The sequence below is a fragment of the Hypomesus transpacificus genome, chromosome 14 (genome assembly GCF_021917145.1).
Source record: "Hypomesus transpacificus isolate Combined female chromosome 14, fHypTra1, whole genome shotgun sequence".
Lineage (NCBI taxonomy): Eukaryota > Metazoa > Chordata > Actinopteri > Osmeriformes > Osmeridae > Hypomesus > Hypomesus transpacificus.
In genome coordinates, this window is record NC_061073.1 from 8,668,971 (window position 1) to 8,739,447 (window position 70,477).

Consider the following 70,477-nt stretch of genomic DNA (forward strand, 5'->3'; position numbering starts at 1 on the left):
AACACTGACTGTTTTTAAATGTTTATTGGGCAGGTGATAGCTCATAATTCTGAATAACTGACACCATAATTGAGAAATGTTTGCGAATTGATAAGACTGGATCATATGTGAACCTCAATTTGCGGTATCACAGCGGTGCAAGGGGCCCGGTCAGATTGCCTGAAGTTGCCCGGTCAGGTTGTCTCACTTTTACGGTGAGATCGAGGACGGGCCCCCTTTCGCCACGGGCCCTAGTGCAGCTGCACTCCTTGCACTCCCTATAGTTACGCCACTGGCAGTCTCTCACTCAGACAAAGTGAGATCGCATCTGCTTATCCCGTTTTAGTGGAAGTGTATGCTAAATTAATACATTATTATATGATAATGTAAGCTAGCGGTTAAGGTTTTGGAACATGCTTTTGCAACCGGGAAAGGGATGGCCACATTTGAAGGCTGGTAAAACTAGAGAAATATGTAAGCTATGTGCTTGTGTACAATCTCATATCTGTATCTCTGTCTATCTAGCTCTGGCAATCTATCTGTATCTCTGGCTCTGTCAATGAATGTAATCTATAGCGTCCGTAAATAGGCCTATGTCTCCTCTCTATAACCTACGAATAGGCCTATTAGTGATTTCTGATGTCTTTTAAGCGTTTGAATAGAACGCCGTTTGTCTCAGCTGCTCGTGTGATGTCCGATGCTTCGGACGTCACTTCGACTCTGATCTCGTGGTTTTTTGCCCATTTGAAGCCACGCTCGACACGTTTGTATCGGTACCAATTGTTTCGAAAGGTCGATACCGCTTTGGGAGCACGGTATGGAGCGTAACATCACTGGTTGACGCTATTTTAGCTGACTCTCCTGCATTTGGGGCCTACCCCACCTCTCGTCATGACCGCTCGCCCTGACAGAATGACAAGACCCATAATGGACCCAGTGGAGAGCACCTCCAACCCTTTCATAGACACCCGTCTGGCTTTCGGTTGACCCCGCAGTGTGTAGCGGAAGGGCAACCCCAAGACCTGGCTCCTACCCCGGCTCCAGCCCCAGCCCGAACCCCGACTCCAGTCTCGGTCCTACCAGTGCCCCTGCCCTGTGCCCCTGCCTCATCCAGAGGTTGTGCCGCCCAGCGCCAGGACGACCAAGGGTGTGTCGCCCAGCACCCAGACCACCGAGACTGTTCCTGATGGGGAGACTTGGCCGCCTGCCGCCGGTACCCAGCCCTGGTCCTGCCCTGTGGCCCAGCCCCGTTCCTGCCCTGTGCTCCTGCCTCGGTCCTGCCCTGTGCCCCTGCTTCGGTCCTGCCCTGTGCCCCTTCCTCGTCCCTGTCCTGTGCCCCTGCCTCGCCCTTGGGTTGTGCCACCCAGTGCCAGGTCAACCGAGGTCCGGCCACCGCGTCCTCTGCCCGAGAACTTCTGTCCGCCGCCTCCCCCCGCCCACCGTGTCTGCGCTCCCAGGCGCCACCGTGTCCGCGCTCCCAGGCGCCTCCGTCCAACTTCCAAGTGGCCTATAAGCCTACGTTAGGCATGAATAAATTGTTACATTTTTGTATAAATGACTCATTCTTGACTAAAGGCAAAAGAGCTGTGTGCGTGCGCACATTTGAATAATGTCGGTCTGGGTTCAGGCTTTTAAAAATCTGTTTATCAAAATGTACTTGTCGGGCTGAATTCTGTCGGGCTCGAACCTTGTCGGCCCAACTTTTAAGGCCTGATTACAGCTCTAATCTGCATATACCTAGCTACAGCTGACAAAAAATACAGCCCAGGATGGTGTTATGCAGGAAATGCAAAACTAGTAGGCTGTGGTTGCTCTAGTCTACCTATTTTCCCACCTTTAAACCTACGTTAATGTTTGCACTACTATTGTCCCACCTTTAAAACTATGTTAATGTTTGCACTACAATGGAGGTGTTTCCAGGCTGTGATATCAACACCTTGTATTTTTGTACGCCTTTCGACTGGTTAGCTCTGATTCCCACACAGCAGTAGTCTATAGTTGACTAGTTCATAGTACAATTCACCGTGGTCAGCTTCTTCACGCAGGGCTCTGAGACCATTCAGAATAATACAGTCCGCCCCCTGCCTCTGCAGAAAATAAGAGTCTGGGCCTGACGAAAAACGAGAAACTTGCTATGTCAACATTTTTTTAAACGCAAAATTAAATTAGACTTAACATTGTAAGAGTAGTGACCTTTATTTTGAAAACATTTGGTACACTCTACCGGAAAGCAGTTTCCTTGTAGCCTGCTGCACGTAGAGGGTCCAGCTGGAAAAATACTTGCCAAGATCCATCGGGTTGGTTGAGTTGTGGCTGATCCACAAAGTAGCCGACACAGATAATGGGACACAACATGCTGCCGCGGCGCATGTTCCTCTGGTGTATGGCTGTCATATATATGTTTGCTTTTGTCTCCCTTTACCTCCAGATACCAGGTGAGATTACTAACGTGGTCGCTTTTACTTGGGTGAGAATCCTCTTTCTGGCGATGTAACTAGCTTCCTTGCTAAAGTTAGCTTCATGCAAATGCCTGGAACTTTCTGTTACTGCTGATGCAAAGATGAAACTTTATTTTAATGTTTGCACTAAGTGCATTATATAACTAAAAGCTGAACTGAACAAATATGTAAACGCAACATGTAAAGTGCTGTTTCTTGACCTGAAATCACAAAATACCGCATGAAGATTATAGTTTACAATATATGATGTTCTAGTGAATAAATTCAAATTGATTAACATGCGTTTTCATTTTCATTCAGGTTAGTGCCTGGTTTGAGAGATTGGCTTACTTTCCCGTAATTTGGGGTTGAGTTAGAACCCTAAAGGTTGAATAATGGTATAATAGCCCTACAGTACCACTGAGTACTGTTTCTCTGTAGATAAACTTTCCGGTAACTACTGGGTATCTTATCAGCTAGTGTGTTTTATATGTTTAATGAATTCATAGGTTTGTAGTGCTTGGCTAGAATTGTGTTCGTTGCCATTTCTTTAGGGAAATAATTTAGTCTCTTCACCCATGTGCATCAGTATCACAATAAAAGAAAAAGAAAAAAAGAAAACATTTTGTAAATGCACACGTCCAGATTGTACTAGTTGAATCCAGCATTGTGATGTGAATGCGTGTGTGTGTGTTGGAAGGTCTCTATGGAAATGAGGGACTGTTGCCTGCACGGTGGCAGCTGAGATACAGCGGCAAGCCTCTGTTGGACCAGATGCTGTCCACTCCTACTTTGTTATGGCTGGGGCCTAAACTGGGCCTGGACACGCACACTGCCGTGGAGCTGCTTTGCCTGGTAGGGGCAGCCCTTAGCCTGGCTGCTACACTGCTGGACAGTCTGAGAGACAGCCTAGTCTATTTTTGTTTGTGGGTGCTGTACCTGTCTCTGTACCAGGTGAGTTACAGCAGTCCATCTATCTATCAGCTTTGTATGTCAGGCAGAATTTGTAATCTCCAACACTCTGTCTTAGGTTGGCCAGGTCTTTCTCTACTTCCAGTGGTGAGTGTTCTCGGACCGAGTGTGATGGAGGGTGTGAGTGACGTCCCGAGTGTGTGTTTAATTAACAAACGGGTTCCATCTGGTGTTTGTCTGACAGAGTGTGACTACTGTGAGCAGTCAGTCTATATTTGCCATGTCATGACGACATCTAAACAACTTCGGAGCACAACTGCTAAACAAGCATCACACACTATAAACACAAATGATTATTTTCTAGGCCACCTTATCTCTCAATATTTTAATATTTTTCTTCTTGCCCTGATGGTATCCAGGGACAACCTGCTCCTGGAGATAGGGTTCCTGTGTGTCCTCGTAGCCCCCTTGACATTGGTGCGGGGGTCGAGAGGGGTCAGGGAGCACGACCCGGTAACGTTCTGGTTGGTGCGTTGGCTGCTCTTCAGACTGATGTTCGCCTCTGGAGTGGTCAAACTTATTTCCCGCTGTCCCACCTGGTGGGGCCTCACAGGTGTGTGTGTGTGCGCGCGCTCCAAGACTCTTAACTCCTGGTATGTTCTTTGGCTTGACTCCAGTGTTATATGTGTGTTTAGCCCTGACCTACCACTATGAGACCCAGTGTATCCCGACACCCCTGGCCTGGTTTGCCCACCAGCTGCCTGTGTGGTGGCACAAGCTCAGCGTGGTTGGCACCTTTGTCATTGAGATCGCAGTCCCCTTCCTCTTCCTGTGCCCTCTACGAAGGCTCAGGCTTGGGGCCTTCTACATGCAGGTGTGTGTGAGGTTTGGGGTGGGGGTGGTGGTAAGTTGTGTACATGTGAGTTGACAAGTTATTTCCAATCGTATAACGTGATTGGATAACCTGAGGAACCAAACCGTTTGTCTCTTCGTTTCTTTGAGTGCCTTCTTGTGGTGTGTAGGTGTTACTGCAGGTGCTAATCATCACGTCTGGCAACTACAACTTCTTCAACCTGCTGACTCTGGCTCTCTGTCTGTCCCTGTTGGACGATCAACATGTGCTTTTCTGGCTGCGCAGGTCACAGAAACCGAACAACTGTGGTATGGTCATACAGACACACACACGCACACCTATGCACACCTAGGTATTTTTTTGTGGGGGTGTAATGTCGATCCTCCTTGTTTCCATTCAGGTTCCAAGGTGTTTTCTTGGGCCTGTTTGATGGTGGAGCTGGCAGTGTGGTCTCTGATGTTCTATGGCGCAGTGATATGCTTTGAGCTGCAGTTGGACTGGGACAAAGGGAGTGTCCGCTCAAGGACAGGTGTGTATACAGTGCCCTCCAAAAGTATTGGAACAGTGAGGCGAATTCCTTTATTTTTGCTGTAGACTGAAAACATTTGGGCTTGACATCAAATAATGAACGTGAGACCAGAGATCAACGTTTCAGCTTTTATTTCCAGGTATTTACATCAGGATCTGATGCACAACTAAGAAAATATCACATTTTGTTTGAATCCACCCATTTGTCATGTGAGCAAAAGTATTGGAACAGATATACTTAAAACATATTTAAGTGAATAAGACTTAATATTTAGTTGCAAATCCTTTGCTTTCAATAACTGCAGCAAGTCTGTGACCCATTGACGTCACCAAACTTTTGCATTCTTCCTTTTTGATGCTTTCCCAGGCTTTCACTGCAGCCTCTTTCAGTTGTTGTTTGTTTTGTGGGGTTCCTCCCTTCAGTCTCCTCTTAAGCAGGTAAAATGCATGCTCTATAGGGTTTAAGTCTGGAGATTGACTTGGCCAGTCTAATACCTTCCATTTCTTGCCCCTGATGAACTCCTTTGTTGTTTTGGCAGTGTGTTTTGGGTCGTTATCTTGCTGCATGATGAAGGCTCTGCCAATCAGTTTGGTTGCATCTTTCCTTAAATTGGCAGACAAAATGTTTCTGTAGACTTCCGAGTTCATTTTGCTGCTGCCATCATGTGTTACATCCTCAATGAAGATTAATGAGCCCGTCCTAGAAGAAGCCATGCAAGCCCAAGCCATGACATTACCTCCACCGTGTTTCACAGATGAGCTTGTGTGTTTGGGATCATGAGCAGTTCCTTTCTTTCTCCAAACTTTAGCCTTTCCATCACTTTGGTAAAAGTTAATCTTTGTCTCATCAGTCCATAAAACTTTGTCCCAGAATTTTTGAGGTTCATCTCTGTACTTTTTGGCAAATTCCAGCCTGGCCTTCCTATTCTTCTTGCTAATGAGTGGTTTGCATCTTCTGGTGTAGCCCTTGTACTTTTGTTCATGAAGTCTTCTGCGAACAGTAGATAGTGATACCTTCACTCCTGCCATCTGGAGGTTGTTGCTGATCTCACTAACAGTTGTTTTAGGGTCTTTCTTTACAGCTCTCACAATGTTTCTGTCATCAACTGCTGATGTTTTCCTTGGTCTACCTGTTCGACGTCTGTTACTTAGTACACCAGTAGTTTTTTTCTTCTTCAGGACATTCCAAATGGTTGTACTGGCTATGGCCAATGTTTCTGCAATGGCTCTGATTGATTTTCCATCTTCTCTAAGACTCACAATTGCTTGTTTTTCACCCAAAGACAGCGCTCCGGTTTTCATGTTGTTTTCACCTCTGAATACAGTCTGCATAGACAAAACCTATCTTACCCAATCTGAACCTGAGTGTAGACATTCAGTGGTATTTATTGATTGAATAATGTATGTAATAGGACACACCTGGGCAACAAAACACACCTGTCAGTCATATGTTCCAATACTTTTGCTCACGTGACAAATGGGTGGGTTCGAACAAAAAGGTGATATTTTCTAATTTGTGCATCAGATCCTGATGTAAATACCTGGAAATAAAAGCTGAAACGTTGATCTCTGGTTTCACATTCATCGTTTGATGTCAAGCCCAAATGTTTTCAGTCTACAGCAAAAATAAAGGAATTGGCCTCACTGTTCCAATACTTTTGGAGGGCACTGTATATGCGTGTGTTAGTATGCGTGTGTGTTGAGACAGTACCAATCTGAGATTGTTTTGCTTTTTCAATCTTGCAGCATTCACCTACCACCAGTTTAATCAGTTCCTGAAGACTGTCACCATTCCCAGTGTCTGGTTGGGCATCCTCTCTCTTACCTGGGAGGTGGTCACTGCCATGTTCAGGTGTGTGTCCTCACAAAGGGTAACTAACCCTAACTCACAAAGGTGTGTAAAAAGTCTTGTCAACAGTTGTTTGTGTGTGTTTTCTCAGGTGTGCCTGTGTTCAAGGCTTTCTGAAGAGATTCTGGGGGACTCTACAGTGGATGGTGTTTGCTGCTGCTGCTGCCTCCATTTTCACCGTCAGTCTGGTGAGTGACCTGGCTGGTTGCATGGGTGATACGTTAGGGCATGGGTCCCCCAACTGCGGGCCGAATACGGATCTGGCCCTCGCAGAAAAAAGTTTGGGGACCCCTGCGTTAGGGATTGGAGCCAAACGGGTGCATCCACCTCTGACTTTCTACAGGATGAAGAGTGAAGTTGTTTGCATTAACTCTTTCCCTCCAGGTGCCTTTCACCTACGTGGAGTACGACTCCAACGCCAGCCTGTGGCCGGGGGTCCGCCGGGCGTACGAGGCGGTGGACCGCTACCAGCTGGTCAACTCCTACGGCCTGTTCAGGAGGATGACCGGGGTGGGGGGGCGACCTGAGGTGGTCATCGAGGCAAGCATGGACAGAGTGACGTGGACGGTGAGAGACTGGGGAATACAGAGTAGAGCGAGGAGAGGGGGATGGGCTTGGTTTTTGAAATGGTCCGGCTTCGGTTTATTGGATTGTGTGCGGTCGGTGGATACGTAGCACACGTGTTAACCCTGCAACCACATCCACCTGCAGGAGATCGAGTTCATGTATAAGCCAGGGAACATGAGTGCCCCCCCTGCGGTGGTTGCACCCCACCAGCCCAGGCTGGACTGGCAGATGTGGTTTGCTGCCCTGGGACCCCACACACAGGCCCCGTGGTTCACCAGCCTCGTGTACAGACTGCTGCAGGGCAAGAGAGACGGTACACACATACTCTGTCTCTCTCTCTCACTGCTGCTGCATGCTGGGAATGAGTGTGCGGAGCGTCTGGAGGGTGGCTGTGAGCGTGGCTGGATACACTGCTGTTTGTTTTGTGTTGCTGTTTTTTCATACTGTACTCCCTTTACCTTGTCTGTGTCACTGGTCTGTTTGTCACAAGCACTGGGTTGGGTTTGTGGGGGGGGTCGGGAATCTGTAGCCAGCTGTTTTACATGGGTACATGTGTAAATACGCCTCCTGGATGAATAGCGCAATAGTACCGTTTCTTGACGCTGTAGAAAAAGCAAACACGCTAATAGAGCAGGGGATTGTGCTGAAGGACACCCAAACACAAGTGTTCCCCCTTACAAACCCGGCTAAGAGGGTCAAAGTCCCAACAACTAAGCAAAAGTCGGGAACGGGTGACAAGGGATCGAAATCTAAAAGAAAGACCAAGCGGCCAGTCAGCTGAGTATGAGCTGATAAAGGTGAAGGCTCTAGACCCACAGCGATGCTGCCAATGAAGTAGATTGGCGAAGGAGTGGGAGGGGAATGTGGTACTCAGTCATAAACCTTCCATTAGTGCTATGGTGGCAATACTGTTCGCCAAAAACATCTCACCGGCCTCCTATGAAGCAGTGGAAGTGGTGGAGGGCAGGCTGTTTAAAGTGACAGCTTAGTTTGAAAATGTTACGTGTGTATTTGTAATCTACAGTCTATGCACCAGTGGCAGCCGCAGAACAGCTGATATTTTTGGACAAATGCTGAATGCAATATGGAGGAGTATCTATTTCTTGGTGGGGATTTTAACAGCACGATAAGTGATTCAGACAGAAACTATGCAGAACCCCACCTGGCCCTGCTTTGCAATAATTACTGATTTTTAAATCCTCTCCAAAGCTCTGGCAAACAGACTAAGGGAGCAGACTGACTCCCCTCATCATAGAGGAGGAGGAACTAGTGTGTGTGGATGCCTTAAGCTAGACGTGGTTTCTGCTTGTGTCAATTTGTGCTGGTGCCTGTGGTGTATTTTTGATGTGTTGTTGTGCTCTGTGTGTACATAGAATAGTGTATTGTCCAGCCAACCCACAAGGGACATATAAAGGTGTGTTTAAATTCAAACTCTCTTTCTCTCACTCTCTCTCTCTTTTTCTCTCACTCACTCCCTCCCACACACACCACACTTTTAGAGACAGTCCGTGTGTGACCCAGATCTTTTTTTCTGTCTTTCCGTCCAGTAATTGAGCTGATCCAGTCCGATGTGTCTCGCTACCCATTCCTGCAGCAGGCTCCCTCCTACATCCGAGCCCACCGCTACAAATACTGGTTTACAGAGCCCAAGTCTGATGGGTCAGCACACACACACAGAAACACACACACTCTTTTACCTGAATTTTTGTGTGCTTGTATGTAACACACTCTCCCTTGTTCGTAGCTCGTACCCTGACCGATGGTGGCGGAGAGTGTACTCAGAGGAGTTCTATCCCACAGTGCACCTGGGTGACACCTTCCTGGAGAGCATGCTCAGTCAGCATGGGCTCAAGGTAAACACCAGAACGTAAACAACAAGTATGTGTGAAAACACGATCAGCAGCACTGACAAACTCTGCTGGTTTTAGGTGGTATTGGTCTCATTCTGGTGTGTAGGGATTTGTAACCTGACTGTGATGGTGTGTGGTGATAGGACAGGTCTCCTCCCCGGCGTGTTCCAGAAGCCCCTGTGGCCCAGGCCGTGAGGTGGGTACGCTCCCAGGTGAGGGGTGTGTCGGCCCCTCTGCTGCTCTGGAGCCTGTTTGCTTGTAGCGCCACCATCTGTCTACTCCGGGGACTGCGCCACTCCTGTACTACGACACACAAACACAAACCCACTGCAACCAATTCTGACCACACGGACACCATACCAGATGGTAACTCCTCGCTAGAGGAAGATCACCAAGAGGAGGAGGAGGAGGAGGGGAAGGAGCTGAAAGATGATACAGTGGAGGAAGAGAATTGTGAAGGAAATAATGTAGCAGAGGAAGACAAGGAGTTGGAGGAGGAGGTGGTGGTGGAGGAGGATGATGAAGAAGAAGAAGAAGAAGAAGAAGAAAAAGGCGAGGTGAGCGAAGAGGATGACATGGAAATGCTACGAAAGAGAAATATTAAGCGTGAGGATGAGAGGCAGGGCAACTACCCAGTTGGTTGAAGGCTATCTGTCCAAATTACCTGTTTTTTCTTCTTTTCTCTGACTAGAAAACGGAATTGTATTTTTCCGTTCTTCAGTCAGAGAAAATAAAACATTTGTCACTTATGTCCACCCTGCCTGTGAGTTATTAAATATTCTGTGTCCTCTACCATTCAGACTGTATGGCCTACAGTTAGCTTACTAGCCATCCTCTAACTTTTTCTGATTGTCTCAACTGTTTAAAGTTGTGCCAAGAGGATGCTTGGTGATGTATTATGTACCTTGTGTGATCGTGTTGTCGTAGTTAATAATGTCAATCTCGGTTTGTCATGATTATAGCTGCACTTCTGTGGTAAGATTCAGACAATGGAGGAAAAATATGATAAAGAATGTCATATGTAAAAAATATGTCCTTTTTGATACTATGCTGACAATCAAGAGAACATACCTTTTGGTATAGGGCCATGTGTTTTTTGTGTGTCTTGTGTGTGTTTAATGTTTGCTATGCCTCCAAGATACTGTAAGTATTTTAACCAACTGCACTATTTCCTCATTTCCAGAAATGTTTTTTTTTCTACTTTTGTCAGTGTTGCAAAAAAGTACATTGCAAAACTATGTACATCTTTTGAATGCTTTTTTGTATCATTTATAATAAAGGAAAAATGGACACATACTTTTACTTTTTATTGTTTAATTGTTCAATTAATCTAAATTGTATGAACAATAAGGGCATTTCACACAGGGAAGGTGCTTGAGCGTGTTTCAGTTACCACCACAGAACACCAGGGCAGTACTTGTTGATGAGAGACTGGTAGTAAGGCTTGAGGTTTTCAACATCAGGCAGATCTGTGCTTTTAGTGTAGAGGTCAAACTTACTGCAGAGGGCACAGAACGAAGGTCAGATCAGAGACATAGGGAACAAACCATTTAGAGAGCATGTGTGTAAGTAAGAGAGACCTACTTGAACTCTCTGACCCAGGGCAGCATGCGTAGGTCTTTGTCATTGCACAGGTGCATGTAGTCGCCATGGGAATGCCAGGGGTAGAAGGAATGGAAGCGGATCATATAGAGACCCTGGGGGAAAGGGTGGAAACAGGTGGAGAAGCAATTTGGGAGATTTACACACGCACTCGGTCATTCACTCCCTCACGTCCTCTGAAATGGTACATGTTGAACTTGATGACTCTGTAGTGATACTCTGGAACAAAACAAGATACGTTAGGAGTATCCTTCTCGTGTTGAGGTCAGAGGGTACTGTATCTGCTGTGTAGATACTCACCGTCATGGCCCCAGGACATCAGCACATTGTCCAGCCCACAGTTTGAATTGTAGATCCCACACTCAGTACTAGAGAGAGACAGAAGGAAGGGGCCATGGCTTGAACCAATCTGATGGGATGTTTGAAGAGAGACATTATTGTACTTGTAGGCAGGGTTTTCCTCCTCTGGGTTGTCCAGGAACGTTTTGTCTCTGAAGACAATGTTGTTTTGGAACCTGCAGCCCACTGGGAATGTTTCCCCGACTACAGCCCACTGCAATACAAAAAAAAAGTTGGTAAAAGTTGGTAAAGTCCACATCAGGATCAGATTTATCCACCAGCTGGTTCAGAGACATGATTGCCTCCATCACCCCCATCTGGCATCTCCACAGTTGGACCAATCAGAGTGCTGCAGAGGCGCAGGAGAGCGCAAGGGGAGAGAGAGAGAGAGAGAGAGAGGGTCATGGTAGTATTACAGGTGGGCGTATTCAGCTGTCCTTTTCTGCTGCACATTGCTATCTGCTTTCGAAACATTTCTGTTCTGACTTCTGTGAAACATGACTTGGTACAAAATAAAATTTTCCGAGAGGAGCAGAGAGAGAAAAAGGCTCAAGGTGTTTTTTCTTTGCCATGCTCTCCCAGCACCCAAACCTTTTGTTTGACAAAGTCCAGGGTCTGGTTGGTGTGCTTCAGCTTGTACGTGTTGAACACACGATCGATCAGACTCCCGCTCTGTCACACACACATACACACACACTGTTGTGCACACGAAGTACCCACAACAAACCCCCTTCACGACCTGTTGGAAGACGAGCTGTCGTTCACCTCAAAGTTCCTGTACTCAGCCTGGTCTTTAGAGTCAGTCTCCAGGTTTTGGGTTGATATGCCAGAGACGGGTCTGGGCCCTTGGAACACATAGACAAACAGGCTGATGTAAACATTATTCTGATACAGACATTAGACGACCAAACAGACAGACACAAATGAGACATCTGTTTCGCAAGAAAACATGCATGCCCTTCTCCATCTGAACTAGCCTAGGCAGACAGTGCCCTCCAAAAGTATTGGAACAGTGAGGCGAATTCCTTTATTTTTGCTGTAGACTGAAAACATTTGGGCTTGACATCAAATAATGAACGTGAGACCAGAGATCAACGTTTCAGCTTTTATTTCCAGGTATTTACATCAGGATCTGATGCACAACTAAGAAAATATCACATTTTGTTTGAATCCACCCATTTGTCATGTGAGCAAAAGTATTGGAACAGATATACTTAAAACATATTTAAGTGAATAAGACTTAATATTTAGTTGCAAATCCTTTGCTTTCAATAACTGCAGCAAGTCTGTGACCCATTGACGTCACCAAACTTTTGCATTCTTCCTTTTTGATGCTTCCCAGGCTTTCACTGCAGCCTCTTTCAGTTGTTGTTTGTTTTGTGGGGTTCCTCCCTTCAGTCTCCTCTTAAGCAGGTAAAATGCATGCTCTATAGGGTTTAAGTCTGGAGATTGACTTGGCCAGTCTAATACCTTCCATTTCTTGCCCCTGATGAACTCCTTTGTTGTTTTGGCAGTGTGTTTTGGGTCGTTATCTTGCTGCATGATGAAGGCTCTGCCAATCAGTTTGGTTGCATCTTTCCTTAAATTGGCAGACAAAATGTTTCTGTAGACTTCCGAGTTCATTTTGCTGCTGCCATCATGTGTTACATCCTCAATGAAGATTAATGAGCCCGTCCTAGAAGAAGCCATGCAAGCCCAAGCCATTTCATTACCTCCACCGTGTTTCACAGATGAGCTTGTGTGTTTGGGATCATGAGCAGTTCCTTTCTTTCTCCAAACTTTAGCCTTTCCATCACTTTGGTAAAAGTTAATCTTTGTCTCATCAGTCCATAAAACTTTGTCCCAGAATTTTTGAGGTTCATCTCTGTACTTTTTGGCAAATTCCAGCCTGGCCTTCCTATTCTTCTTGCTAATGAGTGGTTTGCATCTTCTGGTGTAGCCCTTGTACTTTTGTTCATGACTGAAAACATTTGGGCTTGACATCAAATAATGAACGTGAGACCAGAAGTCTTCTGCGAACAGTAGATAGTGATACCTTCACTCCTGCCATCTGGAGGTTGTTGCTGATCTCACTAACAGTTGTTTTAGGGTCTTTCTTTACAGCTCTCACAATGTTTCTGTCATCAACTGCTGATGTTTTCCTTGGTCTACCTGTTCGACGTCTGTTACTTAGTACACCAGTAGTTTTCTTCTTCTTCAGGACATTCTAAATGGTTGTACTGGCTATGGCCAATGTTTCTGCAATGGCTCTGATTGATTTTCCATCTTCTCTAAGACTCACAATTGCTTGTTTTTCACCCAAAGACAGCGCTCCGGTTTTCATGTTGTTTTCACCTCTGAATACAGTCTGCATAGACAAAACCTATCTTACCCAATCTGAACCTGAGTGTAGACATTCAGTGGTATTTATTGATTGAATAATGTATGTAATAGGACACACCTGGGCAACAAAACACACCTGTCAGTCATAAGTTCCAATACTTTTGCTCACGTGACAAATGGGTGGGTTCGAACAAAAAGGTGATATTTTCTTAGTTGTGCATCAGATCCTGATGTAAATACCTGGAAATAAAAGCTGAAACGTTGATCTCTGGTTTCACATTCATCGTTTGATGTCAAGCCCAAATGTTTTCAGTCTACAGCAAAAATAAAGGAATTGGCCTCACTGTTCCAATACTTTTGGAGGGCACTGTAGTACTCTCAGTCCTATAACCCTGTTTCATATTGAATATGGATCATAGATCCATATTGTGGACTTATCCCTTAAATCCATTGAAACATCAGATAGTGAGGTTTGGCATAGGCTTGATAAAACCGGCAGGCCTGAACTGAACAAACACACTAGAGGACATGCATACTATTAACATCAAGCATAATATGTTGCTGAATGATGTTCATGTTGTTGCATGATGTATTAAAGCATCTGCGAGCATGTCATCTTATAGTCTATGAAATGTGACTTTTCACAGTCTAGCCCATTTCAAAGACCTTCCTATGCTAAAACCCCTACCTAAAAGAGACACAAATACCAACAGAGTATTCTTCTGTCTGACGTACAAGGTTAACGACCCTCATGTTGAGTAGGAGAGTAGTCCCAGGACATGAGGATGTGTGTGAGAGAAAGCTCTTTTTAGCTGGACTGCTGTCAAACTGCCCTATATATCTGTCAGTCCAGCAGGAGGGCAAACCTTTCTGCAAAGGTTGTACAGGAAATGAAAACACACACCCATGGTCACAATTGAACTCACGCCCCCAACAAATGGGGTTACCTGACTGGATCACCTGTGTGTGTTTTTCCTGTGGGACCAGTGAGTGTTTAACTGAAATCTACTAGTCTGGTTCCAGCTGGTAAGGGGGATTGGTTGTGTAAAGGGGGACGTTTGAAAGTCAGTAAGTTATTGAGTTTAAGGATGAACAGGAAAGTACACGCACACAAGACAAACACACTCATACAAACAAAGGGTCACCATTCTATATGTTATACAGTAGTGTGTTGTGTTATCTGTGGAGTGCACATAACTAACACGGCTGGCCCAAGACTTCACCTAACCTGACTTCATGTTGTACTCATACACACAAACACTGAACCCACACATTTGTACTCATAAACACACTTCCAGCAGCACACACTTCCAGCAGCACATATAAACACTGTAAACCCCTTCGGGCACTTCTGAAAGGGTTAGGTAGCTGTAGGCCAACAAACACAGAAATTCAGTCAAGACACTCAAGACTGGCTTTTACCATTTATTCATATACATAAAAACAGGTTTGACTTTAGCATTAGCATTTAATCATCACGGCAAACAATTATATTGCACTAAACTGTAAGTGTAAATGTAAAGTGAAAATAACAAAACCAGTCAGTATTATGACTTGAGCGAATATCATTCACGTCCTACTAAAACAGCTGCCACGCAAAAGGGAATAAGGAAACTGTTTCCTCTAGTGAAAAATACAATGCCTGTCACGGGAAAAAAGGATCCAAAGACTCGTAGAAAGACCGAGTCGGGAAATGAATGAATCGTTCGTTTCCTCTAGCTACCAGTACAGAGCCTATGCAGGTCACGTGAAAAATGATCCAAAGAATCGTACCCGAAGACCGAGTTGGGAAATGACCGAAACATTTCTGTTTACTTGGACGAGCCTATGCAACAGTCCCGATGCGCGGCAACGAGAAAATGAACGAATCACTCTTTGAGAGGACTCGTTACTCCCGAGTTCTTGTAAGGATTCGTTCAAAATGAACGAATCGTTCACGAACGACACATCACTAATCCAGAGCGACTTACTGTACTCGAAGTTTCCCCTTCGTTCTTTTGGTGAGAAGTCTCAAGAGCTAGCTACTTACCCGGCGTCATGGAGCCGACCAGTTAGTTGTTTAGCACTAGCGTTGCTACATGCATAATGCAGAAATTATATGTTAGTCGTTGTTAATTTTGTGAAGGTGTGAATCATTTGGTATTAATATTTAATGTAACAAATTATTAACAAATTAACTGTGTAACGAATTATTAACGAAGGAATTATTACGACCCCCCCCCCCCCCCCCCCCAAACAAATGGACTAAACATTTTATATAAAAAAGTCATATATCGTGATATATAGCCTAGCATTACCATCTATGTTACAAAATTATCCTGTGATTACGTACATTTTAGGACAAAGACCTACCGCCCAGACCTGTTTCACACATCTCTGCTCCAGTCTTCCAGTGAGTTAGGAGAGAAGGGTGTAAACTGCCCTGTTATCAGGCCATCATTTGGTAAACAGGACAATAAACCCTTTTGTTTTAGAACCATCCAGTCTCTTGACCCTTTACTTGCAAATGTAAATACAGCTAGGTGCGTCCTAATTTTTCAACAATTTGAGAAAAAATAGAGAAACCTTGGGAGGAGCAGTTCCATGCTCCCCTCCCCCAAAGACAGTTGGTGAAACAGAGGTGCAGAACACAGGCTGTTACGTCCCTCGCCCCATTTGCATGTGAGTTCTGTCTTGTGTGTTTGTCCAGTGTTAAGGTCTTTCCCCCTAGACAACGTTTGTAACGCATGCTAAACAGTCTTACATCAATAAGTCAGACAACAAAATGGAAGAAACCTTAGGAGTAGCAGTCTTACAGTAGAGGATTTAGGAGGAATTAGTTGTAGTCCGGTAGTCTTCCAGCTGTGGGTCATACAGAAGTTCTTTCAGGTGGTGACTGCTGGGACAGCTTGGCCCCAGACTTACTGCTTTGGGGGTTTTCTATTGCGGACACGCAGGCGACTCTTTAGATTGTCATTTGTTTCACCTGAATTGTCACAGAGGTCACCGCTGTAGGCCTTTTCTCCAGTGTGGATCCTGAGGTGCCTTCTAAAATTGTAATTCTGGCTAAAGGTTTTACCACAGACGTCACAGCTGTAGGGCTTATCTCCAGTATGGATTCTGCTGTGAACTGTCAAACTGCTATCACTACTAAAGGTTTTACCACAAAGGTCACAGCTGTAGGACTTCTCTTCAGTGTGGATTCTGCTATGGGCTCTGAAATGGCCAGCCTGGCTAAAGGTTTTACCACAGAGGTCACAGTTGTAGGGCTTCTCTCCAGTGTGGATTCTGCTGTGAACTGTGAAATGGTTAGCTCTGCGAAAGGTTTTGCCACAGAGGTCACAGCTGAAGGGCTTCTCTCCAGTGTGGATCCTGCTATGAGTTCTGAAATCACCAGCCTGGCTGAAGGTTTTACCACAGAGGTCACAGCTGTAGGGCTTCTCTCCAGTGTGGATCCTTTGGTGAGCTTTAAAACTGCTTTCACCTCTAAAGGTTTTACCACAGAGGTCACAGCTGTAGGGCTTCTCTCCAGTGTGGATTCTGCGGTGAACTGTCAAATGGTTAACTCTGCGAAAGGTTTTACCACATTGGTCACAGCTGTAGGGCTTCTCTCCAGTGTGGATCCTGCTATGAATTCTGAAATGGCCAGCTTGGCTAAAGGTTTTACCACAGAGGTCACAGCTGTAGGGCTTCTCTCCAGTGTGTATTCTGCGGTGAACAGTGAAATGGTTAGCTCTGCTAAAGGTTTTACCACAGATGTCACAGCTGAACGGCTTCTCTCCAGTGTGGATCCTGCTATGAATTCTGAAATCGCCAGCCTGGCTAAAAGTTGTACCACAGATGTCACAGCTGAAGGGCTTCTCTCCAGTGTGGATCATGCTATGAGCTCTGAAATGATCGGCCTGGCTAAAGGTTTTACCACAGAGGTCACAGCTGTAGGGCTTTTCTCCAGTGTGGATCCTGAGGTGCCTTCTAAAATTGTAATTCTGGCTAAAGGTTTTACCACAGAGGTCACAGCTGTAGGGCTTCTCTCCAGTGTGGATTTTGCTGTGAACTGCCAAATTGCTATCACTGCTAAAGGTTTTACCACAGAGGTCACAGCTGTAGGGTTTCTTTTCAGTGTGGATCCTCATGTGCTTCTTGAGGCTACTGGATGAGGAAAGGCTCTTCCCACATGTATCACAGCGATGTGTCTCCATAACTCAGCTCTCTCTGTCTTTGTTCTCTGTCTGGTCTCTCTGGATCCTGTCTTGTATGTAGTCTCTGGAAACGTGTTTCTCTCTGGTTGATCCTGTCTAGTTACTGCTGTTTCTGGTTGAGTCTCTCTCTGTAGTCTTGAGTTGAGTCTCTGGAGCCTAAGGTGTCTTCTTTGTCTAGTATCCGCCCATGATCAAGTATGATTGGCCAGTAGGGGATCTGGAAGAAACAGTTCCAAGTTAATGAGAACTCAACTTTCACATACAAAGAACTCTTTTGTCTGTCATAATGTCCTACTTTGCATATGTAATCTAGATCATTTGGTGAGGGGTGTATGTTCACAGCAAAAATGTAATCTCTGGCATACATCTCCTAATAGTAATTTGGTTTTCTCCAAAATAATAATAGCCTGTATGATTAATACTACACAATAAGCATTACATGTAATGTCAATTAACAATAAAATGACTGGATTGGAATTGCAAAGTTTTAAATCCAATACTATTAATATACTCTATTCTATTGCATGTGTCTCATCTAATTTTCTATGTTAAAACGGATAGTTACAACATAGAAAATAAATTACGGAATGTTTATAAGCACTCAATTTATATTGGCTCCACAACAGCAATACAGAACACAGCACACTATCTTTACGCTGCCCACAAAACTGGAGTACGTACCTCGGGACTCACAACACTGTGCATCTAAATAACATAAAACAATATTGCATATGCTACACTTTTCACAACGTACTAACATACAGTATCTCCATGAATAAAGACAAACACTGAATCTAGCTACCAACACAATCGAATAAAGCTAGAGCTAGCTAGCTAGCAGCAAAATGAGTTTAAAACCAAGCACAAAGTCGCTAGTACTGGATACAACGTCAAAAGCAACGCATATCATGCTAGCACTTACCTTCATAGTAGTTAGAACTGCAACAGAGCTGATAATACATGTTAAAACGTAGGGAAACCTCACTCAACGTATGACAAACTCCATTGATTTAGAGCTCACGTTAACGTGGATACAAACCAGTAGGTACATTCGACTTCATGCAGCGCATGCGTCGCCTGCAGCCCGACTGACTTAGCTTCAAGTCAGCCGGCTGCAGCTGTAAGAAGTCGAGCGCACCTAATGTCTGACTGTTAAAAAATCAAGGCTACAAACACACTAGATGCAGTTGCACATTTGAAACACTAGATAGCACCAGCACGGTAAAAACGCTACAATGATAGGTATGCATACATCATGTTTTCATTAATTTTCGTTTTAAATCGTACACTTGAACTGTTTAAATCATATTGAAGAGAAGGGCATTTATAACTCTATAAAAAGGCGTACGTTTGATCTCAGCTTTGGTAGGGACACTTTTTTTGGAACGACTACATTTACATAACCAATGGATCCTAGAAATGTACGCCTTTTGCTACTGAAGTTCAATTGTCGCAATCATGAGCTCAGTTTGATGTAGTTTTTTCAGGGGTATTGTGTATGTTAAACAACTCTCTAGTGGTGGATACAAGGATTGCATCTTTAAACCTTAACGGGGCCAGGAGTGCCAAAAAAGAGCAACTTTATATGAGTTGATAAAGGGGAAGGTTCTAGAAGTTATCTTGATACAGGAGACGCACAGCGATGCTGCCAATGAAGTAGATTTACGTAAGGAGTGGGAGGGGAATGTGGTACTCAGTCATAAAACTTCCATTAGTGCTAAGTTGGCAATACTGTTTGCCAAAAACTTCTCACCGGCCTACTATGAAGTAGAGGAAGTGGTGGAGCCAGGCCAGGCTGTTAAAAGAGGCAGCTCAGGAGTTGTTTGATTTTCCCAAGTCACATTTATTTGTGTATTTACAAATAAGCTCTCTCCCACTGCCTCTCATCTTGATGATCCAGAAACATTTATTCTGCAGGCTGGTTCTTCTGAACCGCAGAAAATTTGAAACATTTCATTTCCGCTTTTTATTCTCTACCACTTTCCTTTGACACATGAGCTACCCAATATCTCCTGAAAATGGGAAAGCGACTTGGGTACTGAATTTATTGAGGATGATTGGAAAGAGGCAATAGATGTGATCAGATCAGCATCTACCTGTAACAGACTGAGGGAGACTCAGTACAAGATACTTTATAGGCTGCATATCACCCCAGTTATTTTGCACAAAATTGATTGCTCCATCTCTCCTCTCAGCAGTAAGTGCAAATCAGAAAGGGGGACCTATTTCACTGTTTCTGTGAGTGCACATTTAGAGCTAGATTCTGGAAGCAAGTTGCCAAAGTAATCAGTGAGGTCCTCGAGGTTGAGATTGAGAGATCCAAGTGTCTTCCTTGTTGGTCTCCCCTCTAAGGTGTTACATCTCCCCTCTCCAAGATACACACTCCTTGAGAAGCTCTTCTTAACTGCCCGAAAAATGCATCTTACTTCACTGGATTAAAGAGTGCCCACCAACTATTACATTATGGTACAAAGAGATCTTTAATATTCTCCCACGTGAAAAGTTGTTGGCTATTATAAGAGGGAAGGAAGGTTTGTTTTTGAACATCTGGTCCCCTTTCATAGACTACCTACCAGACGACTTCAGGTCCTTACTTATGAGAGAGGAATCAGGTACTTTTTGGAGTCAGACCAGACCTTTCCTTCATAGCCCTGACACATTTCATTATGTACTCATATTTCCTTACACATTTGTGCATGTAGTGGACTAGAGACAGTACTTTGAATACTTTCTTAAATAATCTTGTGGAAATGTTTGTTTTCTTTACCCTTCTGTGTAGTATGTGTTGATTGCTGTCTGTTTTGGATGGGGGAGGGTGGGGATTGTTGTTGTGTGCTTTGTAATGTTATCCCTTGCCTAAACCAATAAAAAGTTTATACAAAAATAAATAAAAAAGTGACAGCTAAGTTTGAAAATGTTTTGTGTATATTTGTAAGTGTCTATGCACCAGTGGCAGCCGCAGAACAGATTTTTTGTATTTTTTGACAAATTGTCCGAAACACTTTCTGAATGCGATGTGGAGGAGTATCTATTTCTTGGTGGGAATTTTAAAAGCATGATAAGTGATTCAGACATAAACCATACAGAACATGGCCTCCTGATACGTCTAGTTGAGGCCCATGAACTATGTGATGTATGGCAAAATCTAAATGGTGACACTACACAATCTCCCTGGCTAGGTTGGACAGAATATACTGCTTCAAGCACCAGTCACGTGTGTTCAAAACGTGTTCGATAAGCCCAGTAGGGTTCTCAGACCCCAGCCTGGTCACATGGGTTGTTTTAATTAACCCTGTAAAGCCAAGAAGTGCTTATTGTGTCAGATGTCAGAAATGTATGCGTATTCAGCAGTGGTGAGACTTGGGTAATGTCCAAGCCCAGCAATTCTGTACTCAGTACACTTTCAATGTAACCAGGGAGATAACCTGATCAATCAAAGCTCTAGAGAAGGAGTTCCAAGCTCTTGCTGACAAAACAGGAAAAAGAAGCCACATTCAGGGGCTCAAAGCTAGACGCCACATTGGCAGGCCTGCTGGGTACTCGAGTACAGGGGGCCTTGGTGAGATCCAGATTTCAGAATATCTCTGAAATGGATGCCCCGTCAAAGTTCCTATTTGGCTTGGCGGCAGGTCAGGAGCTCAGGACTTTTCCTGCAATACGGAGAAGGGCTGCAGAGTTCTACACTGAGCTGTATGCTAATGAACCTCAGGTGTCTGCGGGGGAAAACGTGCAGCTTGCACACCCTCTGACTGCACTGGAACTGTTAAATACACTGCAGGGCATGCAGAGTGGCAAGGCTCCTGGGATGGATGGGCTCCCTGTAGGCTTTTACGGTGGGCGAGGATCTGCTCGAGGTCCAAATTGACTGACCAGCGGTTGTTACCCTTGAGCTGCAGGCGAGCAGTCATGACATCGTTGCCCAAAAAGGGGGACCCACAAGAGATAAAACACTGGTGATTACAAAATTCTTGCCAAAGCTCTGGCAAACAGACTAAGGGACAAATGATACGTACGGACCAGTCCTACTGTGTCAATAATGGATAACATATCCTTGATCTGAGATTATTTAGACCTGTCTAGACTTTTCGGCCAGGTCACAGGGTTGATTTATCTGGACCAAGAAAAGGCTTTTGGTCTGGTTGAGCACCAATATCTTTGGCGCACAATCAGGACGTTCGGGTTCAGCCCTGAGTTCATTGCCATGGTCGGTATGCTCTACGGAGATACCAAAATTATACTGAAGGTCAACGGTGGGTTAAGTGGCAGGGGTGTGCCATGTCTGGGATGTTCTATACCAGGGGTCCCCAAACCTTTTTCAGCGAGGGCCAGATCCTTTTTCCTTTCTTTAATATGGGGCCGGGTCGGTCTGTAACTGAAAATTACATGGGCCGGAGTGACTACCAGGATTATTGTGGATCAGTCTTAATGTATTTATAATGCTATATTCGTTGATTTTTTTGTTATGCACCGTACATATCAAGGGATATAAAGCCTATTAAAAGAGCATTATTACCATCGTAATGACCTTTTTTCATATTCATTGCTATTGAAATGTAAACATTTACTTACTTATGCACATGAATCAGTGTGAACTGATTGTCACACAGATTGTCTCTGGCATTGTTCAGAGGGCCGGTCCAAATGGGTGGGCCGTAGATTGGGGAACCTTGCTCTAAACTATAGCTATAGAACCACTACTCAACTGTAAAAGAGCCGAAATGAAGAGAGCAAAGTGGAGTTGTCCTCTGCAGCTGCCTGTCTGTGTATGCAGATGATTTAATAATTGTCATAAAAAATCTGACAGATGTGGACATCTGAAAGGTTTGGGAGAATGTTGTCGGCAAGGGCGAACTGGTGGAAGAGTTGTGCCTTTCAGCTGGGGCATTGGACAAGTGGACTGCCCACTTTACCTGAAGGGCTGAACTGGTCCTCAGGAGGGTTTAATTACTTCAGGGTGTTTCAGGGGTTCAGATGGCTGAGCGGGTAGGGAGTCGGACTATTAATCAAAAGGTTGTTGGTTCGATTCCTGGATGTGCCAAATGATGTTGTGTACTTGGGCAAGGCACTTCACCCAACTTGCATCGGGGGAAATGTCTCTGTACTTCCTGTAAGTCGCTCTGGATAGGAGCGTCTGCTAAATGACTAAATGTAAATGTTTCTGGGAGATGAGTTATCTGTGCAGAGAAACTGGGACGGAATGACTGTTTCTGTTCAGTGAGGAGGACTGGGGTCTACTGAATGCAGGGAAATAACAATTATTTTTTTTCCAAGGCTGGGTGTGATTCTACCGGAGAATGACGCCCCATATGTCAACCCCCCCCAAGGGAGTGGGACTGGACACAGTGCGGGGGAAGGGTTTGTATAAACTATGTGTAAGGGCCCTGAATAGGGATAAATTAGAAGGTAGAGTTGACTCCCCATGGAGGGCCAAGCTGGGGTAACACGCAGAGGAGCGACCAGCCTGGAGAGCACTTTATAAACCACCGTTAACCAAGTGGGTGGGGGACTTACAGTGGCTTCTGTTACATGGGATTGTGGCAGTTAATGTGTTTGTTTCTGGAATGAATCCACAAACGGAGAGCACATGTCCTTTTTGTATAGAGTATAGAGAAACAAGTTTTCATTGCTTCAGGGAATGCGACAGACTGCGCATACTGTTTTTTTGATAACCAGATCAGTTGTTCCGGGCTGTGGGAGATGTCTTTAGTATCTCCGGTTTCATTCTAGGCCATTCCTACAGGAAAAAAGATGTGCGAGATGTATTCTTGTGAATTTTCTGTTGGGACAGGCCAAGTTGACAAACTACCGCAGTAGAAGATACAAGGTGGACACTGGGGTGGCGCAACATTTTTATGCTGTGTTCACAACACTGGTGAAGACTAGGATAATGTGGGAATACGGTTTTTACAAAGCCATGACAGATGTTGCTAAGTTCAAACACATTTGGGGGTGGGAAAGAGCTCTCTGTTACATGGAGGAGGAACTCGTGTTTGTGGATGCCTTAAGTTAGACGTGGTATCTGCTTGTGTTAATTCGTGCTAGTGCTTGTGATCTTGTGTTTGTTTAATTCTTGGGGATAGTTGATGTATTGTAGTGCTCTGTGTGTACATACAATTATGTAATGTCTAGCCAACCCGTAAGGGACAAATAAAAACTCAAACTCTCTCGCTCTATTTCTCACTCTCTCTGTCTCTCTCGTTCTCTTTCTCTCACTCAGTCAGTCAGTCAGTCAGTCACTCCCACACACACTCACACCACACTTTTAGAGACAGTCCGTGTGTGACCCAGATCGTTTTTTTCTGTCTTTCCGTCCAGTAATTGAGCTGATCCAGTCCGATGTGTCTCGCTACCCATTCCTGCAGCAGGCTCCCTCCTACATCCGAGCCCACCGCTACAAATACTGGTCTACAGAGCCCAAGTCTGATGGGTCAGCCCACACACACAAACACACACACACACACTCTTTTACCTGAATTTTTGTGTGCTTGTATGTAACACACTCCCTTGTTAGTAGCTCGTACCCTGACCGATGATGGTTGAGAGTGTACTCAGAGGAGTTCTATCCCACAGTGCACCTGGGTGACACCTTCCTGGAGAGCATGCTCAGTCAGCATGGGCTCAAGGTAAACACCAGAACGTAAACAACAAGTATGTGTGAAAACACGATCGGCAGCACTGACAAACTCTGCTGTGCCCACTGGTTTTGAGGCGGTATTGGTCTCATTCTGGTGTGTACAAGAGTGCCACCATCTGTCTACTCCGGGGACTGCGCCACTCCTGTGCTACGACACACAAACACAAACCCACTGCAACCAATTCTGACCACATGGACACCATACCTGATGGTAACTCCTCGCTGGAGGAAGATGAAGAGCACAATGAGGAGGAGGAGGATGGGAAGGAGCTGAAAGATGATAGGAAGAGAATGGTGAAGGAAAAAGAAATAATAGTGTAGCAGAGGAAGACAAGAAGATGGAGGAGGAGGTGGAGGATGTGGAGGATGATAATGAGGAAGAAGAGGGGGAGGCGAGCGAAAAGGATGACATGGAAATGCTATGAAAAAGAATGAATACGTTTGAGGATGATAGGCAGGGCAACTCCCCAGTAAGTTGAAGGCTAGCCATCCAAATTACCTGTTTGTCTTCTTTTCTCTGAGTAGATAACGGAATTGTATTTTTCCGGTCTTCAGTCTGAGAAAATGTAACATTTGTCACGCAGGTCACACCTGCCTATGAGTTAATAAATATTCTGGGTCCTCTACCATTCAGACTGTATGGCCTACAGTTAGCTTACTAGCAATCCTCTAACTTATTCTGCTTGTCTCAACTGGTTAAAGTTGTGCCAAGAGGATGTTTGGTGATGTATTATGTACCTTGTGTTATCGTGTTGTCATGGTTAATAATGTCAATCTCGGTTTGCCATGATTATAGCGGCATTTCTGTGGTAAGATTCAGACAATGGAGGAGAAAATATGATAGTGTCATATGTAAAAAATATGTTATTTTTGATACTATGCTGACAATTAAGAAAGCATACCTTTTGGTATAGGTCCATGTTTTTTTTATTTGTTTGTGTGTCTTGTGTGTGTTAAATGTTTGCTATGCCTCCAAGATACTGTAAGTATTTTAACCAACTGCACCATTTCCTCATTTCCACAAAACAAAAACCAACTTTTGTCAGTGTTACAAAATATTACATCGCAAAACTGTATGCACATCTTTTGAAAGCTTTTTTTGTGTCATTTATAATAAAGCAAAAATGGACCCATACTTTTACTTTTTATTGTTTAATGTTTTAATTAATCTGAATTGTATAAACAATAAGGGCATTTCACACAGGGAAGGTGCTTGAGCGTGTTTCAGTTACCACCACAGAACACCAGGGCAGTACTTGTTGATGAGAGACTGGTAGTAAGGCTTGAGGTTTTCAACATCAGGCAGATCTGTGCTTTTAGTGTAGAGGTCAAACTTACTGCAGAGGGCACAGAACGAAGGTCAGATCAGAGACAAGGGGAACAAACCATTTAAAGAGCATGTGTGTAAGAGAGACCTACTTGAACTCTCTGACCCAGGGCAGCATGCGTAGGTCTTTGTCATTGCACAGGTGCATGTAGTCGCCATGGGAATGCCAGGGGTAGAAGGAATGGAAGCGGATCATATAGAGACCCTGGGGGAGAGGGTGGAAACAGGTGGAGAAGCAATTTGGGAGATTTACACACACACAAGGTCATTCACTCCCTCACCTCCTCTGGAATGGTACACTTGTTGAACTTCATGACTCTGTAGAGATACTCTGGAACAAAACAAGATACATTAGGAGTATTTGACCTTCTCGTGTTGAGGTCAGAGGGTACTGTATCTGCTGTGTAGATACTCACCATCATGGCCCCAGGACATCAGCACATTGTCCAGCCCACAGTTTGAGTTGTAGATTCCACACTTAGTACTAGAGAGACAGAAGGAAGGAAGGAGACCCTAAATCAAAGGGCCACAGCTTGAACAAATCTGATGGGATGTTTGAAGAGAGACATTATTGTACTTGTAGGCGGGGTTTTCCTCGTCTGGGTTGTCCAGGAACGTTTTGTCTCTGAAGACGATGCCGTTTTGGAACCTGCAGCCCACTGGGAATGTGTCCCCGACAACAGCCCACTGCAATACAGCGTCACAGTTAGCCTAGCCTAGTTTGGCCTATCATGACCTAGCCTGGCTACATCCACGTGTTTCACCTCTCACCTGGGGTTCCCCCCACAGTGCCATTATCTTCCCGATGTCATGGATCAGACCCACCAACTGGAACCAGTCTAGGGGAGAGGATGTGTTAGACTTGTGTGTTTGTGTGTTGGAGGTTGTGCACGTTTACCTTTGTCTGGGTGTTCTTTGCGTATGCCCTCAGCAGTCTGGAAGGCATGGAAGGAGTTTGGAAAGTCCACATCAGGATCAGATTCATCCACCAGCTGGTCCAGAGACATGATGGCCTCCATCACCCCCATCTGGGCATGTCCACAGTTGGACCAATCAGAGTGCTGCGGAGGAGAGGGAGAGGGTCATGGTAGTATTACAGGTAGGCGTATTTAGCAGTTTTTTTTTCCGCTCATTGCGTATCTGCTTTTGAAAACTAAACAGAACATTTCTGTTCTGACTTCTGTGAAACATTACTAATTGAACTTTTCCGAGAAAAACAGAGAGAAAAAGGCTGAAGTGTTTTTTCTTTGCCCTGCTCTCCAAGCACACAAACCTTTTGTTTGACAAAGTCCAGGGTCTGGTTGGTGTGCATCAGCTTGTACGTGTTGAACACACGATCGATCAGACTCCCGCTCTGTCACACACACATACACACACACAGTTGTGCACTCAAAGTACCCACAACAAACCGTTAACACCCCCTTCACGACCTGTTGGAAGACGAGATGTCGTTCACCTCAAAGTTCCTGTACTCAGCCTGGTCTTTAGAGTCAGTCTCCAGGTTTGGTCGATATGCCAGAGACGGGTCTGGGCCCTTGGAACACATAGACAAACAGGCTGATGTATACATTATATACATTATATATGATTATGATATCGGTAGTCAGATGGCAGAGCGGTTAGGGAATCGGGCTATTACTCAGGAGGTTAGGGGTTCGATTTGGCCGCACCAAATGACGTTTTGTCCTTGGGCAAGGCACTTCACCCTACTTGCTTTGGGGAAAAAGTCCATGTACTTACTGTAAGTTGCTCTGGATAAGAGCGTCTGCTAAATGACTCAATTAAAATGATACAGACATTAGATGGCCAAACAGACACAAATGAGACATCTGTTTTGCAAGAAAACATGCATGCCGTACTCCATCTGAACTAGCCTAGTACTCTCAGTCCTATAACCCTGTTTCATGTTGAATATGGATCATAGATTCATATTGTGGACTTTTCCCTTTAAATCCACTGAAACGTCTGATAGTGAGGTTTGGCATAGGCTTAATAAAACCACAAAACTGTAATTCATCTTCAATTGTAAGTAGCTGGAAAATATGTCTGCAAAAATAAATATATACCAATACAAAGCTAACTAGTTGGTTCCATTGTCCTTTAATAGGCAGGCCTGAACCAACAAACTAGAGGACATGCATACAATTAGCATCAAGCATAATATGTTGCTGAATGATCTTCATGTTGTTGCATGATGTATTGAAGTATCTGAGAGCATGTCACATCTTATCTTATAGTGCTAGCCCACGTCAAAGACCTTCCTAAGGCAAAACCCCTATCCAAAAGAGACACAGTATCCAACAAAATATTCTGCTGTCTTACGTACAAGGTTAACGACCCTCATGTTGAGTAGAAGGGTAGTCCCAGAAGATGAGGATGTGTGTGAAAGAAAGCTCTTTTTAGCTGGACTGCTGTCAAACTGCCCTATATATCTATCAGTCCAGCAGGAGGCTAACCTTTCTGTTACAGAAAGTTTCTGTTCGGTTGTACAGGAAATGTAAACACACACACACATGGTCACATTTTAACTCACAACTCACAACGCCCCCAACAACTGGGGTTACCTGACTGGATCACCTATGTGTGTTTTTCCTGTGGGACCAGTGAGTGTTTAACTGAAATCTACTGGTCTGGTTCCAGCTGGTAAGGGGAATTGGTTGTGTAAAGGGGGATGTTTGAAAGTCTGTAGGTTATTGAGTATAAGGATGAACAGGAAAGTACATGCACACACAAAGACAAACACACTCATGCAAACACAGACACACACACACTGTAGCTTCAGAAGGGAGTGGTTGGTTGTCTGTGGCACACACTGTACTGGAGGCTTCTGGCCAGCTGAGGTCGCCATTCTGTAGGCTGTGTTATACAGTAAAGTGTTGTGTTATCTGTTGACAGTGCACATTACTAACCTGCCGAATCCAAATACTCCCCCTCACCCCTTCCCCTTAGTTTTGCGCGTTCCCGTGTGAGCTAGTGGTGTCTCAATACTCTTTTTGAGCTAGGGGTAGGGCTAAGACGAAGGGGTATATACACCTTAATACCAAGTAAGATCGGGAGCTGGTTTGTAAAGCTCTCTCTTGGAAGTCGCTTTGATAAAAGTGTCTGCTATATGAATACGTGTAATGTTAAGTAGGGTTTTTATTTTATACAAGATAATTTACATTTCCCCGTCCTTCATTTGTGGATTAGTGGATTAGTCAGTCTCTGTACTGTCTCGCCTGGACAAAATAAGATAAGACAATTTGTCCTCAAACTTGGAATGTGCAGAATTGTTGGTTTCCCAAACCTCCATGATGAAAAGAGACACATGTGAGAGCCTAAAGAATTGAATGGCGTGTGAGATGTCACTAATATTTTGACGTGTGTTTGTCCGGATTGTGACCAGCTGCAAAGCCACAACATTTTTGAGGCAGCTGTAGTGAAAGTGATGTCTTGGATTATACTGACATCTGCTGGACAAAAGGATGCACGCCTCAAGCTGCAGTCCTGCAGTATTGGCCGGAGCAAAAAAAAACTAGATTTGGCATACCAAAATACCATCCCTCCATATCCTGTCGTAAAAAGTGCTTAGTAAGAGATCATAAATCTTGGATGCTCAAGTTTCCCAGTTGAAAACATGGCAATGGTGCAAAACCAAACTGTATGTAAAAATTGATTTATTTGTCACTAGAGGCACTTTAAAACGGATACAAATGAAATCTTGTTCAAGGGATGTAGATTAGTATTGCACCCAAAACATACTGACACACATAGGATACACACACACACACACACACAAATACACACCAAAAGACACAGTTGAGCGAACAATGATGAATAGGGAATGAAGGACGTACACTATATGAACAAATGCATTGGGACACCTCACCCACCCCTCAATTTACCCCTTTCCCAAGTGCTCTTGAATGATCCTATCCAAATGAGGGATTATTTGAGCTGTTGACTCATACGATGAAACCAGAAGATATACTGTCTATCTCAATGCCAGGAACTTCTGTGTGTGTGTGTGTGTGTGTGTTTGTCTGTATTTTATTGGATGGGGTTTTAGGGCAGCAAGTTTCCCATGATTGGGATGGTGCTCGGGACCCACTGTCCTGCATGTTATGGATGTTCCCTGGTCCAACACACCTGATGTGAATTGAAATGATGATGATGTTTGTAATCAGGCTTCTCCTGAGCTTCATAACAACCCATTCATTAGAATCAGGTGTGTTGGAGCAGGGAAACAGGCAGGACAGTGGGTCCCAAGAACCAGGGTTGAGGAATACTGACTTAGTCTGTTCTTGGTACAGCAGGGTAGTAAAATAGTAATTTCTAGTGTTTTCTGTATCTTCTGTGTATTTTTGTATTCAGCTTTTTAATTTAAATGATTACGGGTGGGGCTCTCCAAGTTCACAAGGGGTTTTGCACAGACACATCATGAGCTATTTTGATGCCACAACCATCAATGTTTAAAATGTATAGTGACTCCTATCAGCTGTTATCATACCAGTTGACAGGTTCACTGTGTTTACTGCTGAGACAAAAGGGAGAGAGGTAAAACAGCTTGGTATTAGTACTATTGGTAATTATTATATTGGTCTGTTGGACCATTGATTGACAGTTTCAGGGAGAAACTTGCCTATGTTTGATGATGTCACAATAAGGGTCCATGATGACATCATCATAGCAGATATCTTGGGTTAGAGTTGAATGTTCGTGCATCACTTTTATAGATTTCTACCACGATCTGTACAAACACTTTTACAAGCAGAATGCTAACCTTAATCTGTAAACTACCTTTTTTGGGTGCTCTTGTTATTCATGCCACAGATATATAGGACTTGTGCTCAAAAATCGATTAATTATTGATTCGATATTTAAAATAAGTTCCAGAAGTGGCAATCATCCTTCGGTAGGTGAATTAGTTTTTGTAATTTGCGTTACTCTCCTGATTCGAAGGAACGATTCTTGTCAGACAACTTTTCTGATTATAATTCAACAACGTTTGAACTTTTCCCTTATTCTGCTTTAAAGGCTATATGTTTTACGGTTGCTTTGGTTTCAGATTTTTGCTAATTAGGCCCAGCCTTTTTTTCTATCAAGCTTCATTTTAGTCATTTAGCCGACGCTCTTATCCAGAGCGACTTACAGCTTCAGGTGAGAAGACCAGAAAAGTATGCATGTAGGCAATATATAGTAGAAAATGACTATTTACCAGTTATTTAGCTTTAGAGAATATTGTGCTGTTTATTACGAACCAACTCACACCCTGAAAAGCCTAAGTAAAAATGAAACACCTTTTCAGAAGTCCAGTATAAAAAAGTTTCAACTACATTTTTGGGCACTTCAGGACACGCAAGTAACTTTCTTAATTGAAGATACATGTGCTGTGTTTTTGCCATGAAATAGCCTATATGTTAGAAAAACATCAGAGAATGAAATGTCCAGCAGGCGAGTCAGAATTTTGTCACAATAGCTATGATGTCACAAAGCAATGTGTCCTTTCAAATGTGTCATATCTTGTTGGTCATCATAATGAGTAAAAATAACTATAAAAGTCTATGTCAACACTTTTTTTCCCAACAGAACACAAAACATGAGTGGATTTCCAGAAAAGAAGCGGATGGATAAGAAAAAGAAAGAACGGACACCGGCGGTAAAAAACTGGCCACAGATACTGGCAGAACAGAGATGGGCCCGAGAGATGCAGAAGGCACAGAAGGATGCTGAAACGAGGCGTAAAATTCAAAGGTGGATCGACCTGAAAAACACCTTAAATAAGCCGCGTGAAAAGAGGCTGGCAGAGCTAAGGGAGGCAGAGAAAAGGCTGGAAGAAGACCGTCAGGACATGCAGAGGCAGGAGAGGTGGAGAGAGTGGAGGCAGAAGGAGAGAGAGCTGTGGGAGGCAGAGCAGAGACGGAAAGAGCAGGAGCTCAACTCCAAGAAAAAGCTGCAGGAGACCAAGACACCTCTACCTCCACCTCGACCAAGACGGTCTCCTACCATCTTGGAGGAGTTGAAGATGTTGGATGAACTGCTTGAGGAGGTAAGACTATATGCCAAACATGTCATTTGTTTTTTACTTCAGAAAAGTGTCCTTTGTGTTGGGTATTCCATTACAGTGCTAACAATTTTTGTTGTCTCCAACACAGATGGCAGATATCAAACTGCCTTCAATGTCCCCCATCCATCAGCCAGTTTATCCAACCCCCACACCCCTCCCACTGGGTAAAGATGGAGCATACTTGGGCCTCATCACCACCAAACCCCTGGACGCTCAGGCCAGGCACCCCCACGGGGTCAAGCATCCCACCTGCACACTTCTTCCTGAGGACACTCAAATCTACACCCACCCCTTGGCCAACCAGGAGGAAGGATTAGAGAGTGGACTGGCAAAGATGCAAGTACTGGAGGCATCTGTTGAGGAGAGTTCCAACAGTGCCATATTGATGAAAATGGAGAATGAGATAAAGGCTGAGGAGGGGAAAGCAGCAAAGAAAGAGAGGGAGTTCATAGAAAAGCAGAAGAAAGCAGAAAAGCTGGTGCAGGAGAAGATGGAGAAGAAACAGAGGAAGCAGCTGGAGCAGGCAGAAAAAATAAATATGGAGATTCAAACCAAGCTGGAGAATGAGAGACGCAAAATGAAAGCTCTAGAAAGGAAAGAGAATCAAAGGTTAGCAGAAGAGCAAAGAAAGGAAAAGAAGAAGAAAGAAAAGGAAGAGAAAAAGGCAGAAAAAGGACAATTAGAAATGGTGTCTTTGCCAAAATGTGGTTTCTTCGAGAAGATTAAGAGGGCCTTTCATTTCCACTGATAAGAGAGACTTTCCATCATCATCAACTTTCAACAAGCATTCCTACACTGTTAAAACAAGATCCTTTAGGAACCTTTGGAGGTTCTTCAAATTGAAACTATAAAGGAACCTCTTATGGTGCTTTGAGGAACCTTCAAGAAAAGAAGCTCTGTGAAGAACTTTAACAGACGTTGTGTAGTAGTAGTAGTAGTAATGGTAGTGGTAGTAATAGTAATAGCAGTAGTAGTAGTAGTAGTAGTAGTAGTAGTTGTTGTAGTAGTAGTTATAGCAGTGGTGACAATAGTAACAATAATAAAATGAAATGAATAAATGAAAAATCTCACAAGAATAAATAAATACAATGACAAAAAAAAATATTGGACGTATAGTTTATTGTTTAGGGATATCTAATTACTTTGCTCATTGTTAACTTATGAAGTAAAGATTGCTACTGCTCTTGTGCAACCCATACACACTTAGAACTGGAGTCCCAATGTTACAGTAATAGTTTACATAAAACCACAATAGACATTCTCAAACCAGTATGATATTATCCACTGCCTATTATACAATGCCTGTCTTGTCATTCTGAAAGTTGATTAAGTGAATAAGCTAAGCATCAGATCGGAAAATGATTGTCCTTCCCGTGTAGGACCACATCAAGGTGGTCTTATATCATCACAGTCCAAGATAATAGTCTATAAAACAATAAACCCATTAAATCATTCACATTAGAAACCAGCAAATCAATTTACCCCTTTCCCAAGTGAGGGATGATATAAGCTGTTGACTCATTCGATGAAACCAGAAGATATACAGTCCATCTCAAAGCCAGGAACGTCTCTGTGTGTGTGTGTGTGTGTGTGTGTGTGTGTTTGTCAGTATTTGGCAGCAAGTTTCCCATGGAGTCTGTTCTTATTACAGCAGGGCAGTAAAATAGTAATTTCTAGTGTTTTCTGTAACATTTATGTATTTTTTTTCAAACTCTTTAATTTAAATGATTAAATGTGGGGTTCTCCAAGTTCACTAGAGGTTTTGCACAGACACACAAAACCCTACCCTACCTAAAAGTACAGTATTCTTCTGTCTTACGTACAATGTTAACTCATGTTGAGTGGAAGAGTAGTCCCAGGAGATGAGGATGTGTGTGAGAGAAAGCTCTTTTTAGCTGGACTGCTGTCAAACTGCTATATATATATATAGCTGTCAGTCCAGCAGGATGCTAACCTTTCTGCACAGGTTGAACAGGAAATGTAAACACAAACACATGGTCACATTTTAACTCACAACTCACGCCCCCAACAAATGGGTTACCTGACTGGATCACCTGTGTGAGTTTTTCCTGTGGGACCAGTGAGTGTTTAACTGAAATCTACTAGTCTGGCTGGTAAAGGGGATTGGTTGTGTAAAGGGGTATGTTTGTAAGGCTGTAGGTTATTGAGTTTAAGGATGAATAGGAAAGTACACGCACACATCACAAGACAAACACACACACACACACACACACACACAGGTTTTTGTGTCTGATGGGGACCATTTTTTTGAACATCACTTGTGGGGACTACCCTTTCTAAAGGTACTAGAGGTATGAGAAAAATCAGGTAAACTAACCATAGCCTAGTAAGCCTATACACGTGTTAAAATCTCTGAATTTCTCAAGTAGGTGACAATCTCAGATCCGGCCATGCTTCATGGGGACTTCAAAAAAATCAAGTGAACATGGCTGACGGAGACCAAATGTACATATCATTTGCATAATTAACACAAATACTCATTTGATTAATGGGGACCCATTACTATAATGAAATAATACACATTTTAAGTACAAAACTGCAACTGACATGTACAGAAGAGAAGTGTGGAGAGAGACTGGTCTATGTTTCAGGATTTAGCCTTGAGTTTGAATGAATATGCTGAATAAGTCACTGGCATTTGATGGATCATGTGTGGATAATTGCACTCCAGTATAAACTATTTGCTCTATCCCAACCATAAACCTTGGAATAACAGTGACGTTCAGTCAGTAGAGTTTAGCGGGTAATTTTTATTCTTTGATTTGACAAAATGCTAGCTGTTGTCCGTCTCCACCCCTCCAGTACTTTGGTCAGGCTGTGTCTGTTGTATTCCTGGGATGACTATCATTGTGGCTACAAACTTTATGCTTCATTATATTAAATCAAATGTTATGTCACTCAACCTGTTTTGAGATAATCACTTACTGAATAATCCAGCCCCATTGCACTCCCCTTCACATCCCGGTCTATCCCTAACACCATGTAGGGAAGAGCGCAACTTAAATCAATGAAAATGTAGATATTGAAACAGCTTAGTTGTTTATGAATTATGTAGATGTAACATGAGACAAAGCATCACACAATTGCTAAGCACTGTGCATGTAGTTATCTTCACAACAAAGCAGATTTTATGTTCTACAAATATTCCTTGGTTTGAAAGAAATATCAGTTTGAGTCAACATGATGCGTTAATAACTCTGAGGCTAAAGTAGTAAACGGCTATCCCCAAGTACGAGGATTGAAAGATAAGTGAATAATTATTATATACTAACCCTAACCCAACCCATATTTGCCACACAAGTCCAATCTTAATTCTTCTACTTTACACTATTATTCACAATCTATTTGTCACCCATTATTACCAGTCAAAACTGTTAATCGTCTTACAACTAAATCTCCTGACACTAGTACCATAATAATAAAACTACACTTAATTAATTGAATTTTAAGACATGACAATTCCATTAACATTGCAATAAACCTATAATTTCCATTTGTTTTGGTCAAAATGTAGTTATAAACTAATCTCAGGTTAAGTAGTCCCAGTCAAAGTATTTGAGCCACTGGATCATCCCTTAAACACTAGTCAAACAAAGTAACTTCAGATTGTTAAATTTTATTCAGGATGTCCTTCCTTTTCTTTCCATGTATATGTCACATTACACATATCTGAATGAATTATTTCTTTTTGAGGCAGAATCTCAAATTCACAAAAGCCAAGTAAGCCCCTGCAAGCCAAAAACATAAAATGTCAACTGATTTTTTGTGTTGCGTTTAATTATCACTTAAACCAGTGGTTCTCAATCCTGGTCTTCGGGGCCCCCTCGCCTGCATGTTTTAGACGTTTCCCTGTTCCAACGCACCTGATTCAAATGATGCCTCCCATTCATTTGAACCAGGTGTGTTGGAACAGGGAAATGTCTAAAACATGCAGGCGAAGGGGGCCCGAAGACCAGGACTGAGAACCACTGGTTTAAACACTTGTCAAACAAAGTAACTTCAATACATATCACAATTCAACTGATTTTTTAAAAGGTTGTACATACATGCAATACATTGCTGCCATACCACTACGCTATTTACGTTGCCATTTTCTCTTGTAGGCTGTAATGCGGTTGTAAACATAAAACTTCAGGTTTTGCCAGACACGGTTCTTGAGGTCTTCTGGTTCAGCCCTTAAACAGTTCTCACACTCACTCTTAGATGGTAAAATACAAGATGTGATAAACCTATTCATGTTCCTTTCCACCGCCTGCGCCTCTGTCTGCTGCCAGGGTGTCTTCTTCTGGGAAGCTTTTCCTAGAAGTGGGCAGACAAACACATTAGTATCTGAAAGCATTAAAAGAGTGTGTGGTGGAAATCCAATTCTGATTTTTATATCATCATACCGTGAATCCCAGCATCTACAATACAAATATTTACACTTTACAATGTCCGTCATGTTTCTGAAATGACATGTTGACTGTATCCCTGTATTGTGTGTCATGATTTGTGGATTGTTTGGTGTTGTCCACGTATGTATTTGTACTGCAGAGTATAACGTACTGTACAGAAAACAAATTCCAGCCATGGTCGTGTTATCAATTAATCAATCACTCTGCCAGCAGCAAATTTTGGCTTGACAGACAATGGTAACTGATGGAATTTGTGACAAAATCACAAATGGATGTAACGTGGTCAATGATTCAAAAGGTGTTCTTCTTTCTTCATTATTCCTATGTGGCTGCTATTACAACATTTGGCAATTAGTTTGACCATTAGTTTAATTCATACACTGTTAACTACAGTACATCTTCAAAAATGAATAGACAATTATTACTGACATACAAAACAGAGGCCAGCACTGACTTCTGATGGTATCAGATCATCTGATTGTGGTTTGCGTTTCTTGGGAGGTGGGGGCCTTTCATCCCTCTCAGTTGTAGGAAGTGTCTCCTTTGCTGATAGGTCTATCAAAAAGAATCCCCCAACTGTTAAACACTGAGTCGGTTGGCTCTTTGTGATGGCAGTCTGTTGAACTTGTATTACTAATCATCATTATCAACTAAAATAGTTAATGCACTAATTACTATGCAAGTTGATAATGATGATTAGCATGACATGTTCAACAGGCTGCCATCACAAAGAACCAACCGACTCAGTGTTGAACCTAACAATTAGACCCATTTTGACAGTAAGACTGTCATGGGGGTTGTTTGAATTAAGTACATCTTTGACTGTTAGATCGTTTACATCACAGTAGATTTCCATTCCCAATCAGTAAGACCGTATGCCCCCAATGATATGCACTATATGAAAACACACTGTAATGACAACATGCACTGTCCCTTACAAGACACTGGATGTCAAAACAATCAAAAATAATAGTATTTTACTTTCTTTGACAGTAACTTACTGACAATACATACCATCAACTGCAGATGAACAGTTTCCCTGCTGTATGCTGTCTGAGTGATTATCCTCCTCCTCACTGGCATGAACTTTTTCTGTTGAAGTCATACAAAATACAGCTTATCGATGTGATCAAACCAAAAGTAACAGACGGTAGACACTGTAGTCGGTGAATCGAAAGGCCAGAGACACTTGGTGTTCGTCCCTGGCTTGGGAACCACAATTCACCTTAGGTTAGATTCTCAGGGAGATAATTGACTCGTTAATATCTGACTCCAATTTTAAGACACGTGCACAAGTGCGTTACCTGTAACCTCGAGCGCTAAACAGTTAATGACATGAAACTCTGACGTAGGTAAAAATCGTCTGCTTGATCAGAGCACCGACCCTAAAGTATGCGTGTTCACTAAACAGTCATTTATCTCTACTTTAATATAGATTTAACCATAGTCGACCTAGTAGGATATGTAATCGATCACTCAGAGGCCCCGGTAAATTCCTTCGGAGCGTGGAGATCCACTGTAAGTGACTCAGAGGCCTTAAGTTAAAACCTACTCAAAAGTCTATGTTTATAATCAGTTAGCCGCATCAACCAGACTAGATCTAAGTTTTCACCGCCGTAGCCTGATAGATACGTTTCAAAGAGAACAAGTAACGTCAAAATGCACAATAATAGTTTATTATCTAAATAGTAAGATAATCAATACAATGATAATGAAATATCATCAAATACAAAACATACCTTCAGAGCATTGGTTAACAAAGGTATGTCACAATGAAGACTAGGCGCCTAACGCACCGGAGCTGTATCGTAAACAAAACTCGAAGTGATTGGTAACACTTCTTCCTATATACACCCAAACCTGACTAAAGTGGGGACACCGGTCACATGACTGAAAAGTAGTCTAATCGCATACAAATTCAAATTGGATCATTAATCAAGGCTACAGTAGACCAAGTGGTTCCCTTGCAAGACAGGGGAATATGTTAAACACATGTTGGTCTGCTGTAGGCACAAACTCTGTAAACCCTGTACATGTACATGTTACAGTATTACAATTATTACTAGCATGTAATACATAAAGTAAGATACAAAAGCATATCAAACATGACATTAAAAGCTGTTTAGAACCTTATTTTCAAGAACACAACTTTTAATGATAATTTCAGAGTCTTCCTCTGTCCATCTTCCTCTTCAACTGTTGAGACCACCTCTCCAGAGGTGTGTCATTAAGGTGTGATTGTCATTTTAGCATTCATGTAACTGTCCCAGACGAGTGTCTGGGTGACCAGTGACAAAGGGGCTGCCAAAACAGCCCTACAACACCGAAAAATCTATTAAAAAAGCCTAACAACAACCCACCGTCTGGATCTATCACAATTTCATCCACGTTTTTGCCATGAAACTCAGCTCATCTTCCTTGCTCTAGAGCCATGAGAAGTTTGCTGATCTTGGCGAGTTGCAGGGTCTTCTCAGGCAGTCGATAGAAATCATCTCATTCCACTTTTTCTTATGGACGTCTTGAAACTCACTAGCATCCCTAACAAGATCTTTGTCATTTGAGATTAAACTCTGAGCTTTTAAGCGTTTGCTTACTTTAACCAGAGAATGCCCAAGTTTATTTGCTAGTGATGGAGTAAAGAATGCGTATGTTTCACTGTCATACCCACATGTAACCTGGACAGCTTTGATTGTCTCCATGTATTTCTTTGGATTTATGAGGTCCTTCATTGTTTTCAAGGTGGTGACATTCCTGGCCTTCTGAAGCAGCCTTCCCATTTCTCGCATCTTCTCTCGTACAATCTGTTGATTCCTGGCTGACGTCCCACCTTTGTTTAACAAGTGCTGCCCAACTTCAATAATGACTGGGTCATTTTTTATTATATCCATGACTGTGTTAGTAGTCATGGCACTGATAACTCTCCAAGTTGTTTACTTATGTGTGAAGGCACTGGCCCTGTGTATGCACACATGGACTGAACACGGTTCTTCCCTGGTTTGGGTTTGTCTGAAACAGGTTTAAGTGTACAACGACGCAAATGCCGCCACAGGACCTTTCTTGTAAAAAGTCCTTGGCAGTAAATGCAGTGCATGAAGTCCTTTCCATTTGATTCTTTGCTTGGTCATTTAAATGGAACTAGCTCCCCCTTTCCTGACTCCATAACACCCGCATTGTGAGCGTAGTTTCCCTTGTTGCGGATATAATCTAGCTGTTTCTTTCTTTCTTCGCAACCCTTTGGAAGGCTTATGGCTTTAGCCACATCCATGGTATTTTTGTGTGCACTTTCTAGATGCCTTGCCATCTTAGCACTTAGTTTCTTACCTTACATCTACATGATATTAATATAAAATTCGTATTAACGACCTTGATACAAATAATTAGGGATGCACCGATCCGACTTTTTCAGTCCCGATACCGATTTCTGGGCTTTGTGTATCTGTCGATACCCGATACCGATCCGTTACCGTTGTTGAATTCATAATAAACTGTATACCTCCCACCTTATACCTTCCTTCCACCATGTGGAAAAGAGGCACCAGACTTTCCTAACTAAGACAAAATAACAGGTGTAATCTACTGCATTCTTATTTATTTGTTATTTAAAAAACGATTGTGCATTCAAAATGCAAAAATGGAATATAATCAAATGTAGGGCCTATTAAAATAAATTAAATGTAGCAGTAGAAACAAAATAGTGTATTGGTCAAACATACAATAGTAAACAAACAGCAACCAAACATTGTAAACAATGTTTGTAAAAATATTTGAATTCTTATTTATTTGTAGTCGCTGGTGTGTAAACCATGGAAGTTTTTGCACCGAGCAGTGTACAGCTCATGTCCAACCAGTGGACAGAAACTTAAAAGCAACATGGAGTGAGCCAAAGAGTTGGCTGTGTGGAGATATTTCACGTTTGCAATGCCAACTAGTTCGTCAGCTGTTTGCAATGTCTGCAAAGTAAATGTTTTGAGGGGTGGTGGTAGTACTTTAAAGTACAATAATACCAATTAAATCAAGCACATCCAAAAGCCCAATGCTAGGAGCACGCCAATTTCCTACAGCTCAACGACTCTATTATTGTAGAATCTACAGTGTAGAACGAGTAGCGTTGCACATGTGCGATTGTTCGAATGCGGGTCTCACAGCGTAACGTTGCATATGCGATTTTGAAAATTCCAACGGAATATTTTCCGATCAACAAAAACTATGCGACAAACGCTGTATGGCTTCAACATGTACTAATGAGAAGGCTAACAGGTAACACTAGCATGTTAGTAGCATTGTTTCGAGTATTATGCTTGCTGTGGGCACCGTCGGAAATATTTAGAACTCAAGCATCTAAAGGTTGCATGGATCGGCCAGTGGATCGGCTACATTTTCCGATCCCCGATCCAGCTATTCTGTCAATATTGGGGCTGATATCCGATCTTAGTATCGGATCGGTGCACCCCTACAAATAACACAGTAAAAATTTAAGCTATGATGTCAACGTGATATATAACTAGCCCAAGACTTTCAAATATCACTCTCGTCAGGACTGCGAAGACATCCCCACAGCATGTTCAGTCATTGTAATGAACATTTGCTGCCATTACAAAATCCAAACCCTGTTTGGGGTAACCCATAGTACCCCCCATTCAGTTGATTGTGTAATACCTAGCAATTCATTCACTCTTACCTCACATCTAGAAGACAAACAAACATCTGCGCCACCACAGGTTTCACTGTGTGTCTGATCACTATTGATGAGCTGAAAGCAGGACAACAGACATTGGTATTCATGTTACATGCATATTAAATGACCTGGATAAAATTAAACTAATGCTGAATTCGCAGCTGGCAGCAATAGAAACAAGAGTAAAATAACCTCTAACTAGCTTTTCCTAGTGTGATTTAGAACATTTCAAATTACTAGGTGGCAAAACTGATTTTTAAGGAAAGTCAAGAAAGCAGGGTCCTGAAATTTCATAAGATTGCAAAGATACTTTTTTTCGTACTGGGATCAATTTACTACTGCTCAGTGCTTCTAGTGTTAAAATGAAGGTACATGTGATTATTATTAGTGTGAGGTACAATTAATTAAACCAATTAGAATTTAGTATTAAAAAAAACCTCCTCACCTGTGTTCTCCATGGCCATTCTGCGTTGTATTCAAATGTTGCATATAAGTCAGCTAGATCTAAATCAAGTGTACTTACCACCACATTTTTCCATTCCATTTGAAGTCAAACACAAAAACCTTTTCAACCTCCTTGTATTGCTTAGCACATATATCAGCTTCCTGTTTGTCATCAATTTCCCTCTATATTCAACCACAAAATCAACTTTGGGTGTGAATTCTTAAGCAAAAACTCCTCTGCCTTGATAGAAACAAAATGTTTTTTTATTTTTATTTATTTTGTGGAGGAATAGTAATCAAAGTTTAATGTGTCTACTACAGTTTTCAACTAATGAAAGCAGATAGTGACTGAACAGTTTGTCATCTCGTTGTAGCAACTGAATGTTCATATATGGTAATAATTTTACATTACACCATGCTTTTCTGTTCTGTTTTTTTTACAGTGAAAACTATCTGTACTAGCTGCAAGCGAGCAAGAAGTGTAGGCCTATAGGATGTACTATGTACAAAAATGTTCAGTCAGAAAATTTGTCATCCTGCTTACCTTTAAAACCCTTTCACACGTACGTTCTAAATTGTTTGACTGGTCCCCCAGGGTGAGTTTTTAATGCGCGTGATTTTGGATCAATTTTAACGTTCCAGAAATTGATTATGACGCATTAATGTCGAATTGCTGTACAATTTAAGCATTTCTCTATTCGCATTTTGAGTTGAACCTGTTGGACCCCGTAGCTTTGACCAGGCAACAACCCATTGGTTGTTTAGAATATTACGACCACCCCCCACCCCCCTCCTCCTTGATGCATTTCATCCGCCTCGTGGGACCATGTTTACCTTTCATGGCGACGTTTTTCTGGTAAGTGAAGTGTTTGTTCAACTGAAGTTACAACACATATATTTTGCATGATATTGAGATGAAAGTATTAACTGTTGTACTTTACGAGGTGATGTGTTTGCTAAACTAGCTAGCTCGTAATAGTGTAATTCAACTAGCTAGAGTGTAATTCAACTAACCTAGCTAACCTAGCTGTTACTAACTAGTGGCCATGTTACGTAGCGTTATTTAGTGTAGTCGGATTTTACCTTATACTAAATACTGCAGAAGTCTTCGGTCCAAATGGATTGCAATGCACGATTATTGTTGTCTGGCAGGCTTTCATCTAACGCTAGTAACTTATTTCATGAACATGGTTTACCCATATCGTACTGTATGCTAGCTGAGTAAATTGCACAGGCCTCTAAATCACAGGATACATGTACAAAAGACACAGTAGTTCAGTATTTAAAACAATTGTTTTTATTTTATATAATTAAAAACTGCTTTTCCAGAGGGAATCGAAAAACCAGTCAGCCAATTTGAGCCAATAAAGGCGAGACTGGAAAATTATTCCCTGACCCCTAGCAAAAAGGCGATCAAGCAAGCTCCTGGAAAATCTTTAGGTTCTAGTTTGCCCACTCAACGGCGAAGGTCGAAATGTGTTATCTGAAACAGAAATAATAATTAGTGCATAGTAGGATAAAAAGAGAAAGTATAGCTTGAAGTCCATCTGATATATGTACATATAACCAATTGTTTCATTTTTTGGAAAGAAAGAGTTTATTGTTTTGGCTCCAGACTAGGGCTCCGAGCAGGTTGACTCCTCTCTTGGTTTACTATGTCGTCCTTTGTTGTTTTGAACCATTCTTAGTCTGGCCCCTCACCTGAGACCACTTTGTCTTGGGAGACCCTACCAGGAGCACCAGGCTCCAGACAACACAGCCCCCAGGTTCATTAGGACACACAAACCTCTTCACCGCGATAAGGTGATGGTTCTAGAAGAGGTGGTTAGTTTTTTTTTGTGTTGTATAACAGGAACTGGATATCTGAAAAAAAGGTTTTATAACAAGAACTGAACTGGATATCTGGGGAAAAAAATAAGTTTTTTTTTTTTTTTTTTTTTTTACACAAACTGGATATCTCGAAGAATATCTGAAACAGAAAATATATTTGTGTGTGTGTGTGTAGGGGGGGGGGGGTTATAACAGGAACAGGATATCTGAAACAAATGTTTTTTTTTTGTTTTTTTGTTTTTTTTATAACCGGAACTACATATCTGAAACAGAGAAAGGGCAGTACAATAGAAACAATTGTTGAATATAATTATATATGTGTATATGTATAATGCAGGGAGTGTTGAAAATCTGCTACTTGTACCGTTGGCTTTTAAATCCCGCTCAACGCCAAGGCAGAAAGTCACATACAAACCTGCTGCTTGAACCGTTGGCTTTTAAATCCCGCTCAACGGCCAAGGTAGAACGGGAGATCTGTTGGCTTGATCAGTTGTTGTGGCATGACCCCTCACCAAGATGTCATGTGAACGTCCTGCTTGAACCGTTGGCTTTTAAATCCCGCTCAACGGCCCAAGGTAGAACGATGGGTGTTTAATAATGTTTGAGTGTGTGATACTCCTCAAAACATGGGGCAGCACACAAGGCAACGTTGCATGCCACACACATGAACTTTGTCACTTTCCTCTCCTTTCTCCGACGCGAGGTAGAAGTGCACACCTTGCACTTCCTCCTGGTCCTGCTTCCTTGGGTAGCAGTCTGAGGGACCTCCGAGGGAAAGTGCCTGGCAGTCAACCGCAGAGGATTGTCTGATGTGGGACGGCCACCGGTGGATGGGCGTCGAGGTGTATGATGCACCTCGAGCAGCTGTTTCATCAAGTTCAGTCTGTATTCCTGGTAAGGGATGACTCTCCCTAATCAGAATGAAGTAAATGAGTAGGAATCAGTAATCACAGCAACTCAATTATTTTAAAAGCTTTGTAAGGAAATTATGTAATTTGAAATGTATTGTGCATTTCTCTCACCAGACTGTTGACGGTGGACGATGTGGCCATTGAGAACAGCAGTGTCTACCAAGTGAAAGAAGACTTTCTTATACCACTTGGTAGTCTTCCTGGCACATTCGACAAAGCTGTTCACCATGTCCGCCTTGTCCACAGCCCCCATCTTCTTGTTATAGTCAAGAACACAAGCTGGCTTGAGTTTCCTCTCCCCGGTGGCATGATCAATCCTTGCCGTGGCTGACATCACTGATGAATGAACAGTGGTGAGCATATGAACGTCACGTTTATCATGCCACTTAACGGCCAACTGACTGCCATTTTGTTTGAACTCCACTTCACCCTTCTTCATTTTAGGGCTGAAGGCTGGCATCCCCTTCCGATTTGCACGAACGGTCCCACAGGCCCCCCGTTCCTCGGGAGAGGAGGTGCTGGAACAATGTTGGACTGCTGTACCAGTTGTCGATGTACAGGACGTGGCCCTTTTTTAGGTGGGGTGCAAGTAAGGTCATCACGACCGAGCCAGATATCCCAAGTCCTGGAAAGTGGGTGATGTCAGTGGTGGATCCCGTGTAAATGATCATGTCCTGCACGTAACCGGTCAACACATCACAAAGGACAAAGAATTTGACACCAAACCTATGCCTTTTTGATGGGATGTACTGCCGAAATGCCAGCCTACCCTTCCACTTCATTAGGGATTCATCGACACAGAGGTCTCTGTGTGGCACAAAAACCCTTTGGAATGAAGTGGTGAGAGCACTAAACACATTTCTGATCTTGTGCAGGGGATCATTTACGTTAGCGCTTGCACTGTCGACAAAGTGCAAGCAACGGAGGAGAAGCAGGAAACGGTCCTGGGAAAAAATTGTGGCGAAGAAGGGGGTCAGGAGGATGGGATCTGTGGTCCAGTAGTCTCGGAGGGACGACTTTCTCACAATTCCCATCAGGAGGACAGCGACCAAGAATGAGTACATCTCATTCACGGTTGTCCGCACCCATTTAGCAATCTTGCCTTTTACTCCGGACGACATCATCTCCTGCTGCACTGAAGCATAGCGGTTTGTTTCCTCCACTATCTCCTCGACTAGTTCTTCTGTGAGGAACAGTTTGAAACACTGAGCCTCAGTGGGATCTTCGGGGGGGGTCTGCACCCCAGACAGTGTTTCATTAAACACAATTCTGGGTCCAGGGGGAGTGAAATCACTGGCGGCCCACCAGCTCGTGGAACTCACCTCCTCCACTTCATCCCCCATTTCCATTTCGCCTTCACTAGAGGGACCTTCGGCCTCTGGGTTTGCAAGGTCCTCTAGGTTTGGGGGCAGACCCTCACCATCACTGTCATCACTGCTACTTGCATCGGTGTTGTACTCCTCTTCTTCATCTGAATTAAAAAACATTTCTTGGATGTCGATGTCTGTGAGTTGCTTCCTTTTGCCCGAAAAATATGCCATTTCTGGAGTAATACTCTGGAAAAGTGAGTCTGCTAATTGACTAAATGCCGTTTGTTTGCTGTAAGTTTGCTGTCGGTGTTGTCCTGCACCGGCCGTGATGGTTATCCATCTCGGGGGGGAACAATCTCGGGTCGCAGTCGGGGTGTAGCCTTTTGCGCAGCATTAGGCGAGACCTCGACTGCATCCACTGGATGTTCCCCGACACCATGGTGCTGTTCTCCGATATCATCCAGCGGAGAGTGTACCGGAGCCAGGCGAGGGGCCGCAGTGCCTATGGCATTGAGAGGTCAAGGCGGTTCGTGAATGCCGGAGTGGCCGGCTTCATGCGCAGAGTTGGAGTCGCCAACAGCAACATCCGCCATGACCAGGACGTTTTTAGGAGGGACGGGGTTCATCTGAACCGTAGGGGGAACGAGCTGTTCCTCGAGAATGTCCTGGTCGGCCTGAGAACCGTCCTGTAAGCGTGTGGCTTACAAAACAACACAAAGGCTCTTTTCAGAGCCACCCAAATACCCAGTAAATGTGCAATTTTCATAATGTGATCAATCACCAATAGGCTATAAACCTGCACTGATGCGCAGCGCGAAACAGTAACGCGCACTCGATGTAGAAAGTTGTGGGATGTTGCTGTGGCTGTACCAGCAATATTAGTATTGATGCCGGTGGGACTTTTGTAGTAAGGGTCAGCCGGATGGTCCAGCGGAACGGCAGGTTGTGGGCACCACATGTCAGTGTTTCTGTGTTCACAGTCGCAGGAGTTTGCCTCGACTAGAACCAATGCCTTGAATTAAAACGTTGTAATGCCAAATTGATTCGTCTGTTTATAATCTGTTTTCATTTAGGTGTGCCATATTATTTGGGTGTGCCACACGTGTTATTCGGCAAGATTACCATCAGAATTTAAAAACACTTCCAAGTTAAAGTATTTTATTGTCAGATGCACACAACAACACAAGGTCAGACTGGGCACCGAAATTCTTGGGACAAGACAAAGCTAAGCAACCTGGCATAACATATGTACTCAATGTGTCATCATTGTGGAAAAGTTATATTTCTCTGACTGGTGAATGTGAGCGCAAATCATATGAGCGGGAATCATGTGAGTGACGAGTCTGACGACAAATATTAGTAAAAAGTTACTGTACTGTGGTAAAATTAAACGTATATTCCTTTTTAAAACACGTTGTTGCAAATTAGGGAAGTAGTTGCTATTCCGATATTCAAATATTAACATATTGTGGTTGTGGTATATGATTTTAGTGGTAATGGTAGTGTATAGGATGATAAGCTAATTGCTATTACCGATAACGTGGGCTGCCATGTTTATTGTTTTGATCAGTACTCAATGCATTGTGGGTGTCAAAGGGTCAACGAGATAACCTACTCTTCTCACGAGAAAATACTGAGGCGTACGGGGTCAAGTGGTACATCATCAAGGGTCATATTTGTTGCCGGAAGATTAAAAAATTCAAAGATGGCCTCTAGTAGCTCAAAACAAGACGAAAGACAAACTTTTGTCGGATGTTTTAGATGCATATTAGTGAACGTATATCTATTATTTCGATCTGTAGTTGGTTGTACAAAAGTGACATGTGTTGGAAGTGATAGCCAAGTCAAGGAAAACGGATAATTTTATGGTTTACCAGGTGACGTGAGTAAAGCGTGAGTTATTTTTGGTTAGCTATTAGCTAACATTAGCTAAACTAATTTGTTTGAACGTTTTCATATGGATAATAAAGGTAAACTTTCTCAAAATATACAGTGCATCAAGACGTATGTTTATAATATACACGTAGTCTAATTTTGAAGAGTTTATTGTTACGTAATAAGCCAAACTGGACATTCTAAGGACGCGTTCTAAACATACGGGTATGTCCGTACGCTCCAGGGACCAGCCAGGACTGGACATGTTCGTACGCTTCAAAGGGTTAACGATGTTAACATGCACACTTGCATTTCCAGATAAGGTTTATCTGTTTTATGGGGCACGTGGTGTGCTGCATCTTTCGACGGATTCAGCTTTCGTCGTGCTTTTGAGGCCTTCATTGTTCAGACGTCCTTGGACACTATATTATAAATGTGAAACCAGTACTAAACGACCAGGTTTAAGGTGTCATTGGCTTTTGAACAATTATATATTTACAACTACCAACAAATGAATCGCTTGATTCCCTAACAAGATAACGTCGTTGGTCGCCTCTACTAACTAGAGCCAACTAATTGATTAGCAAGATCTCGCTAGCTGGCTAACGCCGTTAGCCGTTAGCCTCATCGCTAACGAGTGTGTAACAATGTTAGATGTATAGTTCACGAATACTAGCGTTAAATCGGAATTAATAAATTGGAGATATTTGAATCATTGTAGTTCTATGTTTTTAAAAGCTTACGGTTGGAAGTTGTTGTTGAAGTTGACTAACATTAAAATCGGACGCATGTCGATTGTAACTTGTCTGCTTGCTGTTCGGACGCTAATGCAAGCACTGGCTCTGTGGCAGGTGGAGCACATGGCACATACAAGAAATGATCATCTTTTTTCGACTGACTGAATTTAATTTACTCCTTGTTTTTACCAAATAATTAAGTTTGACTTCGGCTGATATATATATATATATATATATTTTAATTCAATCAAAATAAAATATGAATAATTTGAGTTGATGTCATATAGTTTCTCTCATTAAATTATACACCTGGCTCACGTAATTCAAAAACGTTATTTAATAATGTGATTGACTCCTAAACGGTTGCTTCATTTTAATACATTAATTATGTTTGACTTAACTATGTTTGGCTACGTTTGGCTGATCTTAATCAAAAAAAATATTTACAACTTGGTAAGAAAATTTAATTTCTCTTTTCACATGTAGATGATCATTTTTTTCCTGCATTATGGGGACCATAAAGTGGGCGTGGCCAATTTATAATTTGCATATGTGTGTTTATATTTTGCATATGTGTGGAACTTTGGGTGCATTACCAGCAGTGAACTACAAGGGGGCGACACACGACACCCCACACACACACCCACTGGTTTGCATGATTTTTGAACCAAAGCAAAAAATCACATAGGCACCTTCAGAATCACTCCTGTAATCATTTAAAATGAAAATCCTTTAGGGAACCTGCTTTTTGGTCCCCACAAGGTTAGAGGTCTCCTTACGGTGACTGTGTAAACAGATCGATGTCCCCACAAAGAGAGGAATACAAAAACACACGCACACACACACACACACACACTGTAGCTTCAGAGGGGGTGGTTGGTAGTCTGTGGCACAGACTGTACTGTAGACTACTGGCCAGCTGAGGTCACCATTCTGTATGTTATACAGTAGTGTGTTGTGTTATATGTGGATAGTGCACATTTCTAACCTGGCTGTCCCAAGACTTAATATTATATTTAATGATTTAGCAGACGCTCTTATCCAGATTGACTTGACCTAACTTGACTTCATGTTATACTCATACACACAACAATGGACCCACACATTTATGCTCAAAAAACACACTTCCAGCATACTGTAAAACCCTTTGGGCACTTCTGCGAGGGTTAGGTAGGTGTACTGTATCAAACACAGCAGTTTCATTAAAAAGGTATAGACAGGACACTGTTTTTTACGGGCTACTCTGTTAGGTCGATGGGAAATATAACGGAATGTTTGTACCATGCACACAGATATACACTGGTCACAGTCAACTTGACTCAGTTGACAAGTATCAGCTGAGCCGCTTGGCATACTTCGACTGCTCTTGTGTTAATGTGAGAGGATATTTTATACACAAAGTTTTTATCAATAAAGGTATACGATGTATATTTATTTTTTAACAAGCTACTCCAAATGGGAACAGTGTTAGTGTTCATTGTTCATTGAATCCTTCCTATAATGCAATGACCAACACGGTCAATTACAAAACTGTAATTGAGTTAAAAAACTGAATAATAAGCAATACATTTAAGATAACTTTATTTACAAAAGCCACTAGTTAGACACACAAAGAGACGAACATACAGTATGTGATTTAAAAGAATGACTTTACTCCGTAAAATAGCTTCACCACATGTTTCACAAAGGTTTATTTGATGCAGTATTTACAACCAAATGCCTTTATAAATTTATAGTTAAATAATATACCTATACAATTCAAGTCAAACCAAACAGAACAATGTTTAAAGTGCTTTCATATGTTTCTAAAAACATCTGACCTTCTAGCTCTCAATACATACTCTATGACATAATGAATAACGAACAACTTCCTGGGGTTACATCCTAAAAAGGTCAACATTTCTATGGCACAAGCTTGGATAGGTGTGTGGCAAGGTGTGGATTAGTCGATGGGGTGATGGATTAAAGTAAGGGGTCATCATTGGGGTATGAGGGGAAGGGTTAGGATTGAAGGGGAACTCAAATGTATGATATGTCAAGAAATAAATATTTGTGGTAGTGTGCATGTGTTTGTGAGTGTATGCAAGTGTGTGTGTGTGTGTGTGTGGGGGGGGGGGGGTACAGTTTTGTGGATGATTGTGTGTGTGTGTGTGTACACACTGCAGACAGAGTGGATGAGTCAGAGTGGATTAGAGATCCGCATGGTTCAGCTCTAGTAAACTACAGCTCAGCAGGCTGAGGGTCAAAGACCCTCGAAAACAACAAGGAAAGAACCAGCTCTCCAGTACAGGAGGAGGAAGCACAACGAGCCCACTAGCACGCCTACCACTGTCCCATGATGACATCCGGCCTCACAGCAGAGGCAGTAGGGAGACAGAGAGCCAATAGACACACAGGTGACATCATCTATATCAGGCTAGCTTTAACGACAGAATATGTGTCTTTTTCTACAACAAATATTTACCTGCATGTCCGCCTATGCGATTCTGAAGGTTGTTGATATAATTATTGTCTCTCTTGTTTTTAGGGGGGGATGATTTCATCCATAGCTGTGAGGACTACGGGGGTTAATAGGGGAGGAGTCTTCTCTCCCACTTTGTCCAATCAGTTGGTACAGACGATGGCTGAGGTTTTGAACTTGACAAGTGCCTAAAACACACCCCACCCGCATCAGCTGGGCATGGCCTCTCCCCCCGCCACCGTTGGTATGGCGACGACCTCTCAATGCCCTCGGCCTACGTAGTCCTTCCCCTGTGGTGAGGTGGTTTTGGTCAGGCACCGGGCTAGGCCACCCTGGCGTGGGTCCTTTATGCAGCAAGGCCTTCCAGGCCCGCCTGTCTCTAAGGGCAATGTTGTTGTTGGTAACAGAGAGGTCAGAGGGGGTTGGCATGATGAGATGGGGAGATGTCTCAAGCAACCTGGGTATTCTGAGAAAACTCAGCCTTCAAGAAGGAGAGAGAGAGAGAATAAGAGAAAGAAATAGAGATGGTTAGAAACACCTAGTCATACATTTTACATAACTGTCAGTGGTTCTCAAACTGTAAGACGCCATAGCAGCAAACAAATGCAGCGGAACATAAGGAAAACGTGCATTGTTGAAAAATTCTTCAAAAACAATAGGGGGGAGCGGGTAAATTTCCGGTGGGTGGCCTAAAAAGTTTGTTACCTGATTATACTAGTGTTGGACTCAAACTGACACAAATTTATCATGCACAGCATTCAAAAACGCTCAATGCTTTCTTGGGCGACACAGTTCCTCAGGGGAGAGGATCAGATGAGGTGAAAAGTAAGACTTGAACTTGAACCTTCCACAGGTGCAAGAGAACTTTAGGAAGCTACTCGGAATGCTGAGACTTTAGTAAACATGTAGGACACACACCACACAGACACCACACACACACACCACACACACACACACACATTTAAACAATTCACTGGCAAAAACCAGCCCTAGAAAAGAGCTTGTCATGCTCGCTAATGTTTTCCTCAGAGTTAAAGCCTTATAGGCTGTTCAGTCAATGATTCAAAAACGAACAAAAATCGCAATGACTTTCCCCATGAATCAACAACGTAACATGCTGTCCTACCGGCTCATACAACAACACACTGACTGACAGGACAAGGGTTGCTTTTCTTCAGCCTATTCAGAGCTTGCTACTCCACTGCTCACTTAGAAAGCTTCCTTTTTTATAGCAGTAGAGAGACTTCCACCTCTTTTTACCTGTCTCTCACAGAACCACAATGCCCTCATTTTTACCCCATCCCCTCTCCTCTCCTCCCTCATTCATACTGCAGTTGGAGTGTCACTAGGAGCCTGTCTGATAGGTCATGTGACCTGTCTTGATGATTACGCAAGAGGAAATCAGAGGGCACACATGCACACACTTACTCCTGTAGCTATAGCTAAAGCGTGACTGTGGAAAGATTTAAGGAGTGACGACATTGTTACATTAATCCGAAACAACAACAGGGAAATAATCCAATTAAACTTTTGCCGAGTCGTGATCTGATACAATGATCCGAGTTGTTTCTCCTCTGAGACGCTATACATGAATTGGAGAGTTTGTGTTCTGTTAGGTTGAGCATGTACAGTACAGTTTACAGCATGTGTGTGTTAATATTTGTATGTACAGTACGTGCGTTTGTGTGTGCTTGTTTTGTATAGTACTGTGAAGCACCATTTGAATGTCTATCTGCACATATGAATGTATGTGTGCAGTTTTTTTTCTGAACTGAATGTGTGTGATTGTTTGGGTTAATGTTTGTTTGTTTATTCTATAATGTGGGGCAGCATGTGATTGTGATCCAATAATCCAGTGAGGTATTGTGAATAGTCCTCCCTGGCTGGACATGTTGAGCTCCAGCTCTGAGCTCCCCTCACACACACACACACACACACACACACACACACCCACCCACCCACCCACCCACCCACCCACCCGCACACACACACACAGATACAGAACTCCATCTCCAACCCCGTGCACACAGCATGCATCCCACACTAACTTCCTCAATATAATCTCTTGTCTGCAGTGTAAACTGGTCCCTCTCAGTGTTTATCAACACATCCCTCTTAAGTCTTTGAAAGATTTTACAGAGACAATAATTAGGATAATAGAAACATTCATTATGGAATCTAGACAAGCCATTTGATTGAACAACCTTGTGTGTTTTGTCAGTCCATGGACCTGAGGATTGAGAATACCCTTCTTGTTTGAGACTGACCTCTCTCTGCTCCCAGCACCCCCCAATGCACAGAATATTGCTCTTACAAAGACACTGAGGGTTTGCTTTATGTTAGCAAAACATTGTTAAATGTTAGAAAAATACTTTCTGGTGTGTTAGTAGTAGATGCACGTGCTGGCCGCACCTGACTCCCTGGCTCTCTCTCTCTCTCTCTCTCTCTCTCTCTCTCTCTCTCTCTCTCTCTCTGTATCTCTCTCTCTCTCTGTATCTCTCTCTCTCTGTATCTCTCTCTCACACTCACTCTTTCTCTCTCTCTCACAGACACATACACACACAGGACCACCTGTGGCTCAGTTCAGAACCGGTTGTTGCGGGGAAAAGCCACTTGGCACAAACTCACTTCCCAACACTATGAAATGTAGGCCAGTGAACACTGAACACCCAACCAGCAACTCTGTTCTCTGTTTCACAACAATACCCAGTCCCATAGGCTTCCTCTCCTGTCCCCACTGTCCTGCAGCTCTCAGAAGCCTCTGCCAGCTCCAACAAGGTATCCTGTGTTGTGAAAGACTGTGTGTGTATGTGTGCATTTGCATAAACATGTGTAATAAATGCTCTGACGAATGCAACGGCTCAACAGGAGCAGAGTTACAGTAAGACCAGTGGGGTTAAAGGTTAGTCCAATAGGAGTCTGGCAGCGCAATTTTTACTCAGGTCAGGGTGGCAGCCACTGCAGGACCACACTGTCTTCACCTGCCACGGTCATATAAGCCAGACAACCCAGACACCACGATATCAACTAACCACTCTGCTTTCACAAGAGCCAAATGCTAGTCAGTACCATTAGACAGGAGGAGTTTAGACTCTGAGTCAGAGGCCTCAATAACTCAATGTAAGCAGATATTCCAGCCGTGACCAGTTCATCATTGCTACACAGCAGTAGGGTAAAAATCAGAGATAACAGCTGTTGGGGGGGGGGGGGGGAATAGGGGGTAGTCAAATGAAGGATTGTACTTATACAGTCTGAAATGCTGGCAGCGTTATGAAATTCAGGGTGAGGTGGGGAAATCTCTTATCTACATTACGACTGAGCAAGACGCTGACTTTGGAAGCAGTGTGTGCGTGTGTGCATGGAGGCCTACACCTGAATGTGAGCATGCGTGTGTGAGTACGTGTGCGTAAGGTGTGTGTGCCAGTGTGTGTCGTCTGGAACGGAAAAGCAGCTCTTCAGGCATTCCTCCCAGGTTAGCGCCCAGCAGGTGGTTTACAGCAGGCCTGTCTATCCAGTTTCCCTAACAGCTACTCGAGACTGCTCCCCCTGAGAGAGCCTCTGCTCCTTATCTTCTTCCTCTGTTCCTTCTGCCCCCCCCCCTCTCGGTGGCACAGCAACTGCCTCTCATACACAGTGCCCCCCCCCAACCCCCCACATCTCTATCCCCCCCCCCATCCTCTCTCAAATGATTGTTCTGGTTCTTTTGAATGGTCTGTAAACCCCCTCTCATAAAACTCAAATGAAATGAATGAATCTTTCACCTGTACCACCCCCCCCCCCCCCCCCCCTACCATCTATTGACATCCATTTCTTCCATAAAACTGGAAAAAAGCTATTTCTCTCTCAGCCCTATCTCTCTGTATTTTAGAAACAGGGTGGTTCTGCATCCCAGTTAATCATCTAAATTCAGTATGTCTGTGTTTATTGATATCTGAAAAGTGGCCTATACACTTCACCTCATCCAGCTTTGGTTTGTGAGGTCATTTGTTGCAAGCCTCAAATAAGTGTGTGTTCTCACACTTGTAAGCTTCAGATGTTAACTGAGGACATGAGAAATCCTTGTTATGTAACACTCATATACACACACATCTACACACACACACACACAAACAGTAAGTTATGTGAGAAAAGGTTAGTGAAATGAATGAGGTCATTCGTCTTAGCACCCCCAAGCTGTGTGAATGTGAATGAGAAGGTAGAAGAAGGTGAGTAAAATGAAAGTTCAAAGAACTACACTGACCTTCCAGTATCCTTTCATAGGCACAACAATGTATTCAGTATGGGTCTGGTTCAACACAAGGCACCACAGCACAACTAAAATTGTTCATCTCAGTCTATTGCTCTAAACATTGACACCCCTCTGACCCAAGGCCTCATCCGTTCCTGTATCCATGTCCTCAATCCTTACTTACAGTAATAGCCCTGGGCAGGCCTCTTCCTTAATGACCTTTCTTTCATACAGTGCCTTTGGGTGTTAAGAGGAATTACCACATTCTGTTTGAACCTTTCTCACATAACAGTCACATATGAAGGGAAGTGTTGTGCAGTGTGTGAATGTGTGTGCGTGTGTATGCCTGCCTGTGTTTGTTTTTAAGAGATAGATCGATGAAGGGGGAGAGAGAGATTTGTCTCCCATCCATCATGACACAAAACAGCGTTTGATAAAATATGACATGACAAATGAAACTTCACATTAAAGACTTGCGCACAAGTGGTCACAGATTCATGTATATTTTCAACACGTAAAACTGACAAGAATTAAAAATATGTTCTTTCGGACATAGCCTACCAGTCTTTCTGTGTCTGTGTCGGCAGCGGTAGTACCAGTGGCTGAGTTTCGAGAGATAAGAAGCTGAGGCAGCACATCAGCGCCGGGAGGAGGGAGCGCATGGCGGGGAACAGGACGTACAGTCGCCGGGTACGAAGTGGACCTTCTGGAGGCGCACAACTCCGACACAAAAACCACGAAACTGACCTGACAAAGACAACCGACGCAGATCTGGATCATAAATCAGATATATAATCTCATATATAAATGAAATAATTTTTATGAAATGTTCATAATGAGAAAGTGTTAACAAAACGTAATAAATGTAGTCCGTCATCGACTCACCTTATTTAATTTCACTTAAAAATTCTCACCACTCGCTGTGATAAAAGGCAGCCACGCAACAGAGTGAAAACTATGGGGCTCATTGAACAACAAAAAGGTCCTCACGACGGTCCCAAGTTTGGAACCATGTGCCTTTATAAAGCAGGTGGGAGGGGAGGAAAGCGATCCCACCATGCGCGCGTCCTAACGACCCCCAATTAATTTATTTCACAGCTTTACCTACTCTTGTAAGTCAATTCCACACAGATAACGATATTAGTCTACCTCTGTGTTTATTATGCAGTCTGAGACATGATTCTTCAAGGTTATCATAACGGGCTGAGAGTTACTGTATCCTGTCAGTTACAGGTAACCGTAACCACTCAGTGAAGAGTATCTGTTGAGAGTGAGCTCATTTTGTCTGGACTACCTCATACTTCCTAAATATTATGTACAGTATATCCCTAGCAGAGCAAGAGTGTGTGATCTGCCTGGGCCTGCTGTCATTAAATAATACTTTAGCATGTTGAATGGAAAACATTACACAAGTACTTTTGGTGGACCAATCAAAAACATCAACATTGCAGAGCCAGCAGCTTCTTCTATTCTGCATAGGCCAACTGGTACCCTAGAAACCTCTTGAACCCTCCTGTATCAAACTATACCCTCCTGCATCCAACTACACCCTCCCTCCTGTATCTAACTACACTCTCCTGTATCTAACTATACCCTCCTGTATAACTACCCTCCTGTATCTAACTACCCTCCTATATCGGACTACACCCTCCTGTATCTAACTACACCCTCCTGTATCTAACTACACTCTCCTGTATCTAACTATACCCTCCTGTATAACTACCCTCCTGTATCTAACTACCCTCCTATATCTGACTACACCCTCCTGTATCTAACTACACCCTCCTGTATCTAACTACACTCTCCTGTATCTAACTATACCCTCCTGTATAACTACCCTCCTGTATCTAACTACCCTCCTATATCTGACTACACCCTCCTGTATCTAACTACACCCTCCTGTATCTAACTACACTCTCCTGTATCTAACTATACCCTCCTGTATAACTACCCTCCTGTATCTAACTACCCTCCTGTATCTGACTACACCCTCCTGTATCTAACTACACCCTCCTGTATCTAACTGCACTGTCCTGTATCTAACTACACCCTCTGTATAACTACCCTCCTGTATCTTACTACACCCTCCTGGATCCAACTACCCTCCTGTGTCTAACTACCCTCCTGTATCTAACTACACCCTCCTGTGTCTAACTACACCCTCCTGTATCTAACTACACCCTCCTGTATCTAACTATACCCTCCTGTATCTAACTACACCCTCCTGTATCTAACTTCACCGTCTTGTATCCATCTACACCATCCTGTACCCAGCTGTATGTCCAGACATCTATCAAATGCCTCTCATCTGGTTAAGGAAGCAGTATGCTGTAACTAGAAAAACGACGAGATGGGTCTGCTCTTTTATGTGTGTGTCTGTGTGGTGTGCAATTGACAGCAAAGCCGATGCTTTCTGGATCGGTGGAACTGCCCTTTCGAATCCGCATATGTCGCGAACAGAGAACAGCTTGTTAACATTTATTATATAAGCTGCATTATTATTATTATCCTCGGCTGCAAAAGTTAGCTTTAGGGACGTGGAATGTCACCTCGCTGGCGGGAAAGGAGCCTGAGCTGGTGCGCGAGGTAGAGAGTTTCCGGCTAGATATAGTCGGCCTCGCCTCGACGCACAGCGTGGGCTCCGGAACCAGTCTCCTTGAGAGGGGCTGGACTCTCTTCCACTCTGGAGTTGCCCTTGGTGAGAGGCGTCGAGCTGGGGTGGGAATACTGGTTTCCCCTCGGTTCGGCGCCTGTACATTGGGGTTCACCCCGGTGGACGAGAGGGTAGCCTCCCTCCGCCTTCGGGTGGGGGGACGGGTCCTCACTGTCGTTTGTGCTTATGCACCAAACGGCAGCTCAGAGTACCCACCCTTTTTGGAGTCTCTGGGGGGGGTGCTGGAAAGCGCTCCTCCTGGGGATTCCCTCGTCCTCCTGGGGGACTTCAATGCTCATGTGGGCAATGACAGTGAGACCTGGAGGGGCGTGATTGGGAGGAACGGCCCCCCCGATCTGAACCCGAGTGGTGTTTTGTTGTTGGACTTCTGTGCTAGACACGGTTTGTCCATAACGAACACCATGTTCAAGCATAAGGGTGTCCATATGTGCACCTGGCACCAGGACACCCGAGGTCTCAGTTCGATGATCGACTTTGTAGTCGTGTCATCGGACTTGGGGCCGCATGTCTTGGACACTCGGGTGAGGAGAGGGGCGGAGCTGTCAACTGATCACCACCTGGTGGTGAGTTGGCTTCGATGGTGGGGGAGGACGCCGGTCAGGCCTGGCAGGCCCAAACGTAATGTGAGGGTCTGCTGGGAACGTCTGGCGGAACCCTCTGTCAGAAGGAGCTTCAACTCCCACCTCCGGGAGAGCTTCGATCATGTCTCGGGGGGGGCCGGGGACATTGAGTCCGAATGGGCCATGTTCCGGGCCTCCATTGTTGAAGCGGCTGACCGGAGCTGCGGCCGCAGGGCGGTCGGTGCATGTCGCGGCGGTAACCCTCGGACCCGGTGGTGGACTCCGGAGGTGAGGGATGCCGTCAAGCTGAAGAAGGAGGCCTATCGGACTTTATTGGCTGGTAGGACTCCAGAGGCAGCTGATGTGTACCGGCAGGCCAAGCGGAACGCGGCTTTGGCGGTCGCGGAGGCAAAAACCCGGGCATGGGAGGAGTTCGGCGAGGCCATGGAGAATGACTTCCGAACGGCTTCAAAAAGGTTCTGGACCACCATCCGGCGGCTCAGGAGGGGGAAGCAGTGCTCTGTCAACACTGTATACGGTGGGGATGGTGCGCTGCTGACCTCGACGGGGGACGTCCTGGATCGGTGGAAGGAATACTTCGAAGACCTCCTTAATTCCACCAACACGCTTTCCGACGTGGAGGCAGAGTCTGGGGACATCGGGGGGGGCCCTTCTATCTCTGGGGCTGAGGTCGCCGAGGTGGTTGAAAAGCTCCGCGGTGGCAGGGCCCCTGGGGTGGATGAGGTCCGCCCGGAGTTCCTTAAGGCTCTGGATGTTGTAGGGCTGTCTTGGTTGACACGACTCTGCAACATCGCGTGGACATCGGGGACAGTGCCTCTGGACTGGCAGACCGGGGTGGTGGTTCCCCTCTTTAAAAAGGGGGACCGGAGGGTGTGCTCCAACTTTAGGGGGATCACACTCCTCAGCCTCCCTGGGAAAGTCTATTCAGGGGTCCTGGAGAGGAGGGTCCGTCGGATTGTCGAACCTCGGATTCAGGAGGAGCAATGTGGTTTTCGTCCTGGCCGTGGAACAGTGGACCAGCTTTATACCCTCCGCGGAGTCCTGGAGGGTACATGGGAGTTCGCCCAACCAGTCTACACATGTTTTGTGGATTTGGAAAGGGCGTTCGACCGTGTCCCTCGGGGGCTCATGTGGGGGGTGCTCCGAGAGTACGGGGTACCGGATTTCCTGATCGGGGCTGTCCGGTCCCTGTACGACCGGTGCCAGAGTTTGGTCCGCATTGCCGGTAGTAAGTCGAACTTGTTTCCGGTGAGGGTTGGACTCCGCCAGGGCTGCCCTATGTCACCGATTCTGTTCATTACCTATATGGACAGAATTTCTAGGCGCAGCCAGGGTGTTGAGGGGGTCCGGTTTGGTGACCTCAGGATCGGGTCGCTGCTTTTTGCGGATGATGTGGTCCTGTTGGCTTCATCGGGCCGTGACCTTCAGCTCTCACTGGAGCGGTTCGCAACCGAATGTGAAGCGGCTGGGATGCGAATCAGCACCTCCAAATCTGAGGCCATGGTAATCGACCGGAAAAGGGTGGAGTGCCATCTCCGGGTCGGGGAGGAGATCCTGAACCAAGCGGAGGAGTTCAAGTATCTCGGGGTCTTGTTCACGAGTGAGGGAAGAATGGAGCGCGAGGTCGACAGGCGGATCGGTGCGGCGTCCGCAGTGATGCGGGCTCTGCATCGGTCCGTCGTGGTGAAGGGGGAGCTGAGTCGAAAGGCGAAGCTCTCTATTTACCAGTCGATCTACGTTCCTACCCTCACCTATGGTCACGAACTATGGGTAGTGACCGAAAGAACGAGATCGCGAATACAAGCGGCCGAAATGAGCTTTCTCCGTAGGGTGTCCGGGCTCTCCCTTAGAGATAGGGTGAGAAGCTCGGTCATCCGGGAGGGGCTCAGAGTAGAACCGCTGCTCCTCCGCGTCGAGAGGAGCCAGCTGAGGTGGCTCGGGCATCTGATTAGGATGCCTCCTGGACGCCTCCCTGGTGAGGTGTTCCGGGCACGTCCCACTGGGAAGAGGCCCCGGGGAAGACCCAGGACACGCTGGAGGGACTATGTCTCTCAGCTGGCCTGGGAACGCCTTGGGGTCCCCCAGGAAGAGCTGGCGGAAGTGGCCGGGGGGAGGGAAGTCTGGGCCTCCCTGCTTAGGTCGCTGCCCCCGCGACCCGATCCCCGGACAAGCGGCAGATGACGACGACGATATAAGCTGCAAAATGTGACATTTATTAAAACGGGGTCAATGAAAAGCAATATGTCAGAAACAGGGTTTGATTGTTCACACACAGATTGCTATCGAAATCTAAGGTTGAGTGTGCGTTTCTGTGAGACTAGGCTCCAAGTTCAGATGCTCTCACTGCATTCATAGACTGTAAGCAAGGTACTGTAGGTTTAAATCTATAGAAATATCTTAGTGTCTATGTGGTATGTATGGCAAGCCGCATACTGTGACTTCTAAGACTTGGCATACCATTGACATTGCACCTGCAGCATTGATATGACTTTGATATAATCTGATAGCTGATGAAAAAAAGACACACACACTGTGGATGAAGTCTATGTGTGTGTGCATGCGCAGAGAGGGTAAGGTAAGGTGAGGGAGAATCTCAAAGTGTCTGACCTGATTAATAGAAAGCTTTGTGTGTGTACGTCTCTGTGTGTGTGTGACTCAGCAGTTTTCAGTATTACCCTCTTAACTCTGCTTTTAACTCAGCAAGCCTTAACTCAGTCCAACATGTGCATTAGCCCATCTCCTGTCTGCCCTGAGAACAGACCCTGGCGTGTGTGTGTGTGTGTGTGCGCGTGTCTCTGATCACAGGCCGTGGTTTACTGAAAGCTGGCTCTCAGCCTGGTGTGGAGGAGTAGGATTTCAGTGTTCAGGGCCTGTCTGACACCTCAGGTTGAGATCACACAGAGAGAGGCTGTCTGGCTGCATTCATCCATGGGGTTAGGCTCATCAGTCCATCCATCAAGTAGGCGGAAAAAATGTTTTCGTCTCAGTGAAGATGCCATGGACACATCACGGTGAGGTTGTCTGGTGAAGTTGTGGTGTCGAAGTCAACTCACCATCCATTGAGCTTGAGAGTTCTTTTGATGGACTCATGAAGTGGCATTTGAACCAAACTACAAACTTCACAATGTTTCCTATGAAAATTCTCACAGTTGAACACTCGGTCAACAACCGTTTTAAATTAATGGGAGAAACAGAATACTGAGGAAGAGGAATCCCCCAAAAGAATGTGACTGGGATTAATAAAGAATACAACGTTATCAGAGAGGTCCTTTATCACATTAGTTTCACGAGCAGAAATCAAATAAATTTATCTGTGAAAGCCAAATACAACGTCTGTTGTAGCTGTGTCACTGTAATACGAATGTACTCCACTATGCATGAGGTGGTTCTCACTTGCTCATGTCTGGTCTCACACAGGCTGTTCTCGTGCTTCCTGAGAAGTGGCAGTGGATGGGATTTTACTGTCATCATGTGGTGAAGCCTGGTACTGCATTTGTGGTGCTGAGGAGGATTCCGTGTTCAGTTTATTCAGGAAAATTTGTCAACTCTGTGCAAGAGCTATGATATTACTGAAATAGTCTGAATAAGGCTGAGTGACACCATGAATCCTGAGCAACCTGGCCACTAAGGAGTACATGTTTGAACACCGTAAGTGTACAGAAATGTGAAAACTGTGCAGTTGACAACCTTGTTAGTGTATTGAGTTTGATAACTAATTTTGATTTCTTTTTTAGACTTTTCCCAAACCTCAACTCCTGATGTAAAAGTCATGTTTGTGATCACTAAGGAAGATAACAAAGGAAGTCCAAGGGTCTGGGGGCTGTTTGTATTTTTGTTTGAATTTTTTTGGTTAGATAGTAAATTATGGCTACTTATGTTTTGTTCTTTATTCCCCTTAGTATTAGCTAGACTTTGCTCCTTTTGTATAGTTAGTCCACATATTTAAGTTTCAATATTCCTATATGTTTAATGTATGCACCTCCCTGCCAAAGTAAATTCCTTGTTTGTGCAAACATTCATGGCGAATAGAATCCCTTCTGATTCTGAGATTTCTACCAACCCATGACCATGTGGAGCCGCAGGCCTTTGTGTAACATGCCCAGACTCTTCCCTGGTTCTGGTCAGATCTCCGGTTTCTGCCAGTGTATGGCCAACTTCTTGGCCTGTAACTGTAACTGTCCAATCAGCAACTTTGGAATGCAGGACGGGCACAAGACAGTAACATTTTAAAAGAGAGATGAAGGCTCAAGGACTAATTCAGGACAGTTGCGGAGCTGATGGTACTACTGCTTTTCCACCAGCAGATGGCGCTGTCAACTCGCTGCTTGGTTGTAAAAGGTTGGAGGATGCCATCTGCAACTGTACTACCACAGAAGAAGCCCCCCCCAAATATGAAAAAACAAGATAATGTAGACTAGTGTGTGAAATCAAACAACACCACAGACAGATGCCAACAATTGTAGAGAGACGGATCTGTAATATGTTGTTGTATAGTGCAGTAGTACTGGTATATCAATACACATTGTAACAAAACTTGTCTGGATCTGTGGCTACTACAAAATAAATATTATCTTTCCAAACCATCCAATCATATTAAGGTACATATCTGTGATTACAGGTAAATAAACACTACGACATAAAAATGGGAAAAGGAATATGCTATAGAGACTCTTGATAATAGAATTTAGTTACATTAATTTTAGTACCATTGCCTGTGCATTAGACAATATAAATACATATCACCAAAGAGTATCTGAAAAGATGCAAGCTGTGATCTCTAACACCACAGGATTATAAGACCTTCTTGTGGTACAGATGGTGCGGAAGATGCTTCGACACAATATTTACAGTCCAGCTCATCAGCCAGTCAGTACAGCAGACCAAATAAATGAATGAGAGCTGCATAGAACTCATGCAGGCGTGCGTGCATCGACAAGAAAAAGCATTTGAATGTGGACACACACGCAGACATATTATTCCAAACTACCTTAAGATTCTCATCGTTGCTTTGGTCCATTATCCGTGCCATTCATGTGGTATTCGACGTACGGATGTGGTACTCGATCAACCACACATGTATACCATGACAGTTATATCAAAACATGTGCAGAGTGAAAAGGACTAAATAAGATGGGGAATGAGTGTTGGTTGGTGTTGGGCCTACCTGTTCTGTCCCAGAGCAGAGATCAGGTCCCTCAGAGTATCCGTGTGCTCAGGTTCCAGTAGTCGATGCTGCAGGCTGAAGTGTGTGAGGTGTGTGAACAGGGTGTTGAGGTGAGGGTGCAGGCCTAAGGCCAGAGTCTCCCTGTAGTGGGACCAGTAGATGTGGGCCAGAGTCCTGAACAACAGCAGAAACACCTTCTGGACCAGGAAGACAAAACCTGCAGGGAACACCGAACCTGGAGGAGAAGAGAGGGAGAGGGGGAGGACAGTTTAGGAAGAGTGTGGTTCATGGACAGGTTTGGAAGGACGAGGGAATAATCGTTGACCGACCAATCGATTTACATTTAGTCATTTAGCAGAAGCTCTTATCCAGAGCGACATTCAGTAAGTCTGTAAAGAGGGACATTTTCCCGAGGCAAGGAGGGTGAAGTGCCTTGCCCAAGGACACAACATCATTTGTCACAGCCGGGAATCAAACTGGCAACCTTCAGATTACTAGTCCAATTCCCTAACCGCTCAGCCACCTAACTTTGTTTGTTTCTGTGTGCTTGAGATATCGAGTGGGTGTGTGGGTGTGTCTATTTTACCTGCTTTAGTAGGGAACACGTCTTCATCTGCCAGTAGCTCCTGAATGTATGACATGGCGTAGTCAAAGTAAAGAGGAGCAGAGCACTTGAGCTTCTTCCCTTGGTCATCTGTCCAGAAGTACACCCTGACCACACAAACAAGGGTTTAAGAAGACGAATGGCGTCCGTTCATCTGTCGTGTGATGACCGTGCACACATAGGGCCACAAAAGCGTTGGAAAAAAGCGGTGCGTGTTTGCGTTTTCGCTCACGTGTTGCCCGGTCCACAGGCCGTCGGACAGGAAGCGGTGGTGCAGAACTCAGAGAGAGCGCTGGAGAGGAGGTTGGTGTTCTGGAAGAATGCTACTGCTAAAGACGGTGAGAGAAGGTGAGACAGAGAGAGAGAGACAGGGAGTGAGGTACTATAGGAAAGCCCTGCGGGTGAGTGAAACCTCAAAAGAAAGGGATCCGACATTTGGGGACGGGGGACGGGGTACTTACTGTTGGTAGCCAGCCACTCGGTGTGGTCGAGGCCAGGGGGCAGGGTTGTGAAGCTGGACATGTTTGTGTCTGTGATGCGCTCACGCACATTCTCAGGCTGAAGATATGGACGCTCTTCCAGGTTGTTATTGTTTATGCCCCTGAGAATACAAATCACACCAGTACAGTGGGAAAAGGGAGAGTTTTCCGAGAGAGTGTGAGAAAGAGAGAGAGAGAGAACGAGAATGTACGGAACAGTACAGTACTTCTCTTGCTTATAAATGCTCTGTTACACATAGGAAACAGAGTGAGAGAGTCTATAGAAGCTGTGTCTACCTCTGACTGGGTAGCAGGTAGAATCCTCTAGAAAAAGATGGCCGTTTTATGGCCTCACTGTTAGTCTTTCTCCTCCCCCACCCCAACTACCCAGTTTTCTCAGGCATTGCAGTCCTTGTCAGACTGATTTACTAGCTTGTGATAAAGTTGCATAGTGAGCTCAACTTGAAACCAAACACACACACACGCACACTTTTGCTGTTGCTGCAGATGTGTATGTCCAGTGCTGGAAGGTTACGCAGCCATTCTACTAAGTGCCAGTGTAATTACAGTTAATGATGCATGCTACTGCACTAGTCAGCACAACATAGCAGAGATAACTCAGACCAGACACAGTTACAAGTTACAGTGTACCAGTATGTGGAAGGCAGAAGTGGTTACATTTAACAAACCCTTTCCTGGAAGCATGGTCGATTCAGAACTGAAATATTCTGGCCTACAGACTCAAATTCTGGTTTGTGTCATTACCTGGGGTGTAATCGGTGGGACTGTTTGAATGTCCTAAAGACTGTGCCTTACGCATGCACGCTCTCCAGAGATTTGAATTCATGCAAACTGTGTTCGTTCCTCTGACGGGGAGGGTGTGCGGTTATTAAAATGGGAATACGTCCGAGTGCACGAGAGACTGACACCCACAGTATTATGACATGGAACATAACCTGGACCTGATTAAAGAGGTCAGTATTGTTTGTGTGAAGTCGTGAAGTTCCCACTTCCCTCTCGGGGATGTGTCCTCAGTCCAAGCTCGGTTTCGAAACTCCGAGACCACCACGGAGCAGTGGGAATCGTTTACCTTCTGTGTGTGTTCCTGTGAGTATGTGTGTGTGTGTGTTAGTGTGTGTGTGTGTGCATCTGTGTGACCTTGCTCCTTTTGTAAACAGAGACGCAGTGTTCTCTATGGGGGTTTACTTGCCTCCTGGATGGATTTGTTTGGCTCTGTCTGTCTGTGTGTGTGTGTGTGTACAGTATGTGTGTGTATGTGTTGAAGAAGTGTCTCAATGAGCAAACAGCATGATCTTTGTATCAATAGAAGGCAGGGAGAGAGGGGAGGGGATAGGGGAGAACGAATCAGAGAGACATGAAGAGTGACAGTGCCGAGAGGAGATTCTGCCGAGAGGAAATGCCTAAAGTGAAACCCGGATCCAACATCAGGATAATCCTGCATGTCCAGGGTTAGGGAGGAGTCAAGCTTACTGATCTGGAAGCCTCCAGGGCAAGGATTTGGACCAGACCAGGGAGCTAGATATTACATCTTACTTCAGGTTTGGTATCAGGTTACCTTACCCCTGCTAATCACAACCAAAAGAAAGGAGGATGTCATATCGGTCACTGTCATGACAGGTGCTTGATACAGCTTCCTCAATCCAGCCTGAGGCTATGTCATTGAGGGTTTTCTAAGTAATAATTCTCTTGATAATGTTGTAGGAAAACCTTTTTTTCAAAACCTCTCCCATGGGCCTCTTTAATCTAAATGTTTATACCTTACCTATATCCTGCATCCTACTACCACTGGAAAGATTCAAAAGTAAACACGCGCGCGCGCACACACACACACACACACACACACACGAACAGACACACAATGCAAATGAACCCAGAGCTAATGTATTTATAGGTAAGCCAACCGCTTCGACTCCCTGACTTTGTTAGCTGTGCTCCCACATTTCACTGTGTCGTGTACACAGAGATAACGTTACAGCACATCGAGCAGGCGCACAGTTTGCCACGGTCATTCACATGAATCTTTTGAGACACATTCGTCGAGCTGCTGAAGGAATTCACCTCCGCCAATAGCCATCGCGCAAATATGTGATGCTTGCGCTCTCTCGCGCATACACAGCCAATCCTTATCAGGGGAACATTCCTCAGTTAACCATGTGCAGCCACCACTCTCTCGCTCTCGGTTTCTCTCTCTCGCCCTTACTCACTCTAACACTCAGCCAAACCCAGAAGTGAGCGAGTAACAAACTAGACTGTTTTCAGGTTAAGTCATTGACATTGCTCAAAGTAATGCACGCCTTTGTTATGAATGGCCAAATATTGTGCCTGTAAAGTGTCAGGATAAGGTAAGAGACATGGAAGAACTGGGAGAAAATGATAGGTGGATGGAGGGATGAGAGTAGAGAAGTACTTACAGTTTATCATCAGCGATGTCAGAGAGGTGAAGGGTCGTGGTGTCTGTCTCCGCAGCAGAGGGGTAACTATGACAACCCCCCATGGCACAGAGCTAGGACCTGTTGGCACCTCCAGAAACCCTTGCCATCCCATAAACACGCTTTTACACCCTAACCCTGAACTCTCGCTGAAACGGACAAATAGGTGTGTTCGCACACGATTGTCTCCGGTTCACACTCACAGGAACCGGGATTAACATACAAGCGCCAAGTCCAACAACTTTCCTTTCCTCCAAAGGTCCGAGCGCGATCGAAAGAACGTTCCTGAAGGAAAAGATCCACGGTGTACAGAAAGGCTCCCGCTTCTCTCTTTCTACTTCTCTCTCCTGTGTGTGAGTGTGTGTGTGTCCTCTTTGTCTCCGTCACCCCCCTCCACCTCCCAGGGCCCCTCCTCTCGCGGAGGAAGGCGGACAGGCAGGTTTCTCCACAACGCAGAGCCACAACATATTTACCCTACGCTCGGCTCCTCCCCTCCCAACCCCACCCCTTCACTTGATTTCATCCTCCCTCCAGAATTCCCCACATGCGCGCTCAGATCCCAGGTGCAAATGACAGAGGTGATTCACTTGCAGTCGTGTGTGCGTGTGTGTGTGAAGGAAGAGAGAACAGGAAAAGACTTAAGTGTTTTCATCTGTGAAGCCCTCATAAACTATAACAGTAGGATGTCTCTGGCAAAGACCTCAGCACTTCTCTCTACGACATTTCTAGGGACTGCTGTGGCTGGTTCTACTTTATGTGTACGAGTCATTTTCTATCTTGTACTACCACTGAGCAGGTCTGTGGCAGTGGCAGTTACAACTCTACTGTCATGTGACCCTTTCTCTCAGGGTGTAGGCAGGGTAGGGCTTTTGAAGGGTGGCTATATTTACCAAACGATTTACATCTCATATGTGTCAAACAGCACTGGAACCTAATCCCATACCTGGCCCTAAAGTAAACAGATTTGTGGCGCTGCTACAGAGTGTGTGTGCCGTAGGCTACCGTGTCAGTGTCAAAACCACAAGATAGAGACAAGGTTTAATCTGGATAGACATATTTATTAGTTTCATATCTGAATGTACAAGCTAAGTTCGACAACAGGTAACTGACACGTTACTGTCTATACAGCAAAGACCACCAGCATCAGACCACTTTACAAAAGCCATCTGACTACACAGAGCTGTCTGGAACTCACTCTCTGACACACAGCCCATGTGTTTGTACCACATGTGTAAGAGTGTGGTAGCCTATGGGTCAGATACAGTGCATGGGGCTTGGAGGTGAAAGGTATGATATATTCAGACCCTGTACACAACCCTGACTTCCTGCTTAAAGCCTGACTAAGGTGCCCAGTTCTATCTCACACGTTTTCTTTCAATGACTCGGCAGGTTTCAGCTATTCTGTCGTTGAGAAAACAGCTCTTTGGGTTGAATATTGGTGATGAGCTTGGAGAAAATGCTAGGGGACGTAGTGAAACAGAACTGGGCCAGGCTGGATCCCAACGGTGAGCTCTTCTCCACAGTCCAGTCTACAAAGGACCCGACTGCCATGTTGCTTCTACCCAAATTTTAAGGAGAAGTAAACCACTTCACAGGATTGAGATCCAGCCCTTCCCTAGAGGGAAGACATACTTTGGCAACAAGCTTTGTGGAGAAACAGGCTGATTTTCAGATAATTCAGTCACTCGTTCAAGTTAAAACATGCCCTATTTTGTGACACAAAATGGACGGATTTGCCAAAGTTTAGTAGGCTAGCAACCAAAAAAGTGCTTTCAAAAGTGCTTTAAATATGTGATTAAATTACAAAAACATAAATTAAAATATAGGTATGTGAACTTGTATCTGCTCCAGCCCTGATAAGGACAGGACATTTGTTTTACTAATAAAATAAAACATGTGAAGTCACAGGAAGTATATGGAAGACACACCGTATATTCCCCATATACTAAACCTATAAAACAATCTTGAAATAAAAGTTACACACGCGGTCACTCACACGCTCACAAACAGAGGAAGTATGTAGCAGAGGAACTGGAACTGATGCTGGGGTACAAAGAAAAATTAACATAGTTATTGCCTCATTTCAACAGAACAATACACACACAGCAACCTGCAAAACAACCGTTTTACCATACATCTGGATTGATTCCAAAAATAGAAGATATACTGTTTATATATATACTGTTTACATAGATTACGTTTACATATTACCAAGAAGAAAAAGCCACAACCTAATACAGGTTCAAATGTCACAATATTACATTTAAACAGTTCCGTGGGAGGGTGATATGCGGGTCCTTGACCCGGTGTTGGTGAAAGTGTGTGTGTCCGTGCGTGCGTGCACATACACGTGTATTAGCGTCACACAGGTGTGCTTTCGTCACATCCCCCGACCCTTCTTTAGACCTGAGAACACACTCTTTTTAGACAAGAGCCTAAACACTCTCACACTCACGCACACACACACTATAAACAACTAGACAACCTGAAATGCTCCACAGACAGAGAAAGGCAGAAACAGAGAGATGCAGAGCAAGGGGGGAATTGTCCCAAAAAGAAGAGATTCGAATGGAACCATTTTTCTCATGACTTATGATCAAAATGTGCACTTCAGATCGTGACAACGAAAAAAAAAAAAAAAAAGTTCACTGAAACGGCACAGTGACAGAAGTTGGCTTCGAGGATCTTTCAGTGTTCCCCTCTCCCTCACCCCCCCCCCCCCTCCAGCCCTCCCTGCTCTGAGCTGAGGACAGAACCACAGCCTGAGGATAGCGCCTCAGCTCCCTCCTCAACAAAGAGTTTAAGTGCAAAATCTTGCTCAGCCAAGGAGCCAAGCCAAACAACCCCGACGACAACATAAAGCTGAATCCCACACACACACACACCCCCATACACGCACAAGCACACACGCACAGTCCCTGTGTGATGATGTTACTGTATACTTAGGAGACACTACTGTGGGAGCAGGGACAGATTTATTGGTTGGTTGTTCTCAGTCCGGAAGCTTCCGCTCTCCCCGTGCCTCCCTCTTTTTCTGAATCAGCTCTGGACACTGACCTGGCAAGACAGCACTGCCGAACACCACAGGATGCTGTATAATGAAGTGTGTGTATAAGTGTGTGTGTGTGCGTGGCTGGGTGTGTACCGCATTTCTAGGCTGGGCCGTTTGCAGAGGGGGGCGTCTCTCTGTGGGGAGATGAGAAATGAATGCTGTTAAGATGGATACTTACGTTTGACATTATTTTCATTTAGCACTTTACTCTGCCAACCTCCTCTTCGCACCGCTCCGCCCTCAGAGAAAAGTCTTCAGGGCATCACATTTAAAACATTCCCTTTTTTTAAATATTACATACAGTCACCGAACAGTCCCCTACCTTTCATCAGCGGCTCAAGTCAACAAACGTAAACTGATCCGCGAGGAAAATTTTGTCTACCCGTTTTCAAATTCCTAACGACGTCGGCATGGATAATGATAAATATTCGCTTCCATCCAACGGCTCACACAGGAAAGAACAGCGGAGAGGAAAGGCCCCCGTGTTTGACCGTTCGCGGGTGCGACAGCGACGCGCTCTCGACGCGGACGACCGCATCGTTCTAGAAGACTCCGCACGCGCGCAGCTTACTTAGGGAGTGCTGCAGGGCGGTCTGTGGGGGGCCAAGAGGCGGCGTGGGTCGCGTCGCCGTCCTTCTCCTTCTTCTTGTCTTTCTTCTCCTCTCTGGCGGAGGAGGGTCTGTCCGGGGGCGGCTTGTTCTCCTCACTAGAAGAAGAGAGGCCACAGCTGTCTAGACGGAACCACAGCTCCAGAACTCAGCAGACTGGACGCGTTCAGCCGGGCGTGCCAGCAGCAGCCTCGTCGTCAGTCACACTCACTTAGTAGTAGACCATGCGCACACACACACACACGCACTCCTGCTTCAGTGCGAGTCTTGCACGCTACACTTTCTTTCACAGTGGTCGAGATCTCCATAAAGCCTGAACCCCCAAGCCTTGCTCAAACATGACACACGGCCAGATCAGAGACACACACCTCTGCCTCTACATACCCTCTGACCGCTGGTCTGAATACTCTGGAGGGGAGAGGAGAACACAGGGGGAGAGAGGGGACAGGGAGGGGGGAGGGGACGGGGGGAGATGGGAGGAGGAGAAGCAGGAGGACGGACACGGGGGGAGGTAGAGGGAGCAGAGAAACAGGGAGGGTAGCAGGATCGGGCAGG

The 70,477-nt window shown here is 44.3% G+C and overlaps 5 protein-coding genes and 1 long non-coding RNA gene across 11 annotated transcripts in view; 1 reads left to right on the forward strand and 5 right to left on the reverse strand.

The window, feature by feature from the left end:
* Positions 1–2,074: 2,074 nt before the first annotated feature.
* Positions 2,075–10,270, forward strand: lmf2a (lipase maturation factor 2a). Its single transcript, XM_047033717.1, has 14 exons — positions 2,075–2,414; positions 3,118–3,371; positions 3,448–3,476; positions 3,749–3,942; positions 4,025–4,203; positions 4,352–4,490; positions 4,583–4,711; positions 6,457–6,562; positions 6,651–6,747; positions 6,944–7,126; positions 7,271–7,439; positions 8,674–8,785; positions 8,871–8,979; positions 9,120–10,270. Exons 1-14 carry the CDS (start codon positions 2,321–2,323, stop codon positions 9,618–9,620), a joined length of 2,295 nt encoding a protein of 764 aa, XP_046889673.1. The 5' UTR covers positions 2,075–2,320; the 3' UTR covers positions 9,621–10,270.
* A 62-nt stretch (positions 10,271–10,332) lies between these two features.
* miox (myo-inositol oxygenase) lies at positions 10,333–13,992 on the reverse strand. Its single transcript, XM_047033743.1, is given in 12 exon segments — positions 10,333–10,474; positions 10,561–10,673; positions 10,750–10,768; positions 10,770–10,797; positions 10,879–10,946; positions 11,022–11,144; positions 11,146–11,245; positions 11,248–11,266; positions 11,509–11,589; positions 11,683–11,730; positions 11,733–11,762; positions 13,975–13,992. Coding segments are annotated over 12 exon segments (756 nt in total). The 3' UTR covers positions 10,333–10,365.
* An 11,206-nt stretch (positions 13,993–25,198) lies between these two features.
* Positions 25,199–27,929, reverse strand: LOC124476540 (inositol oxygenase-like). 2 transcript variants are annotated; one of them, XM_047033740.1, is made up of 10 exons: positions 27,705–27,929; positions 26,835–26,912; positions 26,652–26,732; positions 26,277–26,439; positions 26,150–26,217; positions 25,956–26,065; positions 25,795–25,862; positions 25,660–25,709; positions 25,471–25,583; positions 25,199–25,388 (listed from the first exon to the last, which is right to left on the reverse strand). In XM_047033740.1, exons 1-10 carry the CDS (start codon positions 27,891–27,893, stop codon positions 25,280–25,282), a joined length of 1,029 nt encoding a protein of 342 aa, XP_046889696.1. In that variant the 5' UTR covers positions 27,894–27,929; the 3' UTR covers positions 25,199–25,279. The 2 variants fall into 2 exon arrangements, with proteins under 2 accessions (XP_046889696.1, XP_046889697.1); XM_047033741.1 differs by lacking the exon at positions 25,660–25,709 and having other exon boundaries at positions 25,206–25,388.
* A 7,414-nt stretch (positions 27,930–35,343) lies between these two features.
* Positions 35,344–41,813, reverse strand: LOC124476553. Its single transcript, XR_006957048.1, has 3 exons — positions 40,518–41,813; positions 36,854–36,931; positions 35,344–35,744 (listed from the first exon to the last, which is right to left on the reverse strand). It is a non-coding gene; the product is annotated as an uncharacterized LOC124476553 (long non-coding RNA).
* A 7,470-nt stretch (positions 41,814–49,283) lies between these two features.
* On the reverse strand, positions 49,284–66,692 carry LOC124476537 (MOB kinase activator 2). 3 transcript variants are annotated; one of them, XM_047033735.1, is made up of 7 exons: positions 66,245–66,692; positions 63,795–63,934; positions 63,566–63,662; positions 63,316–63,440; positions 62,730–62,964; positions 54,872–55,057; positions 49,284–50,563 (listed from the first exon to the last, which is right to left on the reverse strand). In XM_047033735.1, exons 1-7 carry the CDS (start codon positions 66,325–66,327, stop codon positions 50,161–50,163), a joined length of 1,269 nt encoding a protein of 422 aa, XP_046889691.1. In that variant the 5' UTR covers positions 66,328–66,692; the 3' UTR covers positions 49,284–50,160. The 3 variants fall into 3 exon arrangements, with proteins under 3 accessions (XP_046889691.1, XP_046889692.1, XP_046889693.1); XM_047033736.1 differs by lacking the exon at positions 54,872–55,057 and having other exon boundaries at positions 66,245–66,688; XM_047033737.1 differs by lacking the exons at positions 49,284–50,563; positions 54,872–55,057 and adding an exon at positions 61,534–61,924 and having other exon boundaries at positions 66,245–66,679.
* A 607-nt stretch (positions 66,693–67,299) lies between these two features.
* ppp6r2b (protein phosphatase 6, regulatory subunit 2b) overlaps positions 67,300–70,477 on the reverse strand; it is a 12,152-nt gene continuing 8,974 nt past the window's right edge. For 2 of the 3 annotated variants that reach the window (XM_047033714.1, XM_047033713.1), the window contains exons 24-25: positions 69,886–70,020; positions 67,300–69,448 (exon numbers count right to left, since the gene is read on the reverse strand). In XM_047033714.1, coding sequence (XP_046889670.1) covers positions 69,415–69,448; positions 69,886–70,020 — 169 coding nt within the window. In that variant the 3' untranslated portion in view covers positions 67,300–69,414. The remainder of the gene's footprint in view (positions 69,449–69,885; positions 70,021–70,477) is intronic. The other variant, XM_047033715.1, reaches the window with a different exon arrangement.

Excerpts from the sequence above, each read along its gene's own strand:
- LOC124476537 (XM_047033735.1), bottom strand. The coding sequence starts at position 66,327 with ATGGGGGGTTGTCATAGTTACCCCTCTGCTGCGGAGACAGACACCACG. Across the intron at positions 63,935-66,244 it reads GACATCGCTGATGATAAACT|GGGCATAAACAATAACAACC; the intron begins GTAAGTACTTCT and ends TTGTATTCTCAG. Across the intron at positions 55,058-62,729 it reads TCTGCTCTGGGACAGAACAG|GTCAGTTTCGTGGTTTTTGT; the intron begins GTAGGCCCAACA and ends TGTCTTTGTCAG.
- LOC124476540 (XM_047033740.1), bottom strand. The coding sequence starts at position 27,893 with ATGTGTGTGTGTGTTTACATTTCCTGTACAACCGAACAGAAACTTTCT. Across the intron at positions 25,863-25,955 it reads GAGGAAAACCCCGCCTACAA|TACTAAGTGTGGAATCTACA; the intron begins GTACAATAATGT and ends CTGTCTCTCTAG. Across the intron at positions 25,710-25,794 it reads GATGTCCTGGGGCCATGATG|AGTATCTCTACAGAGTCATG; the intron begins GTGAGTATCTAC and ends GTTTTGTTCCAG.
- lmf2a (XM_047033717.1), top strand. The coding sequence starts at position 2,321 with ATGGGACACAACATGCTGCCGCGGCGCATGTTCCTCTGGTGTATGGCT. Across the intron at positions 3,943-4,024 it reads CACCTGGTGGGGCCTCACAG|CCCTGACCTACCACTATGAG; the intron begins GTGTGTGTGTGT and ends ATGTGTGTTTAG. Across the intron at positions 4,712-6,456 it reads GAGTGTCCGCTCAAGGACAG|CATTCACCTACCACCAGTTT; the intron begins GTGTGTATACAG and ends TCAATCTTGCAG.